General features: G+C 35.7%; 1 protein-coding gene and 1 long non-coding RNA gene across 2 annotated transcripts; both read right to left on the reverse strand.

Annotated features, from left to right (window-relative positions):
* Positions 1-9,639: 9,639 nt before the first annotated feature.
* On the reverse strand, positions 9,640-10,356 carry LOC131145276 (uncharacterized). The gene has a single exon (XM_058094402.1). It carries the CDS (start codon positions 10,354-10,356, stop codon positions 9,640-9,642), a length of 717 nt encoding a protein of 238 aa, XP_057950385.1.
* Positions 10,357-54,155: 43,799 nt separating this feature from the next.
* LOC131145037 (uncharacterized) lies at positions 54,156-59,156 on the reverse strand. The gene is made up of 2 exons (XR_009133953.1): positions 56,853-59,156; positions 54,156-55,444 (listed from the first exon to the last, which is right to left on the reverse strand). It is a non-coding gene; the product is annotated as an uncharacterized LOC131145037 (long non-coding RNA).
* Positions 59,157-61,058: the final 1,902 nt, after the last annotated feature.

Consider the following 61,058-nt stretch of genomic DNA (forward strand, 5'->3'; position numbering starts at 1 on the left):
TCCGTGTCTAGCTGACACAGAACCGACTTTTAGAAAATCAATTTTGAGTTTTTAGTGTTTTTTTTAAATAAAAAATAAAAAAAAATACTCAACCGACTTTCATTTCCGTAATTTTTTGCCCCTCCCAATTATATTTGTGTTTTTTCCCTTTTTTTTTATAAATATTTTCATAAAAAAACTAGATGTAATTGCGGTTGTTATTTCTCTCCCCCAGCTATAAATAGGAGCTTTAGGGTTCACAAACATTCAAGCACTGTAGAGTGCAAACTAGCTAGCTCTAATAGTATCATATCCTCTAGTAGATGAATTATCCCATAAATAAAAAAAAGTTGTGGGCATGACGAACAAGAGGAAGATAGTACAGGTAATGTAATCTCTCTGCCTCAGTAAATAATGGTAGCGTAGCAAATTAAGGGCATCTCAATAGTAGAAAATTCTATTTAAATTTTTTTATCTGTCATATATGTATATAAATATTGAAAATGTATAACTTAAGAAAACATTTTAATGGTTATTGATGGTTATCGATAACTTTCATATTAGAGATCTCATATTTACATGTTAAAAAAGGATTGAAAAGAAATTTGGGCAAATTAGCCCTTTTTAACTAGCGGATGAACTTCCTAATTAACTGAGAAAAAAATTATAAATGGTAAAAATTTGTAATTTTCCTTATTCGTCTAAAATATTTCCTTCTGCTAGGGTTTGATAAACTAATTTTCATTTTCTCTTTTCTTTTCTTTGTTTTTATTTTTTCAACGAAATGGATTGATGAGCATAGTGAACAAAAGTTATGGGTAAAACATCAAAGTCTTGTTGATTGGTTTACTATATATTTTATTTTTATAACAAGATAAGAAAAAGTGTACTCTTTCATATTTTTCATTTCCTTCTCTAATAATTTTCAAGTTCCAACACAAGATCTTGGGCATGAAAATTTAAATGAACAATAAAATATTATAATCTAAGAAAATACTTGGTATAACAGTCACAAAACTTTTATATCAGGGATCTCAAATCGAAGGATTAAAAAGGAATTTTAACTAGAAGGTAAAGTACCCATTTGGATGGTTCTAATTTCACAGACCTCCCAAATAAAAAAAAATACAAAATAATAATAATAAAAAAGGTAATTTCTTTAATCCTATTTTTTATTTATTTGTTTTTTTTTTTTTTAGAAAATGGATGCAGCAAGGTTTGTGCTAGATCACTGAATGGGACACTCATTTGAGCAAGAAACAATTAGTAAATTGAGCTTCTAAAGGACAAGGAGATTAAATGATGGAAGGACCTCAACCTTAGAACTTCACCTCCTTCAAGAAAGTTTACGTCTGCTTCAGGATCACAAAAAAATCTACAATACGTATTTTCATCCACTTTCAAAAAAGATTATTGTCTTTATTATATTGACTGTTGCGGGGTAAAAATAGCAGGGATGCTCCTTCGACTCTCGTTGACCTGAAAGAGGAGGAAAAGAAAGGCTTGGAGGACCCGGAGTGTACTCTGGGGGATCACTCCGATGCCTAAGTAAGAGGAATGCTTTTAGAGAGGCTAAATGCAACAGTATAATTGTGTTGAATGACTTACCTTTGCCTTTTCTCCCAATCCCTTTTTATAGGGGCTCGAGTTGACCGCAGGTTGGCTCGAATTTATTGCACAGGTGCGTGGATCACTCTCTAGCAATAAGTGCGTGCACCTATTACTTGGTTATTAAGGCCATTGGCGTGGATCTCTCCTCCTCTTTATTAGGTTGGAGCTAATCACTCGTCAGAATGTCAGACCAAAAGAAGGTGCGAGATAGGCGTTAACCTACCCTCATTAGCTAGATTGTTTTGGGCATATTAGTTGTCCCCCCCTCAGTTTCAAATTTCTAGACAGAATTTTGAATAATGGTTTTGTTTGCATTTTTTCCCCTTATAAGGTTTAATGCTCCATCGTGTTTCTATTCTTCTCTTCTTCTTCTTCTTCTTCTTCTTCTTCTTCTTTTTGCATTTGATAGGTTGTTGACCTGCTCGTGCCGAGCTCCTTGTGCTGAGCTCTTTTGGCGAGCTGCTCGAGGCAAGCTATTTTGCTGAGCTGCTCGTGCCGAGCTGTTTTTCCGAGTTGCTCGTGCCGAGCTGTTTTGCCAATCTGCTCATGCTGAGCTATTTTCCCGAGCTGCTCATGCCGAGCTGGTTTCCTGAGCTGCTCGTGCCGAACTATTTTTCTGAGCTCCTCATGCCGAGCTATTTTGCCGAGCCGCTCAACCTTTTTCATGGAGTGAAGTTTGGACGACCTGTCTGATCCGCTCTGTGAAAGGAAATTGGCCGACCTGTCTGACCTGCTCTATGAAGGGGATATGGACGACCTATCCCATGGAGGGAAGTTGGCCGAGCTGTCTAACCTGCTCCTAGAAGGGAAGTTGGCCAACCTATCTGATCTGTCCCCCTGAAGAAAGGTTGGCCGACCTACTTCATGGAGGGAAATTGGCCGACATGTCCCACGAAGGGAAATGGGCCGAACTGTTTGACTTGCTCCATGAAGGAAATTTGTCCAACCTGTCTGACCCGCTCCATGAAGGGTATTTGCAAGACTCGTCCCATGGAGGGAAATTGACTGAGATGTCTAACCTGCTCCATGAAGGGAAGTTGACCAACCTGCTTCATAGAGGGAAGTTGGCCAACCTGTCCCATGGAGGGAAATTGGTCGAGCTGTCTGTCCTGCTCCACGGAGGGAAATTTGCTGACCTATCTGATCTGCCCCCTGAGGAAAGTTGGCCAACCTACTTCATGGAGGGAAATTGGCCGATCTGTCCCACGGAGGGGATTTAGACGAGTTGTCTTTGCCGTGCTTATCTGCTTGGCTGTTTTTGTCCTTACGAGTCGTGGTCGTTATTTGGGCCTCAATGCTTGATGAGTCGTGCTCATCTGCTAGGCTGTCCTTGGTCTTACGAGTCGTGCTCATCGTTTTGGCCTATAAAGTTGATGAATCGTGCTCATCTGTTAGGTTGTTTCTGGCCTTACTAGTCGTGCTCGTCGTTTGGGCCTATAAGGCTGATGAGTCGTGCTCATCTGTGAGGGCGTTTCTGGCCTTACAAGTCGTGCTCACCGTTTGGGTCTGTAGACCTGATGAGTCGTGCTCGTCGTTTGGGCCTATAAGGCTGATGAGTCGTGCTCATCTGTGAGGGGGTTTCTGGCCTTACAAGTCGTGCTCGTCGTTTGGGTCTGTAGACCTAATGAGTCGTGCTCATCTGTTGGGTTGTTTTTAGGGCCACGCTTCGTAGCATCCTCTCAACCACAGATGTGTCATGTTTAGTGAGTCGTGCTCCTTTATTAGGTGTTTCGTCTACTTATTTTCCCGAGGGGTCGTTACATCCTTCTCTTCCTTGCAAAGATTGATAAATGTGTGTTTTGAATGTACCATACCTTGGGAAGTGGGTTGGATGAAACGTTCTCATTTATGATTCCTTGTCTGACGTTGTGTCCAAGGCGACGTTGTCTTTCCGAGGCACCGTTTGTCCTCCGGAAGCCACAGTGTGCATATGTCAGAGATCTTCTGTGGGTTTACGAGATCATCTGTGTCCTTTTTCACCTCGAGACATAATCTTTTTTTGCAGACGAGAAATTTTGAGACTCCCGCCTCAGGGATTCGTGCCATCCTCTCTTTATAAAGGCCACGAGACTCCTTCATTCTGCACACATCTTCTGAGTAGAGGGCTCCTTCCTTCTTTTCTCCTCTTCAATCCACGGGGTCTCCCATTCGTCGTAGGTATGCTCCCCCTCTCTACTATATGTTTGTTTTGTTGTTCTTCATGTTCTTCGATGTTCTTGCGTTAACTTTGTGTGTTTGATCTTTTTTTGTAAGACGACCTTGCTATTTGTGTGCGGAATTTTATTGTTTTGATCTGCTTAGGCATCTTTTCTTCTTTGTTTTTATTGGTGCTTGCCTGTTTGATCCATTGGTAAGGGTATTGTCTCATACACGCTTTGTTTCCCCTCATGGAGTCTTCTTCATAGCCTTCGAGGGTTCTTACTACGGTGAGGAACGCCCATTGTGGCCTCAACCCTTCTGACTTACAAAATGTTTGTTACTTCTTTGCTATACCACAGGGTATTACTGTTAGGTTACCCTTCGTTTTTGGGTCTCAAGCTTCCTTTTTCCCCCTTTGTCTCTAGCGTGTTACGTTTCTATCGGATAGCACCTTCCCAGCTTGTTCCAAACTCCTATCTCTCGCTCACCTGTTTTTTCGTCCTTCTGCTCCGCCTCGGCCACCAACCAATAGTTCCTCTCTTTAGGAGTTGTTTCCAAATGCGAACACATTCTGTAGAGAATGAGCTGTACTATTTCAACTCTCTACCAGGCTATAAACTTTTTTCGCTGGGCAGCTCTTCCATACACAACTGGAAGTCTCGTTACTTCTTTGCTTCAGGAGTTGAACTACAAGGGCTCCTTTGTCCGGTCCTCTTCTCTTGATGGTAACGTGGTCTCTCCCTTCTCCACCTTCTTCTGAAGGGCTACCAGTAGGTTATCTGCAGACTCAACTTTTTCCTTTCGTCCCTTTTCCTTTGTAGTTCGGGTGCACCACCTTCTTCCAAGGCTTTCACCCGACGAGCAGACCATTCTAAAAGAGCTTCGAACCCTTGGCGAGCAGGGTATTATCCCTCATGAGGAGCTGCTCCAAGAGCGTGTCCTCGTTCAGTGGGGGATCAGCCCCGTTTCCTCAAGTCTCTCCTCGCCTCTGATTTTTATATGTATGTGTTTGGATATTATCTCTATTGTTAGTGTTAACTCTATTTCTCTTTATACTTGCAGATATGGACTTCACCAAATATGAATCCCTCATGGGGGAAGCTAGAAAGCAAAGGGTGAGCAGGAGTAGGAAGAAGAGAAGGGAGATTGAGGGGGAATCTTCCCAAAGGCATGCACCTGCTACAGGTGACTCAAGTGTTCATCAGGAAGCGTTCAACGCTGCTCCTCCTCCGATCCCTCAGCTTTTTACTGAAGCGATTTTTCATGAGCCGACCCGTTCTGCCTCTACTCTCCATCGGGCGGTGCACGCTAAGGATTTTGTGCAGGCCCAGTGCACTCTTCCTGACACTCTTTCCGCGAAGATCTGCCACACCTCATACCAGGTGTATATTCTTCAACTGGCTTTATTCTTCTCCCCTTAATACATAGTTTTGCTGACTGTTCCATGTTTTTTTTTTTTTTTTCTTTCTCAGCTGGCGATGATGGCCCTGGCCCAGGAGGAGAAGGTTGCCGAGATGTACCGGCAAACCTTGGACTCCAGGGAGAAGTACATTATTGCTCAGAACGAACTGTGCGAGGCCAAGGTCCGTGAGCGGGCTCTACAAGTCAAGATTGAGCGCCTTCGTAGGGAGGAGTTTCCTGCCAAGGAAGCTGCCGCTGCAGCTACTGCCTCCCGAACTGCAATAAAGGAGTATAAGGACTCCAACCAATTCGTCATTGATACTTCCAAAGTATATCGGGTGGGATTCAGGAGGTGCCGGGACCAAGTCAAAACCAAGCACCCTGAACTTCCGCTGGATGGTGTGAGCTCACATGGTTATGGCAATAAGAGTCCTGAATCCGCAGAAGATCTGGATGAGGATAAGGAGGGAGAGGAGGAGGAAGCTGGAGAGGGAAGTAAAGCAAACTAGTCTGTAGGAACTGAACTTGTAATTTTTCAAACTTTATTGATGTAGTACAACTATTGTAATTAATACTTTTATTACAGCATTGCAAGAAGCGCTTTTTAAGAATAGTATTTTTTTAACATTTCCGAGTTCCATGTGTTCTTAATCTCTTTCCCCCCTGCATCTTCCAACTTGTATGTTCCCAGCTTTATCTCGGTTGTGACTCTGTATGGACCATCCCAGTTGGGCTTTAACTTGTGCAACCCTGACTCGGAAGGGTTGTTCTGCGTCTTCCTTAGGACTAAGTCTCCCGACTGAAAATTTCATAGTTTGACGCGTTTGTTGTAGTACTTAGCTACTTTCTGGTGGTATGCTGCAACTTTTAGACTCGCTTGGTCCTGTCTCTCTTCCAGTAAGTCTATTTCTGATCTGAGCTCTTCGTTGTTGGTCTGCTCGCTGAAGTACTGCCTTCGCCAGGAGGGTATCCCTACCTCTGCTGGGATGACCGCTTCTGTGCCGAAGGCGAGCATAAAAGGGGTTTCCCCTGTTGCCGCCCTCTTGGTGGTGTGGTATGCGCATATGAGTGAGGGGAGTTCCTCTACCCATCTACCTTGCGTAGATTCGAGTCGCGTCCTCAACCCGTGCAGTATCATCCGGTTCATGTTCTCTACCTATCCATTGCTCTGGGGGTGCGCCACTAATGCGAAGACGAGCTTAATAGATAGGTCCGAACATAACTTTTTGAAGCGTTTGTTGTCGAACTGGCTCCCATGGTCTGTAACTATTACCCAAGGGATTCCGAAACGGCAAACCACTGTTGTCCACACAAAGCGCGTAATGTTCCACTCTGTTATAGTGGCTAAAGGTTCGACCTCTACCCACTTAGTGAAATAATCTATTGCTACCAACAAAAAAATTTTTTAGCCAGCCGCCTGTGGTAGAGGTCCGAGGATGTCTATCCCCCACTGTGCGAAAGGGCAGGGACTGGTTAGAGGGGAGAGTAGATTAGAGGGTACGTGTGGTACTACTGCGCATCTTTGACATCTGTCACATCTTTTGACGAGCTCGATCACGTCCTTCTTCATTGTGGGCCAGTAAAATATCTATTGCATAACCTTGTGGGCTAGAGCCCTACTGGCAAGATGGTTTTCGCAAACTCCTTCATGGATTTCTCGTAGTATGTACTCCCCTTCCTCGTTGCTTAAACATTAAAGGTAGGGCAGTGTTAGGGATCGCCTGTAGAGCTCCCAGTCCATCAACGTATATCTTGCAACTTTCCTCCTCACCTTTAGAGCTTCCTTATTGTCCTTTGGTAGGGATCTGTCCTGAAGGTATAGGAATAGAGACGCTCTCCAATCGTCCTTGCTGATTTTGGACTCTACTGAGTTAATTCTGTCCCCCTGGTATGAGGGTTTCCCTATTCATTCAAGATAAATAGCGTCTTTCCATTCCGAATTTGTTGCTGAGGCCAATTTTGCAAGTGCATCCGCCTTCTTGTTCTCTGCCCTTGGTACGTGTTCCATGTCGAACTGAACGAATGCTTTTGTGTATTCTTGTGCCTTAACGAGATATTTCTTTATTCTTTGATCCCTAGCCTCAAATTTTCCTTTCAGCTGCTCTACCACCAGCTGGGAATCACTCAATACTTTGATCTGTGCCACCCCTACTGCTTCTACAAGGCGTAGGCCTGCTAACAAAGCTTCATACTCCGCCTCGTTGTTTGTTGCTATAAACTCCAGCTTTAGTGCGAAAAGAGTTTCACTGCCGTCCAGGGCTAAAAGGATGAATCTAGCTCCCCCACCAGCAGTGTTAGAGGACCCATCAACATGCAGTGTCCATACGTCCAACTTAGTGGATGACTCGGGGAGCCTTTCTGCTGCAAAATCAGCGAGTACCTAGGTCTTGACTACGGGCCTTGGTTGATACTGTATGTCGAACTCACTTAATTCGATTGACCACTTCGTCATTCTTCCCAAACTCTCCGGCCGCTATAGAATTTGTCTCATTGGTAGGTTTATTAACACAACTACCTTCTGGGCTTGAAAATAGGGCCTTAATTTTTGTGCTACACAGATGATGGAGAAGGCGGCTTTTTCCACCATGCAATAGTTCTTTTCGGCTCCACTTAATACCTTGTTAGTGTAATATATGGGCTGATGCTTCCTGCCTTCTTCCCGAACCAGGGCCGAGCTAACGGCATTTTCTATGGATGCTATATATAGATAGAGATCTTTCCCATTCTTTATCTTTGTTAAGAGAGGAGAGGATCCGAGGTATTGCCTAAGCTGTTCAAAGGCTTTGGCCTGCTCCTCCCCCCATTCGAATCCTCCCTTCTTCCGTAGAGTTCTAAAGAAAGGTAAGCCTTTGTCTTCTGAGCAGGAGACAAACCTGCTGAGGGAGGCTATCCTCCCAGTCAGAACTTGGATCTCCGTTTTAGTCCTCGGAGCTTCCATTTCCAACAGCGCTTGTATTTTATCCGGGTTTGCTTCTATACCTCTATGAGTCACCATAAAGCCCAGGAATTTTCCTGCAGAAACGCTGAATACACACTTCGATGGGTTCAACTTCATGTGGTACCGGCGAAGGAGCTCGAACGTTTCCCTCAAGTCTTTGCAATGTTTCCCTGCTTCCATGCTTTTTACCAACATATCGTCTACGTACGCTTCCATTGTTTTTCCAAGCTGGTCTTTAAAAATCTTGTTCACCAATCTCTGATATGTGGCTCCTGCATTTTTTAAGCCGAAGAGCATCACCCGGTAACAATATAAGCCCCTTTTCGGTGATAAAAGAAGTTTTTTCCTCGTCACCTCAACTCATAGGGATTTGGTTGTATCCTGAGTAAGCATCCATGAAACTGAGGAGCTCGTGCACCGAGGTCGAATCCGCTAACTGGTCAATTCGAGGAAGAGGGAAGCTGTCCTTTGGGCACGCTTTATTCAAGTCAATGAAGTCTATGCAGGTGCGCCATTTTCCATTCGGCTTCCTTACTAGAACCACGTTGCTCAGCCACTTCGGGTAGTCTACTTCCCGGATGAAGTTGTCCTGCAATAGTTTCATCACTTCCTCGTCGATTATTTTGATCCGCTCCATCGCGAAGCTCCTTTTTTTTCTACTTCACGGGTCGGTGATTGGGATCGACCTACAGCTTGTGCTCTAAGACTGTGGGGTCAATGCTGGGCATATCTGCGGCTGACCAAGCGAACAAATCAGCAAATTCGTCAACCAGTTCGCTCAGCTCCGCTGTCAGGGTGTCCGGCAGGTGACTTCTGATCTATACACTTCTCTCATGGTGGTCCTTAAGGGGTATATGTCTGATGTCTTCATCTACTGTACTAATTTGGGGATATTCTCCCCTTACTTCCTGATCTTCCACCGTTAGAGTTTCTCTAGCTTCCATCTTCCCTTTCAGGGCCATTACATAGCAGCTCCGAGCAGCAGCCTGATCTCCTTTGGCAAATCCTATCCCTTGTGGTGTAGGGAATTTGATTTTGAGGTGGTATGTTGACGTTATAGCGCGAACTATGTTGAGGAAGGGGCGACCCAAGATGACATTGTACACCGAAGTTCGATCAACAACAAGGAATTTCGTCAGTGTCGTGACTTGTTGTGGGTTCGTCCCTATTGTCACCGGTAATGTGATTATTCCCAAAGGGTGAACAATGTCTCCTCCGAATCCTACCTGGGGGATCGAGATTGGTTTGAGTCGTTCCTTGCTGATCTTCATCCCGACTAGGACCGACCAGAACATGATGTTAGCTAAGCTCCCATTGTCTATCAATATGCGTCTAACCATGTAATTGGCCACAAGTAGGGAGAGCACCAGGGCGTCATCATGTGGCTGCTGCACCCCTTCTTCGTCTCCACTGTCAAAAGTTATGATGTCATCTTTTTTGTTTCGTTTGCTACTAGTTTCCCCCTTCTCCATTGATAGCACCTGTTTAGCATATCTTTTGCGAGCACTCCCGCTATCTCCTCCACTAGCGGATCCTCGAAAGATCACCACGATCTCGCCTATGACCTACTCTTATTTTTGTTTTACGCCATGCCTCCTCTGTTCGAGAGGTTTCTGCACGAGATCTTCTCTCTTCAAAAACTTTGACAGGTGTCCTCTTCGTATTAGGACTTCAATTTCTTTCTTTAATTGAATGCATTCTTCTGTCTCATGGCCGTGATCCCTGTGGAATGCACAGAACTTGGATATGTCCCACTTATGAAGAGCTGTTCGCATGGGATCAGGCCACGAGATGTAATCCTTCTTTCTGATTTGCATTAGTAATTTCGAGCACGATATGTTCAGGGGTGTGTAGGTGGAGAACTTGTTGTGTTGTCCTCTCATCTTTTGATCCGGGTGCAGCGCACTAGTCTCGTGTCTTTTTATGGATCTATAGGGATCTCCTGTTTTCCTGCTACTGTTTTTCCTTTTCCGCTCTATGCGACTTCCTCTCGTATCCATCATCTCTTCTAGATTGATGTACTTCTGCGCTCGGACCATCAGCTCCCCCATGTCTACTGGCGACTTTTTCCCCAGCGAGTATAAGAAGCTTTCAGGTTGGAAAGCCGTTGTCAGGGTTGCTAAGGCCACCCCCATGTCTAAGTTGCAGATTTCTAGGGTCGCCGTGTTGAAGCGATGCATGAAATATTTTAGAGTCTCCTGCTCTCCTTGCGCCATACTCATGAGATGGCCAGTTGTTTTAGCAACTATCCTGCTGCTAAGGAAGTGGCCGGTGAAGAGTTGTTCCATGTCTGAGAAGGAACCAATGGATCCAGGTCACAGCATTCGGTACCAATCTCTGGCAGTACCCTTAAGGGTGGTCGCAAAAGCTTGACACATGATTGCGTCTGGAGGCCCTTGCAACTGCATCAACATTTTAAAATTATCCAAGTGATCAATTGGGTCAAATAAACCTTCGTACCTGTCAAAGGTGGGCATCTCAAATCTACTTGACAATGGAGCCTCCATGATTTCTTTATTAAATGGCGGCTCCGAAGACCTCAGGGATGCTTCCCCGTAGTAGGGTTTGGTTCTGCTCTCTTTCATCATCTTCTCTATACGATCTATCTTTTTTATTCTTTCTTCGAGTTCCGTAGATCTTTGTTGGTTGACGTCCACACTGTTTGCATATTCTACCTTCTTGTTAAGGCAGGTTTTCTCCTCGTTCTCCACTAGTTTGTTAGTCTGTTTGTCTGCGCTGGGGTTCTCTTGCGGTTGGTGGAGGACGTGTCCTTCTTGACTCTTTTGTTGTAAGAGTCAGTTAAGCATGTTCTTCATTTCCTTTTGAAAAGCAAGGAACTCCTCCCTACTAACACCAGGTGACTCAGCAGGCACGAAATGAATAGATTGGGACGATTCTTTTGCAGCAGGGATAGAGGTAGAATTGTGTGAGGTCGGCATTGTTGGAAGGTCGAAAGTCGAGAGCAAGATATGATTGCCTCTTAAAAGCTGGTTCCCACAGACGGCGCCAACTGTTGCGGGGTAAAAATAGTAGGGATGCTCCTTCGACTCCCGTTGACCTAAAAGAGGAGGAAAAGAAAGGCTTGGAGGACCCGAAGTGTACTCCGGGGAATCACTCTGATGCCTAAGTAAGAGGAATACTTTTAGAGAGGCTGAATGCAACGGTATAATTGTGTTGAATGACTTACCTTTGCCTTTTCTCCTAATCCCTTTTAATAGGGGCTCGAGTTGACTGCAGGTTGGCTCGAATTTATTGCACGGGAGCGTGGATCGCTCTCTAGCAATAAGTGTGTGCACCTCTTACTTAGTTATTAAGGCCGTTGGCGTGGATCTCTCCTCCTCTTTATTAGGTTAGAGCTAATCACTCGTCAGAATGTCAGACCTAGAGAAGGTGCGAGATAGGCGTTGACCTGCTCTCATTAGTTAGATTGTTTTAGGCATATCATTGACAATTGAAAATTATTGTGTAATGTGGTAGTTTCTTGTATCATCACTTTGTTCAACTAGATTTATAGTATATACACTTCACATTAACTAAGATTTTCGTTTGTGCTTTCTGCAGCAGGCCTTCCACTGTAATCATTTAACACCTACAATATGATATGCTTTCCCCACGAAATAAATTTTTTGTTTTTTTGGATGAGATTTTTTCCAAGGAAATGAAATGTACTAAATAAAGCAAACGTCGTACAAGGCTTTTATGTTATCCTAAGTTTATTACTTGTACGATTTAAACATAGATATGATGTTCAGATAATTTGAGTAATTTAGTAAATTAATATTTTAAAAAAAACTATCTATAACTTTAGACCTACCACAACTCTATTAAATTTAATGAATTAGAATTGTTGACATTTAGATGTGTGTGTGTGTGTGTGTGTGTGTGTGTGTGTGGGGAAATTGTTAGACCTACCACAACTCTATTAAATTTAATGTGTGTGTGTGTGTGTGTGTGTGTGTGTGTGGGGGGGTGGGGGGGGGGGGGGGGGGGGGAGAATGGCCATATGGATTAGGGCAGATTGTGCTTAAAAAAATGCCTGGAGTAGAGCAGATTTGGACGGAAGTCAATTCGAGGATTGAAGGGACTGATAACCACACGATTCAATATCCCGATAGTGACTAACGCGTGGCTCACAATTAACGACGACAAGGTTTTGTCAGCTTTGGTGCATCATTTCCGCCGGTTACTGCTTTATCAGAAGCAGTACACATGGCTGTGTGCTAGCTTGATTTCCTAAATTATTTATTTATTTTCAAAGAAAGTCGATCGATCCACGTTTTAATTGGCTAGCTAAAAATTGAAGTGAAGTTTATTCCAAGGGGTGAATTCGGAATATTAATTCTCGATCAGGTTAATGGCGCGCAGTGAGAACAGAAACGAAACCCTGGTCAGAATGCGTGCAGCGTGCAGGTGCAGCACCGCCGCCGGCTCGCCATTCACAACGCACGTACATTCATCATGGAAGAATTGGAGAAGTAGCCATGCACGATGCATTAGCTCTTATGGATCTGGTTAAGGGGTGCTCCGAGGCAGTGCTATGGGCATGGCCACGTACGTAGGTTTAAATATTAATTGCTTCTGTACGTGAACTAAATGTGGGTTTGTGTGAATACGGTATAGGAAAATTTATATTAAAAAGTGTACATGTATTTATTTTCTAAATTTTAAAATAAATTAAAAATAATTTTTATATATATAATATTAATAATATTGAACCAATTTGATACAAGTTTATTATCCAAAGTACAATCACATAGACATGTGAAAAAATAGGTAGCTTTAAAATTTTTCAGATTATAAATATTAATTTAATTTAACAATTATAAGAAACTATTTGATTTGTATCAGAAACTAAAATCAAAATAAAAAATAGAACTAATGCACTATAATAAATTGGGACGACAATTTTCGTTGCCCATTTTTATATAATAATTAATGATAGTACCACAATTATAAAAGTATATTTTATAATCCAATAGAATTCTATTATATTGCTATTTTAAGTGGTTTTATGTACTAGAATAATGTCATCCAATAAAAAAAATTAATAATAATAATAATAATAATAAATTTATGATTGTAAATCTAAAGGGTTATCAGTATTTTACATTTATATTAATTATTACCAACATTATTAGTAAACTTTTTCATTATATTTTTATAATATTTAAGAATATTTTTTTCTAAAATTATTTAAGAATACTATTAAAATGACGAGCTCTCACTAAAACAAAATTGTGTTTGAAAGAGTAAATTTTAAGTATTGGGTTTGAGTTTTGTGCAAAAATATGAACAAGTCAATTTATTCATTTTTTTATATTTTTATTTTATTTAAGTTTACATAAATTTAAACTTAAGGTCTTGACTCTAATATCATATTTAGAATCATAAAATTGGAATTTATATAAAATTTAACTAAGCTAAAGCTCAAAATCAATGCAGGCTTTAATTTCAAGTACAACTAAAAATCCAAATTTGTATTTTGAGCCTAGTAGTTCATTGTCCAACTCCCAATGAGAAGGTGAAGGGTTGGATCACCCTTGGCGTGGGCTTCCTTTTTTTATTTTTTTCGGGATCATGGGTAGCTAGGGGTAAGTGGTAAATAATAAGGTTTTGGTGGCGATCTACAAGTAATATTATAATGATGGCGTCATCTTACAGAGTTATTGTCGTCTCGCCGCAAGGCAAGTAAAATGTGTGCGTCTCAAGCATCCAGTGCTCCAGCAATGTGTTAATTAAGATGTGGTCAAGCGGAATGTACTAAATTTGGTACAATAAATAGAACTTCACTCGTTGAATCCACAAAATGCTTTTAGGATCAGTATGTCACTGTGTACATAATGTGCGCACACACTGACATCCTTCAAAGACATCAAAATGATCCTCCTCTCATGCCTTGTAGGAGGTATGAAGGATCCCCAACGTCATAATGGAAGGTTCGGTTGGACCGAAATTCATATCTCAATATTAAATAAAATGGTTACATAAAATCGAAGTAAATACTGAAATTTATGAAGGTGGTGCGGAGCCTATAGGAGAAACGAAGAAGATAAGAGAAGCACAAGTGGGAGGGAGATGGACCAATGCCGTATAAATAGGGGGTTGGGGGAGTGGGGGAAGGGGGTGGGGGGAGCATGCGCGCGGGAGGGGGCTGCAAGGAGGGAACATAGGCGGGAAGGAAGGGAGTGGATGGGGTAAGGCCACGTGAATGTGTCAGTGCATAACTGACTTTTGGTGCGCACATTTTTTATTTTTTTTTTTTGTACATACTGGCTGGCAGGTCTCAAATCATGTCGGCACAAAATTGACTTTCCAAAAGTTGGTTGTCATTTTTACTCCTTTTTTTTTGTGTGCAAATTGACAGCGTGTCAGTCCATGTCTAGTTGACACAGAATCGACTTTTAAAAAGTTAGTTTTGTGCTTTTAGTGTTTTTAAAAATAAAAAATAAAAAATAAAAAATACTCAACCGACTTTATTTTCGTAATTTGTGCCCCTCCCAATTATATTTGTATTTTTCTTTTTTTTTATAAATATTTTCATAAAAAAACTAGATGTAATTGTGGCTATTATTTCTCTCCCCCAGCTATAAATAGGAGCTTTAGGGTTCACAAACATTCAAGTAATGCAGAGTGCAAACTAGCTAGATCTAACAGTATCATATCCTCTAGCAAATGACTTACCCCATCAATAAAAAGAGTCGTGGGGATGAAGAACAAGAGGAAGATAGTTCAGGTAATGTGATCTCTCTGTCTTAGTAAATAATGGTAGCGTAGCAAATTAAGGGCATCTCAATAGTAGAAAATACTTCTAAAAGTTTTCTGTCTTCAATATTTGTATATAAATTTTGAAAATGTATAGCTTAAGAAAACATTTCAATGGTTATTGATGATTATCGATAACTTTCATATTAGAGATCTCATATTTACATGTTAAAAAAGGATTGAAAAGAAATTTGGGCAGATTAGCCCTTTTTAACTAGCAGAAGAACTTCCTAATTAATTGAGAAAAAAATTATAAAATGATAAAAACCTGTAATTTTCCTTACCCATCTAAAATATTTCCTTCTGCTAGGGTTTGATAAACTAATTTTCCTTTTCTCTTTTCCTTTCTTTGCTTTTATTTTTTCAATGAAATGGATTGATATGCATAGTGAACAAAAGTTATGGGCAAAACATCAAAGTCTTGTTGATTGGTTTACTATATATTTTATTTTTATAACAAGATAAAAAAATGTGTACTCTTTCATAGTTTTCATTTCCTTCTCTAAAAATTTCCAAGTTCCAACATAAGATCTCGGGCATGAAAATTTAAATGAACAATAAAATATTATAATCTAAGAAATACTTGGTATGACAGTCACAGAACTTTTATATCAGGGATCTCGTATCGAATGATTAAAAAGGAATTTTAACTAGAAGGTGAAGTACCCATTTGGATGGTTCTAATTTGACAGACCTCTCAAATAAAAAATAATACAAAATAATAATAATAGAAAAAAGGTAATTTCTTTACTCCTATTTTTTATTAATTTGTTTTTTCTTTTTTTTTTTTAGAAAATGGATGCAGCAAGGCTTGTGCTAGATCACTGAATGGGACACTCATTTGAGCAAGAAATAATAAGTAAATTGAGCTTCTAAAGGACAAGAAGGTTAAATGATGGAAGGGCCTCAACCTTGGAACTTCACCTCCTTCAAGAAAGTTTATGTCTGCTTCAAGATTACGAACAAATTTACAATACCTATTTTCATCCACTTTCAAAAAAGACTATTGTCTTTATTATATTGACAGTTGAAAATTATTGTATAATGTGGTAGTTTCTTGTATCATCACTTTGTTCAACTAGATTGATAGTATATACACTTCACATTAACTAAGATTTTCGTTTGTGCTTTCTGCAACAGGCATTCCACTATAATCATTTAACACCTACAATATGATATGCTTTCCCCACGAAATAAATTTTTACTTTTTTTGGATGAGAATTTTTGCAAGGAATGAAATGTACTAAATAAAGCAAACGTCGTACAAGGCTTTTATGTTATCCTAAGTGTATTACTTGTACGATTTGAACATAGATATGATGTTCGGATAATTTGAGTAATTTAGTAAATTAATATTTAAAAAAAAAACTATCTATAACTTTAGACCTACCACGACTCTATTAAATTTAATGAATTAGAATTGTTGACATTTAGATGTGTGTGTGTGTGTGTGTGTGTGTGTGTGTGTGTGTGTGTGTAAATGGTGATATGGATAAGGGCAGATTGTGCTTAAAAAAATGCCTGGAGTAGAGCAGGATTGAAGGGCCTGATAACCACACGATTCAATATCCCGATAGCGACTAACGCGTGGCTCACAATTAACGACGACAAGGTTTTGTCAGCTTTGGTGCATCATTTTCGCCGGTTACTGCTTTATCAGAAGCTGTACACACGGCTGTGTGCTAGCTTGATTTCCTCAATTATTTATTTATTTTCAAAGAAAGTCGATCGATCCACGTTTTAAACCGTGGTCAGAATGCGTGCAGCGTGCAGGTGCAGCACCGCCGCCGGCTCGCCATTCACGACGCACGTACGTTCATCATGGAAGAATTGGAGAAGTAGCCATGCACGATGCATTGGCTCTTATGGATCTGGTTAAGGGGTTCTCCAAGGCAGTGCTATGGGCTTGGCCACGTACGTAGGTTTAAATATTAATTGTTTCTGTAGGTGAACTAAGTGTGGGTTTGTGTGAATACGGTATAGGAAAATTTATATTAAAAAGTGTACATGCATTTATTTTCTAAATTTTAAAATAAATTAAAAATAATTTTTATATATATAATATTAATAATGTTGAATCAATTTGACATAAGTTTATTATCCAAAATACAATCACATAGACATGTGAAAAAATAGGTACCTTTAAAATTTTTCATATTATAAATATTAATTTAATTTAACAATTATAAGAAAATATTTGATTTGTATCAGAAACTAAAATCAAAATAAAAAATAGAACTAGTGCACTATAATAAATTGGGACGACAATTTTCGTTGCCCATTTTTATATAATAATTAATGATAGTACCACAATTATAAAAGTATATTTTATAATCCAATAGAATTCTATTATATTGCTATTTTAAGTGTTTTTATGTACTAGAATAATGTCATCCAATAAAAAAATTAATAATAATAATAATAATAAATTTATGATTGTAAATCTAAAGGGTTATCAGTATTTTACATTTATATTAATTATTACCAACATTATTAGTAAACTTTTTCATTATATTTTCATAATATTTAAGAATATTCGTTTCTAAAATTATTTAAGAATACTATTAAAATGACGAGCTCTCACTAAAATAAAATTGTGTTTGAAAGAGTAAATTTTAAGTATTGGGTTTGAGTTTTGTGCAAAAATATGAACAAGTCAATTTATGCATTTTTTTATATTTTTATTTTATTTAAGTTTACATAAATTTAAACTTAAGGTCTCGACTCTAATATCATATTTAGAATCATAAAATTGGAATTTATATCAAATTTAACTAAGCTAAAGCTCAAAATCAACGCATGCTTTAATTTCAAGTACAACAAAAAATCCAAATTTGTATAGGGTGTTTTTAGCCTAGTAGTTCATTGTCCAACTCCCTATGAGAAGGTGAAGGGTTGGATCACCCTTGGCTTGGGCTTCCTTTTTTTTTTTTTTTTTTTCTTTTATCTAAGGGAAGGGGATCATGGGTAGCTAGGGGTAAGTGGTCAATAATAAGGTTTTGGTGGCGATCTACAAGTAATATTGTAATGATGGCGTCATCTTACAGCGTTATTGTCGTCTCGCCGCAAGGCAAGTAAAATGTGTGTCTCAAGCATCTAGTGCTCCAGCAATGTGTTAATTAAGATGTGGCCAAGCGGAATGTACTAAATTTGGTATAATAAATAGAATTCCACTCGTTGAATCCACAAAATGCTTGTAGGATCAGTATGTCACTGTGTACATAATGTGCGCACACACTGACATCCTTGAAAGATATTAAAATGATCATCCTCTCATGCCTTGTAGGAGGTATAAAGGATCCCCAACGTCAGGATGGAAGGTTCGGTTGGACCGAAATTCATATCTCAATATTAAATAAAATGGCTACATAAAATTAAAGTAAATATTGAAATTTATGAAGGTGGTGCGGAGACTGTAGGAGAAACGAAGAAGATAAGAGAAGCACAAGTGGGAGGGAGATGGACCAATGCCGTATAAAAGGGGGTTGGGGCGGGGGGTGGGGGGAGCATGCGCGCGGGAGGGGGTTGCATGGGAGGGAACATGAGCGGGAAGGAAGGGAGTGGACGGGGTAAGGCCACGTGAACGTGTCAGTGCATAACCGACTTTTGGTGCGCACATTTTTACTTTTTTTTTTTTTTTTTGTAGACTAGCTGGCAAGTCTCACATCATGTCGGCACAAAATTGACTTTCCAAAAGTTGGTTATGTCATTTTTACTCCTTTTTTTTGTGTGCAGATTGACAGTGTATCAGTTCGTGTCTAGTTGACACAGAATCGACTTTTGGAAAGTCAGTTTTGTGCTTTTAGTGTTTTTAAAAATAAAAAAATAAAAAATACTCAACCGACTTTTATTTCCGTAATTTTTGTCCCACCCAATTATATTTGTGTTTTTTCCTTCTTTTTTTTATGAAAAATATTTTCATAAAAAAACTAGATGTAATTGTGGCTGTTATTTCTCTCCCCTAGCTATAAATAGGAGCTTTAGGGTTCACAAACATTCAAGCACTGCAAAGTGCAAACTTGCTAGCTCTAACAGTATCATATCCTCTAGTAGATGAATTACCCCATCAATAAAAAAAGTCGTGGGGATGAAGAACAAGAGGAAGATAGTTCAGGTAATGTGATCTCTCTGCCTTAGTAAATAATGGTAGCGTAGCAAATTAAGGGCATCTCAATAGTAGAAAATACTTTTTTAATTTTTATGTCTACAATATTTGTATATAAATGTTGGAAATGTATAGCTCAAGAAAATATTTCAATGGTTATTGATGATTATCAATAACTTTCATATTAGAGATCTCATATTTACATGTTAAAAAAGGATTGAAAATAAATTTGGGCAGATTAGCCCTTTTTAACTAGCGGATGAACTTCCTAATTAACTGAGAAAAAAATTATAAAATGATAAAAATTTGTAATTTTCCTTACCTGTCTAAAATATTTCCTTCTGCTATGGTTTGATAAACTAATTTTCCTTTTCTCTTTTCCTTTCTTTGCTTTTATTTTTTCAACGAAATGGATTGATATGCATAGTGAACAAAAGTTATGGACAAAACATCAAAGTCTTGTTGATTGGTTTACTATCTCTTTCATATTTTTCATTTCCTTCTCTAATAATTTTCAAGTTCCAACACAAGATCTCAAGCATGAAAATTTAAATGAACAATAAAATATTATAATCTAAGAAAATACTTGGTATAACAGTCACAGAACTTTTATATCAGGGATCTCGAATCGAAGGATTAAAAAGGAATTTTAACTAGAAGGTGAAGTACCCATTTGGATGGTTCTAATTTCACAGACCTCCCAAATAAAAAAAATATAAAATAATAATAATAAAAAAACCTAATTTCTTTAATCCTATTATTTATTTATTTTTATTTTTTTTCTTCAGAAAATGGATGCAGCAAGGCTTGTGCTAGATCACTGAATGGGACACTCATTTGAGCAAAAAACAATCGGTAAATTGAGCTTCTAAAGGACAAGGAGATTAACTAATGGAAGGGCCTCAACCTTGGAACTTCACCTCCTTCAAGAAAGTTTATGTCTGCTTCGAGATCACAGACAAATCTACAATATGTATTTTCATCTACTTTCAAAAAAGACTATTGCCTTTATTATATTGATAGTTAAAAATTATTGTGTAATGTCATAGTTTCTTATATCATCACTTTGTTCAACTAGATTGATAGTATACACTTCATATTAATTAAGATTCTTGTTTGTGGCTGCCATTTTACTTGTACTTTCTTGCAGCAGGCCTTCCATTGTAATCATTTAATACCAACAATATGATATGCTTTCTCCACGAAATAAAATTGGTTTTTTTGTGGATGAGATTTTTTACAGGGAAATGAAAATATACTAAATAAAGCAAACGTCGTACAAGCTTTTATGTCATCCTAAGTTTATTACTTGTACGATTTGAACACAATATTTAGACCTAACTCTATTAAATTTAATTAATTAGAATTGTTGACATTTAGACGCGCGCGCGCGTGTGGAAATGTCGAGAGAATTATGATGATATGGATAAGGGCAGATTGTGCTTAAAAAAATGCCTGGAGTAGAGCAGATTTAGACGGAAGTCAATTCGAGGATTGAAGGGACTGACTGATAACCACAATTCAAAATCCCGATAGTGACTAACGCGTGGCTCACAATTAACGACGACAAGGTTTTGTCAGCTTTGGTGCATCATTTCCGCCGGTCACTGCTTTATCAGAAGCAGTACACACGGCTGTGTGCTAGCTTGATTTCCTCAATTATGTATTTATTTTAAAAGAAAGTCGATCGATCCACGTTTTAAATTGGCTGGCTCGCTAAAAATTGAAGTGAAGTATATTCCAAGGATCAAAGGGGTGAATTCGGTATGGCGCGCAGTAAGAGAAGAAATGAAACCGTGGTCAGAATGCGTGCAGCACCGCCGCCGGCTCGCCATTCACGACGCACGTACGTTCATCATGGAAGAATTGGAGAAGCAGCCATGCATGATGCATTGGCTCTTATGGATCTGGTTAAGGGTTGCTCCGAGGCAGTGCTATAGGCGTGGCCATGGACGTAGGTTTAAATATTAATTGCTTCTGGACGTAAACTAAATGTGGGTTTGTGTGATTATGGTATAGGAAAATTTATATTAAAAAGTGTACATGTATTTATTTTCTAAATTTAAAATAAATTAAAAATAATATATATGTATATATATATATATATATAATATTAATAATGTTGAATCAATTTGACAAAAGTTTATTATCCAAAATACAATCACAAAAAATAGGTACCTTTCAAATTTTTTATATTATAAATATTAAATATACTACAATTTAGTCCACATTCATTAATATCTGACATCTCTATATTATAAAAGTTTGAAAGATGAGATGAATAGTGAATTAGTTTTCTTGCGCTTCCAATTTTCCTCTCATTCTATTTTAGATATTTTTATAAAATTGCGTGAGGAGGCGAGAGAGATTCTGTAATATCAACGTATGTCTTATCTCTATCTCTTTTGGTTTACTATATATATATATATATATAGAAGTGACAAGTGAAATGAATAGTAAAATTAGTTTATTTTATTTGTAGACCATTTTACCCTTATGTCAAGTTTGCTTTGAAAGACATTTTGCTTCAAAAATGAAATTTGTGTTTATTCAGTGTCACACTTGTTTGATTTCAATCAAGTAACACAATAAATTTTATTATTTATTCTCTCAATTAACTTTTAAAATTGATCAAAAGCTAGTGTGGAACTTCCATAATTCATGTAAAAGGTTGGCAAATTAATCAAACCACCAATTATATTCAAATAAAAAATTATTATTTTAATTTAAAATCGTGGCACGATTAGTTTCAATTAATTTGCAATTTTTTTGCCTAAACTAATACAAAAGTTTACTTATTTAAAGGGACAATAGTGTTTTGTAAAAAATTGGGAGCTAAAGTTCTCACAAAAAACTTTGATAGAGTAATTCCTAAAGAAGAATTGTGTCTTACAATAGTACTCTAGCGGGGCAGGTCTTGGAAAACATTGTCTCACAACAAAAGTGTTAGTCTATCATGATTCATGTATTTTGATGATATTAACCTATATGTGGTTTCTAGTATTTTCCATCTTTGCAGATCATGCTTAGTATAGGTACAAGTGTCGAATACATAAAGTATTGGTCAAAAAGCAAAATTGGACCAAAATGATGTTCGAATGGAAAGATCAAATGGACACGTACTCAGAAGAACCCAAACACAACCAAAGGGAGCTTACTGTTGGATTTTATGTAATGGGTGTGTGTTTGAGACATTATATCTTATAATTCTTGCTGTTTTGTTTCATAAATAATTTCAGAGGAAGAGTTGAGTAAATTGCATATGCATACTAGGACACATGAGTTTATAAGATTGTACTAAAATCACAAACTCAACTTTCATGATTTTCAAAGTTAAACTTAAGAGTTTGTTAAATGAATCCTAAACTCAAATATGTTTTCTAAAGGGACAAGTTTTCAAACATCTTGGTATTTTGAACATCTTCGTACTTAGTTCCGGTTTTATGAAAACGATTCTTATGTCCTAAAGTTTCAAAGAAGTCAATTATATTTTCTACAAAGGACATACAAATATATATAAGATATCAAAATGGTTTTTTCAATGTGTTTTTATTAACAGGATATCTTATATTCAAAGGGAAACTCATTTGGACAAATATTAAACTTTATTAGACTTAATATTTTTCATATACTTTTGTCCAAGAACTTTTCAAGTGATTAAAAGACTTTTTGGTTGGGTTTAAAACCTATGTTATGCACCTATCAAATTTCCTAAACACCTTTTGGTATTGGGGGCATAACTTTTTGCTAAAAAAGTCCAAAAAGGACAATCTTGGTGTCCCTGGAAAGTTAAGACAAAATGCCACAACTTTCATGTTGATGACTTTGTCTGATTCAGGGTACTCGTCGACGAACACAGGGGATTCGTCGACTTGTGGCAGTGTGTGACTAATCGACGAGAGCAAAGGACTAGTCGACGAGTCTAATGGGCAGAAAACAGCTACTTTACCAAATAAGATATCTTTTCTTCCCCCCAACAGCTAGTTATTGGCTCTTTTGGCTCTTGGGCTTTAAATACAAATTATTAGACTTGTATTGACATGGTTTTGAAGACTTTTGATCAATTTTAGTGAAAAACATCTTTTTTATACCAAAACCTAAGCACCAAACACTTTGCATTGTTGTTCTTCATTCATAAGTGCTCATTCTCTCTTGTTCTTTAATAGTGTTTGATTCATTACTTGAGAGATAGTGTGAGGTTTGTTTTGTATTTAATATTTGCTCATTTAAGGAACATCATATTATATTTCTGTCATCTTCTTGTAAAGGTTCTTTGTGAATTATTTGGTGAAAGTTCTTTGGGAACCGAAGAGGTTTTTTGTGAATAGGTAGGAATTTGTTCCCGAGTTGTAAGGCTTTTCTACCGGTGAAATAGTTCCTTAGTGAATTGTGGAATCCTTGGATTGGTCCCAAGACGTAGACGTAAGCTTGGTGCTGAACCACTTAAAAATAATGGTGTTAATTTTTCTCTACCCTTCTCTTCATTTTTTTTTTTTTATCTTGTGCATAATTTTCATTTACTTATATTGTGATATAATTTTTTGTATCTTGCCAAGAGTTTTTATTTTGTAGAGAAATACGCATTCCGCGAAAAAAGTCTATCCACCCCCCCTCTAAACTATATACTCCCGGGGTTGAGACGATTAACAAGTGGTATCAGAGCGAGGCACTTATATTTTCGGAGTAAAATCCAGAGCGTAAACGATCAATGGAGTATTCGGTGTACACCTCACCTCTTCACAAGGACGATCTATATATCAACTACCGATGTTCAACGGTTCCAACTACCACGCATGGAAAAATCAAATGACCGTCTTCATTCAAGCATACGACTTGAATTTGTGCGATATCATCTCCAAAGGAAACTTATCAATTACAAAGAAAAATGAGAATATTCCAAAGGCTTTATTGGAACAATCACCAAACGAAAAAAAGGTTAGTTGAACTCAATTTTAAAGCAATGCATATTATTTATTGTGGTTTAAATGATATTGTACATAGTCTTATTTGCAAATGTAAAACTGTAAAAGAAATATGGGATGTACTTGAAAACATATGTGGAAACTCATCTCAAAATAAACAAACAAAAATATGCATGCTAGTTAGAGAATTTGAGATGCTTAAATTAAATGATAGTGAAGAAATTTCTTTCATGCTCACTTGATTCACACACCTCATTAACAACTTGAAAGCACTTGGTAGAATTTATTCATTAGAATATTATATTCAAAAAATTCTCCGATCCTTACCTGAGTCATCTATGACCATTGAAGAAGTTAAAAATCTAGAAAAATTTAAGAACCTAGGATTAGGAAATAGGTCTTAGGTAGGCTAAATTTTTACATAGGTGAAAAGTAAAAATAGAAAAAGAAATATGATGACCAAATAAGTTCATCTAAACTAAGTTCACACTTGCATACCAGATCATTTTTTATACTTAAAATATCAAACAGTCTTTAGACTTGGTTTTCCAAACGAGACACTCTTAAACCTCACTTGGACAAGCACATTATATCATTACAATAAACACATCTCATTGGGATTTGTACTTAGCTTGAAATAGTGTTTTTGGAGGTTCTTCAAAATGGAAAACAGGTAGCTCGTTGATGAATATAATAGATTTTTTATAAGGAAATGAAAATATACTAAATAAAGCAAACGTCGTACAAGGCTTTTATGTCATCATAAGTTTATTACTTGCACGATTTGAACATAGATATTTAGACCTACCACAACTCTATTAAATTTAATTAATTAGAATTGTTGACATTTAGACGTGTGTGTGTGTGTGTTGTGTGTGTGTGTATGGAAATGTCGAGAGAATTATGATGATATGGATAAGGGCAGACTGTGCTTAAAAAAATGCCTGGAGTAGAGCAGATTAGACGGAAGTCAATTGGAGGATTGAAGGGACTGATAACCACACAATTCAATATCCCGATAGTGACTATCGCGTGGCTCACAATTAACGGCGACAAGGTTTTGTCAGCTTTGGTGTATCATTTCTGCCTGTTACTGCTTTATCAGAACCAGTACACACAGCTGTGTGCTAGCTTGATTTCCACAATTATTTATTTATTTTAAAAGAAAATCGATCGATCCACGTTTTAAATTGGCTAGCTCGCTAAAAATTGAAGGGAAGTATATTCCAAGGATCAAAGGGGTGAATTCGGAATGGCGCGCAGTAAGAGAAGAAATGAAACCTTGGTCAGAATGCTTGCAGCGTGCAGGTGCAGCACCGCCGCCGGCTCGCCATTCACGACGCACGTACGTTCATCATGGGAGAATTGGAGAAGTAGAGCCATGCATGATGCATTGGCTCTTATGGATCTGGTTAAGGGTTGCTCCGAGGCAGTGCTATGGGCATGGCCACGTACGTAGGTTTAAATATTAATTGCTTCTGTACGTGAACTAAATGTGGGTTTGTGTGAATACGGTATAGGAAAATTTATATTAAAAATGTACATGTATTTATTTTCTAAATTTTAAAATAAATTAAAAATAATTTTTATATATATAATATTAATAATGTTGAATCAATTTGACATAAGTTTATTATCCAAAATACAATCACATAGACATGTGAAAAAATAGGTACCTTTAAAATTTTTCATATTATAAATATTAAATATGCTACAAGTTAGTTTCCATTCATTAATACTTGACATCTCTATATTATAAAAATTTGAAAGATGAGATGAATATTGAATTAGTTTTCTTCTATTAGAATGTGTTTTTCTTGATATTTTTGTAAAATTGTGTGAGGAGGCGGGAGAGATTCTGTAACATCAAGGTATGTCCTATCTCTATCTCTTTTTGGTTTATATATATATATATATATATAGGAGTGACAAGTGAAATGAATAGTAAAATTAGTTTATTTTATTTGTAGACCATTTTACCCTTATGTCAAGTTTGCTTTGAAAGACATTTTGCTCCAAAAATGAAATTCGTGTTTATTCAGTGTCACTTGATGTTGACTTGTTTGATTTCGATCAAGTAACACAATAAATTTTATTATTTATTCTCTCAATTAACTTTTAAAATTGATCAAAAGCTAGTGTGGAACTTCCATAATTCATGTAAAAGGTTGGCAAATTAATCAAACCACCAATTATATTCAAATAAAAAATTATTATTTTAATTTAAACTCGTGGCACGATTAGTCTCAATTAATTTGCAATTTTTTTGCCTAAACTAATACAAAAGTTTACTTATTTAAAGGGACAATAGTGTTTTGTAAAAAATTGGGAGCTAAAGTTCTCACAAAAAACTTTGATAGAGTAATTCCTAAAGAAAAATTGTGTCTTACAATAGTACTCTAGCGGGGCAGGTCTTGGAAAACATTGTCTCACAACAAAAGTGTTAGCCTATCATGATTTATGCGTTTTGATGATATTAACCTATATATGATTTTTAGTGTTTTCCATCTTTGCAGATCATGCTTAGTATAGGTGTCGCGGCGTCCCGGGTGCGCGTGTGCCCCGAGCGGCTAAATGAAAATCAATTTTAATTTTCAATTAAGAATTGGGAATATTGGAGTCGCCACTAACCTTTAGTGCGGTTAGAACACATGATTACTACCCCGTTAGGGGTAGAATCGGTCTACATTACCAGAGTTGAGGTCGGGAGTTCGGTTACGCGAGGGGAAGGTACGAGTACCCCCTACACGCCCGTTCTTACGAACGGTACCTAATTAATTTGAAATTATCCCTAAGTTAATCTAATAATTATTTAAATTACTCCTTTTTATGAATTTATAAATACATGTAAAAAAATAAATAAATAAAATAATAAATAAATAAAGATAATATATACATATATATATTCCCTCAGAGCTTAGGGTACGTGATGCCCGAAGGCTCATACCCTCGCAATAAAATCATAGGGATTAAAATCAAAAAAAATATTTTATGAAAATAAATACCATAGTACATATAAGGCCAAATAACGAAAATACTAAAAACAGTGATAACAATATTTATAATGATAAGAATGATAATATTAATAAATAATAATAATAGTAATAATAATACTAATATTAACAATAATAATAAGAAATACCATGATGATAACAATAATAATAATAAATAACGATAATAGTAATAATAATACTATTGACAGTAATAATAATAAATATCGTTAACTAATAATATACATATTTTGATAATATGATTTTTAGCTTAATATTAACACACTATTAAAGATATACACAAGGCACCTATGCCAACAATTAATTAAAGAAACAAATCAAACTTAAGATTAATGTATGGAAACCAATGAAAAGGGTAAGAAAATAATTGAACTTATAGAAACAAATCGATCTAAAAATTAACATGTTAATATACAACGATAAATATGGAAAACAATTAATGAAATTATGGCAACAAATCAACCCTAACATTAATATGCATAATAATCTAAGACAAACAATAATGAGAATACAATAAATCAAAATATGATATACAATGTTAAGAATATATAGTAGTAAGGCAGCAATTTTAAATATACCCTAATATACAATATAATAACATAATCTCAAAATACTAGGGTTACCAAGATAAATGATATTGTGTACATTAAAATACTAAAAATATGATAGTAATAAATATATAATATGTAATATCAACTCTAATATTGAACATACCTTAAAACTAACATGCTAAATACACTAAAATACTAAACACAATATTACTAGATATATCAACATACTAACCGTAACCAAAATATAAAATATGCAAAATCAACTATATAAACCTAAACATGATAATGAAACAATCTACATAATAAACACAATAATAGCATATAACAATAATAAAACAATCTACATAATAATAATACCAACCATATACAAACAATAAAATATTAATACTAATAAAATCAATATGATAATTAATATAATAATAACATCCAAATCATACCGTAATTTTACTAATAGTAATATACAAACCAGTAATATAAGAATAACGCAATCATATAATTAATAATAATATACAAACTACGTAATACTAATACTAATATAATTAATATAATAACAATGCTAATATTAATAAACCAACTATATAACAATATGACTAATAACGATATATAAATCATATAATACTAATAATAACAATACACCTATGATGTGATAACAATATTAGAAATATTATGCAAATCATACAATAATATTATTAATGGTAATATGCGAACAATCTAACAACATTATTAATAATAACATACAAGACAACATAATAACATAATATATAAATAATAATGATATCACTATCAATAATATACAAATAATAATGCTAATATGGTCAATATAGTGTATACATATAGAGGCAAATATATGAAAAGTTTAAACTTTAAGTGTTAAAACCCCAAACCAAAAAAAAATATATCAAATATCTAATATGTGCAAATAATGTAATTTGACCTTTTAAAAATTGAAATAATCCTCAATAAAAATCCTGCAACCATAATAGATCAGTTAGTATTTAAAATGTATAAAAAAAAATAATAATAAAAATAATAAAGATTTAAATATGAACAAAAAATTCTGCACCCAAGAAAAATGAATCAATTAGTAAAAAAAAAGAAATATTAACAATCATAATAACAATATATGTATACTGACTATAAAATAAGACATACATGAGATGCATACCTATATATGTAAATAATAATCATAAAAATATATACATATATACCCACTGGTTAGGGAGGAGCTGTGCTGCGTGTGTGTGGGGAGGCCGAGTGGTGAGGAAGCAGCAACTGGGTCACAGAGACGACGACCAGCTGGAGATCCTGATCGTGGCTAGTCCTGGAAGCTGGCCGTGGCCTGCTTGGTGGTTGTGAGCAGGGAGGTATCGGCTGTGGCTGGAGGTCTCAGCCATGGCTGGCCGCAGAGCTGGGCTTCTCTGCCAGGGCTGGCTGCAGAGCTGGGCTTCTCGGGGTGGCTGAACCTTCTTGGGTTGGTCGGAGTTGCAGTGGAGATGGCTGGGTCGTTGCTGGAGCTGTGGTGCTCTGTTCGGGTGGCTACCTGTGCTAGAGAAACAGCAGCAAAGCAACGAGGATGGTCTCGGCAGGGGGGCTGGGGTTCGTGTGTGAGGAAGAAGATGAAGAGCAGCGGCGGGAGTTGCCGCTGCTGCTGTGCCCTCGGCTCTCTCTTTTTTTTTTTCTTTTTTTTTTTTTTTCTTTTTTGCTCTGTGCCTCTGCCCCCGGCGCTGTGTATAGCCGCCCCCCCTTCTTATAAAAATAATTTTGAAAAAACCCTAAAAACATTTCCTTTTTTGGTTTATGGTATTTTTATTTTTTTTGGAAATAATATATACTACTATTATAGAAATAAGGAAAAATAATAATAATAATAATAATAATAATAATAGTAATAACAAAGATAAATAAATAAATAAAATAATAATAATAATAGTAATAAATAAAGGTAAAAATACTAATAATAATAATAATTAAAAATAATGTCAATAATAATGAAAATAATAAATAATAATAATAATAATAAACAATATAAATAGAAATAAAAATAAAAGTAATAATAATAATACTAATGAAAAATAATAATAATAATAATAATAATAATAATAATAATAATAATAATAAGATTAGTGAAAATTAATAATAATAATAATAAGAATAAATAAAATAATAATAATAATAATAATAATAATAATAATAATAATAAAATAACAATAATAATAATAATAGTAATACATATATTGGGCCTGGGTAAAAATGGGGTGTCTACAATAGGTACAAGTGTCGAATACATAAAGTATTGGTCAAAAAGCAAAATTGGACCAAGATGATGTTCGAATGGAAAGATCAAATGGACAGGTACTCAGAAGAATCCAAACACAACCAAAGGGAGCTTAATGTTGGATTTTATGTAATGGGTGTGTGTTTGAGGCATTATATCTTATAATTCTTGCTGTTTTGTTTCATAAATAATTTCAGAGGAAGAGTTGAGTAAATTGCATATGCATATTAGGACACATGAGTTTATAGGATTGTACTAAAATCACAAACTCAACTTTCATGATTTTCAAAGTTAAACTTAAGAGTTTGTTAAATGAATCCTAAACTCAAATAAGTTTTTATAAAGGGACAAGTTTTCAAACATCTTGATATTTTGAACATCTTCGTACTTAGTTCCGGTTTTATGAAAACGATTCTTATGTCCTAAAGTTTCAAAGAAGTCAATTATATTTTCTACAAAGGACATAAAAATATATATAAGATATCAAAATGGTTTTTTCAATGTGTTTTTATTAACAGGATATCTTATATTCAAAGGGAAACTCATTTGGACAAGTATTAAACTTTATTAGACTTAATATTTTTCATATACTTTTGTCCAAGAACTTTTCAAGTGATTAAAAGACTTTTTGGTTGGGTTTAAAACCTATGTTATGCACCTATCAAATTTCCTAAACACCTTTTGGTATTGGGGGCATAACTTTTTGCTAAAAAAGTCCAAAAAGGACAATCTTGGTGTCCCTGGAAAGTTAAGACAAAATGTCACAACTTTCATGTTGATGACTTTTTCTGATTCAAGGTACTCGTCGACGAACACAGGGGATTCGTTGACTTGTGGCAATGTGTGACTAATCGACGAGAGCAGAGAACTAGTCAACGATTCCAGGGGACTAGTCGACGAGTCCAATGGGAGGAAAACGACTAGTTTACCAAATAAAATATATTTTCTTCCCCCCAATGGCTAGTTAATGACTCCTTTGGCTCTTGGACTATAAATACAAACTATTAGACTTGTATTAATATGGTTTTGAAGGCTTTTGATCAATCTTAGTGAAAAACATATTTTTATACCAAAACCTAAGCACCTAACACTTTGCATTGTTGTTCTTCACTCATAAGTGCTCATTCTCTCTTACTCTTTAACGGTGTTTATTCATTACTTGAGAGATAGTGTGAAGTTTGCTTAGTATTTAATATTTGCTCATTTGAGGAGCATCATATTGTATTTCCATCATCTTCTTGTAAAGGTTCTTTGTGAACTATTTGATGAAGGTTCTTTGTGAACCGAAGAGGTTTTTTGTGAACGGGTAGGGATTTGTTCCTAAGTAAAAGCTCTTTGTGAGTGTGGTATGGATTTGTTCTCGAGTTATAAGACTTCTCTACCGGTGAAGGAGTTCCTTAGTGGATTGTGGAATCCTTGGGTTGGTCCCAAGGCGTGCACGTAGCCTTGGTGCCGAACCACGTAAAAATACTGGTGTTAATTTTCTCTACCCTTCTCTTCATTTTTTTTGTCTTGTGCATAATTTAAATTTAATTATATTGTGATATAATTTCTTGTATCTTTCCAAGAGTTTTTATTTTATAAAGAAATATGCATTTCGCGAAAAGAGTCTATTCACCCCCCCTCCTTTAGACTATATACTCTCGGGGTTGGAATGATTGACAAGTGGTATTAGAGCGAGGCACTTATATTTTTCGGAGTAAAATCTAGAGCGTAAATTATCAATGGAGTATTTGGTGTGCACCTCTTCACATGGACGATCCGTATATCAACCACTGATGTTCAATGATTCCAACTACCACATGTGGAAAAATCAAATGACCGTCTTCATTCAAAGCATACGAGTTGAATTTGTGGGATATCATCTCCATAGGAAACTACTCAATCACAAAGAAAAAATGAGGATATTCCAAAGGCTTTATTGGAACAATCACCAAGCGAAAAAAAGGTTAGTTGAACTCAATTTTAAAGCAATGCATATTATTTATTGTGGTTTAAATGATGTTGTATACAATCTTATTTGCGAATGTAAAACCGCAAAAGAAATATGGGATGTACTTGAAAACATCTATGAAAACCCATCTCAAAATGAAAAAACAAAAATATGCATGTTAGTTAAAATTTTGAGATGTTTAAATTAAATGATAGTGAAGAAATTTCTTTCATGCTCACTTGGTTCACACACCTCATTAACAACTTGAAAGCACTTGGTAGAATTTATTCATTAGAAGATTATATTCAAAAAATTCTCCGATCCTTACCCGAGTCATCTATGACCATTGAAAAAGCAAGAAATCTAGAAAAATCTAAGAACCTGGGATTAGGAAATAGGTCTTAAGTAGGCTAAATTTTTACATAGGTGAAAAGTAAAAATAGAAAAGGAAATACGATGACCAAATAAGTTCATCTAAACTAAGTTCGTACTTGTATACCGAATCATTTTTTAAACTTAAAATATCAAATGGTCTTTAGACTTGGTTTTCCAAACGAGACACACTTAAACCTCACTTGGACAAGCATATTATATCATTACAATATACACATCTCATTGGGACTTTTCCTTAGCTTGAAATAGTGTTTTTGGAGGTTCTTCAAAATGGAAAACAGGTGGCTCATTGACAAACACAAGGAATTCGTTGACTAGTATTTACCGAGACCACCCTGAGATTGCAGAGAGGATTCATCGACGATTATAGGGGACTCGTCGACGAATGCATGTTTGTGACTCGTCGACCAGTCCATGGACTTGTCGACAAGTGGCCTCAAGCAACTAGATATAATGCGCTACTAATAGCTAGTTCTCGAGGCAAACAAGGAGCACTCGCACCCTATTTTCAGGCAACGGTTATCTGAGGCTCTAAACTATAAATATAACCAAGTTAAATGCTAGAAACACTTTCCTAATTATGCTCAAAGTTTAAAAATCATAGCTTATGCATTAAATTGTTTATTTACTATGTTGGGAACTTTTGAAAATTAAGCCAATATTGATAAGTTCAAAATTAAACCCAATATGATGCTTTAATTATATACTTGATTGGTTTTTTTTTTTTTTTTTTTTTTTTTTGAAATATTGACTATTGGTTATGGGATGAAATAGCATGTGCTCCAAACTTATTAAATGGAAATACCTTATTTTTCTCATACAAGTTACTAAGGTTTTGAATTTAAGTTTAAAGACATGCTATGATAGGTAAATTCATCTCTTATGGAAAAGAGATGTATTTCTTAGTCACATAATTCGTTTTGATGATATATGCTCTTGTTTGAATACATAGTAGAATATCTAAATATAGCACTCATGAATTGAATTTTAGTAAAAATAATCATAACAACAAGTGGCATTCTAAAATGAAACATTTATTTGTGATATTATATGTTTGATGAATACCTTCCCATTAGTGGCAAATTAGGAGAACATGTCTCCTATTTTCTAAGAGCATTGCCAAATAAAGTCAAGTTAATTGAAAAGGTACATCTTCCTCCTTCTAACTTATCTCATGCCATGATTCATGATTTACATCTTGTGTTAAATTCATTATTGAATCATGAATTATATGTGCATGCTATCTTATGAGATATCTTAAAAGAAATTTTTTTCACTCATAAGATTCTTACTAGGATATAAGGGGTAATAATGTTTTAAATGCTTAAATAGTATTTTGTGCTTAAAATTTTAAATTTTAGTGTACATTATTATTATACTAAGAACCTTAGGAAAATCAAGTCAATATGAGAACTTTAGTGAAACATCCAATCTATTTTGCTTAACATATATATATATATATATATATATATATATATATATATATATATATATATTTATTTATCATTATGATTGGTTATTATATGATAATATTGGCTATTGCATAATTAAGTAAACCCCCTAAATGGACAAAGGATCTTTACTAGTTAAATATTTTTTTTAAATGCTATATACATATACTTTTGTATGAATATTTTAAAATATAGAATATTTTGTCCATCATACAAAATGGAGCTTTAGAGAATTAATTATAGACTTTGCATCATATAATCCTAAACTCATCTTGAAGCTTAAATGATTAATATATTCAAAAGATCATAAAATTTTAGTGCTTGGGTTATTTAATTGAGGAAGCAACAAATCTAAAGTTCATCCAATAAATACTTCATTGTATTGTGCTTATTTTAGAAATATATAATTTTTTATATTGGATGCATTGTGTGAACTAAACACTCACTATCCATTACTTTCTAAATGTTTTATTATTTGATGAATAGTTTATATTGATTGGATATAATGATCTGCATGCCTGATTTGAATGCAATCTGCTTGGCAGATGCAGATTTGTGCATTGCATGCTGATAGTTGACTAGGGTCTTGCATGTTGAATTCATTGTTTTTTTTTTTTTTTTCATACATGCTAGCTAGTTGACTGAAATTATTACTTCATAAGACTTATTTTTAAACTCTAAATACTTTTGAAAGTCTTATGTAGTATCATTATAATGACCAAGTTGAACTTAGTATTTTAGCCTTTAGTGGTCACTTAGACTAGTTCATGCACATTGTCATTAATGAATACTTATAAATGATGCATGATAAAAAGATCATTTGCATGACAATTCAATGGTAATTATAAGTGTTTACATGTTGAATGATCATGACTTGAAATCCATTGCATGTGGGTTGAACTTTATGAATATTTGGTGCTTATTTTGAAAATGTTCATTATTGAATGATCATTGAATGATTGACTACAACAAATGGTTTAACTTCTAAGTCATCATTCATGAGTTTGGAAGGAAATCAATCAAGGCTTTTCCAATATTATGGTTTAGCACCCAAAATTTTGGTATATGTGTCTAACACATACTTACCTCACCTCCATGAAACTAATCTTAAAGGGGAGTTTTTTTTAAAAAAAAAAATAGCACCTCTCTTTTTTGTGATGATCAAAGAGAGAGAAGCTTTTTCAAAACTTGGTGTCCTATATGTTAGGAACAAGATGTTTATTGTTATGTGTGGGAGAGAAGTGAAATGCATGTGGAGTAGAATGCATATGATAGTATGACAGTTCATCTTGCTTATTACTTGTTTTATCTTGCATGAACTTTCTATTTTATGAATTGCATGTTGAAACTCCAATGGATATGTAATATCTAGTTAAATGTTTTGTTATGCCTTATATGCATAAAGTAAGGGGGAGTAAACTTTGGATATGCATATAGTAAGGGGGAGCATATTTTAGTCTTATTTAAGAATATGCATAATTTGAGGGGGAGCTTTAAATCATACCCTATATAAAACACCAATGGTTTGTCATCATCAAAAAGTGGGAAATTGTTAACCTTAGAGACTATATGAGTTTAATTGTCTTATTTTAATGATAACAACCCATTTAGTGGTTCCAGGTAAGTTTATCTTTGCATATTAAGTTATGGTTAGTATAATCACAAATGCAAAGATTAAGGAAATTCTTAATAGGTTAGACATCATAAAAAAGGGGGAGAATGTTAGTCTGGCTACACTATCATGGTTTATGTGTTTTGATTATATTAACCAATATGTGGTTTCCAGTGTTTTCCATCTTTACAGATCATGCTTAGTACAGGTACAAGTGTCGAATACATAAATTATTAGTCAAAAGGAAAAGATCAAATTGAGTTGATGTTCAAATAGAAAGATCAAATGGACACATACTCGAAAGAACCTAAGCACAACCAAAAGGAGCTTAATGTTGGACTTTATGTAATGGGTGTGTGTTTGAGGTATTATATCTTGTAACTCTTGTGGTTTTGTTTCATACATAATTTATGAGTAAGAGTTGAGCAAATTGCATATGCATACTACGACACATGAGTTTATAGTATTGCACTAAAATCACAAACTCAACTTTCATGGTTTTCAAAGTTAAACTTAAGAGTTTGTTAAATGAATCCTAAACTCAAATATGTTTTTTAAAAGAGACAATTTTTCGAACATCTTGGTATTTTGAACATCTTCATACTTAGTCCCGATTTTATGAAAATGAGTCTTATGTCCTAAGGTTTCAAAGAAGTCAAGTATATTTTCTATAAAGGACATACAAATATATAATATATCAAAATGGTTTTTTAAATGCGATTTTATTAACAAGATATCTTATATTCAAAGGGAAACTCATTTGGACAAGTATTAAACTTTCTTAGACTTAATATTTTTCATATACTTTTGTTCAAGAACTTTTCAAGTGATTAAAAGGCTTTTTGGTTGGGTTTAAAACCTATGTTACACACCTATCAAATTTCCTGAACACCTTTCGGTATTTGGGGCATAACTTTTCCTAAAAATATCCAAAAAGGACGATCTTAGTGTCTCTGGAATGCTAAGACAAAATGTCACAACTTTCATGTTCATGACTTTTTCTGATTTAGGGCACTCATTGATGATCATGGGGGATTCGTTGACGAGTGGCAATGTGTGACTAGTCGACGAGAGCAGGGGACTAGTCAACGAGTCTAACGGGCAGAACTGCTCCAACAGGCGGAAAATAGCAAATTTACCAAATAAAATATTTTTTTCCCCCAACGGCTAGTTAACAACTTCTTTGGCTCTTGGGCTATAAATAGAAGTTATTAGACTTGTATTAAAATGGTTTTGAAGGCTTTTGATCATTCTTAGTGAAAAACATCTTTTTATACCGAAACCTAAACACCTAACACTTTGCATTATTGTTCTTCATTCACAAAGTGTGAGGTTTGCTTTGTATTTAATATTTGCTCATTTGAGGAGCATCATATTGTTTTTCCATCATCTTCTTGTAAAGGTTCTTTGTGAACTATTTGGTGATGGTTCTTTGTGAACCAAAGAGATTCTCTGTGAGTGGGTAGGGATTTGTTCCCGAGTGAAGGCTCTTTGTGAGTGTGGTAGGGATTTGTTCCCCGAGTTGTAAGGCTTCTCTGCCGGTGAAGGAATTCTTTAGTGGATTGTGGAATCCTTGGGTTGGTCTCAAGGCATGGACGTAAGCTTGGTGCCGAACCACGTAAAAATACCGGTGTTAATATTCTTTACCCTTCTCTTAATTTTATTTGTCTTATGCATAATTTAAATTTACTTATATTGTGATATAATTTCTTGTATCTTGTCAAGAGTTTTTATTTTGTAGAGAAATACGCATTCCGCGAAAAGAGTCTATTCACCCCCCCCCCCTCCAAGACTATATACTCCCGGGGTTGGGACAATTAACAAAAAGAACAAAAGATGAAGGAGTCTCTTAACTATATAAAATATCACTCTACCCTAATAATAGTTGTTAAAAACTTTACTAGAATTTTAGAAGTATGTTTAGTTATGGAAAATAATTTTTACTTTTTATTTTAATTAATTTTAAAAAAATTACAAAAAAAAAAAAAATTTAGTTAATTTTTATTTTTACAATAGTTTTATAAAATTAATGAATAATAATAAACAATTTTGGTACTATTTTCTTGTGAAAATACTTTCATTTTTTATTCAAAAATATCACCTTCTTTTAAAAAAAAATGAATTTATATGGAAAAGTTGGAAGACGTCTTTTCATTATTTTTCAAAATTTTTTTATTTTTACGTTACATATGAGAGTATATATTCCGGTCTTAGATTTTAATTTGTACAGATTATATATGAATCTTCATTTAAATCCACATAAATTTAAATTTAAGTCCCAAACATCCGTGATTTCAAATATTAGCTTATAAATTCTAGAAAATTGAAAAACAAACTATCTTTTTTGTAATTGTTTTTGAATCTAAAAATAAAAAATAAGAAAATTATTTCTCATATTTAATAAAAAAAAAAATTTGCATATCTAAAAAACTCTTTATACTCTACTTTTTTAATACAAATTTAAAAAATAAGCTAAAATTTCTATAATTCTTTGAAAAACTAAAAATTGAAAAATGTGTAATATTTTAACATGCCCAAAATAGAGTTAGTTTAGTGTTGCAACATCCCGAATAAGGGTCTAGAATGGTGAGGAATAATAATAATAATAATAATAATAATATAAGTTTGATGGAGTCGCCACTAACTTGTTATTTACCTAGATGCGGTTAGTTCAACTAATTACTACTCATTGATAACTTGTTATCACCTAAATTTTATTCTTCAAGGTATAGATCCAAAATTTATAGGAAAATCATCAATAAAAGTCAGTAAATATCGAGAACCACTGAGAGAGGTAACTTGTGAAGGACCCCAAAGATCATAACAGATATAATCCATGGTTTTTTTGGTCCTTTGCATTACAATACTGAATTTAATTCTCTTATGTTTACCAAAAACACAATTTTCATAAAAGTCAAGTTTACCTGTCTTTTATCCACAAAGTAAACCACGTTTACTCAATTTGGTCATGCCACTCTCGCTCATATGACCCAAGTACATATGTCATGTAGACACCCCAATTTTAACCAGACATTTATGAGAAGACCCCGCGCAATAAAAAGTTGACTTTGTACCTAGAGAATGGTAAGATCCTTTTCGAAATATCCAATCGAGTCCCGAGCTTTCAAAATTGAGTCCCAGTTATTTTAAAATGAGTCCTGATATTTTAAATTGAGTCCTAATTCTTAAATCGAGTCCCGGTTATTTCAAAATAAGTCTGGTCTTTAAAAATTGAGTCTCGACATTTTAATTGAGTCCGGTTAGTTTTAATTGAGTCTCAGTATTTTTAATTGAGTTCCGGTATTTTTAAGTGAGTTCTGAAATTTTTATTTTTGTTTATTAGGCTTTATGATCAGAAAATAAATTTAAAAAAAAAAAAAAGAAGAAAAAGAGAATGATGTATTTTTGCATGGACTATGCAAGGCCCATGCGTGGGAAGGAAAGTGCGGCACTCTCACAAGGGGTTTTAGGGTTTTCTTTAGGTTTTTTTTTTTTTTTTTTTTTTTAAGGCTTATAAAAGAGGGAGGAGAACACAAAACAAAGGAACATGCCGCAGGGGGACATCGTTCTCTTTTACACTCTACAATACCAAACGCCGCACAACCTCTCTCTCTCTCTCTCTCTCTCTCTCTCTCTCTCTCTCTCTCTTCCATCTCTCTCATCTTCTTCCCGGCTTCTCTCTCTCTCCTTTCACGATTGGGCAGCCACCGCACACCCCCTTCATCCACACGACCAGCCTCCTCTCTCCCTATCTCTCACACACACGACCATCCCACATCCTCCATCGCCGTCAACCTCCCTCACTCTCCATCTCTGTCCATCCTTCACACCCAGCTTCCCTCACGGCCAAGTCAGCAACAACAGCAGCTCCGACGACCTTCCACCCGGCATCACCATTACGGCAACCTCACCACCAATGCCACTATCCTCACAACACAGCAACCCACGACCACACTATAGGATTTATATCACAAAGGATATGTCCCACATGAATGATGTGGGTCCCACATAAAGGGAATGTGTCCCATATGATAAGGATATGAATTAATGATTGTATGAGTTAACTAAAAGGTTAGCTTATTTAATATGAGAAATTAATGGTGGAAGTTTGAAGAGATTCCTATACATAAATATTATAGATATATATGTATATATATTACCTACTATTATGGGGTGTAGCTATAAGGGCATGTTATACATCAAGTTAAGCTCTAAGAGATTAGCTACATGGTGGTATTAGCTATAAAGAAAAGATAGGAAGAAAGGAATTGTCCTCTCTCTGCCTCTACTTCTCTAATTATCAAGAGATCCCATAGATCTGGTGAAGGAAGGAAAGAGAAAGAGGAGAAGTGGAGAAACGATTTCTTCGGATTCTTTGGGTGTTTTTCTCGATAGGTTCGATATGGCCGATTCCGGTATGTAAAGTTTACAGTTTATGATTTATTTATTTTCCGCATAAAGTAATTGATGTGAAGTTCATGATAATTGAAGATCCTTAACTGAAATATATTTATGAAAGTTTTCTTACATGTGGTATCAGAGCCAAGGTTTGAAATTATCATGATCTTCATTTCATGATAAAGATCGTTTCTTTTAACCCCTTACAATCTTATTATGGGTTCGTGTGAAAATTTGTGTTCATGATATTTTCTAGAATCGAACTGAAGAATTCATATGATAAATGATTTCAGAAAATATATGTGATATTTGATGGATTTATGGGGTTTTTTGTTGGTTTGAAAATTTTCTTGCATGTGGATCGTTGACGGTTTTCCTTTATATAGTGATATTAAAGTAGGGCTGCTAAATGATATGCATGCATAAGTTAGAGAATTTTACATGAAAGTAAGTTAGTAAAATTCTTATATTGGCGAATTGATTATCTGTTCTATATTATGGATTGGTATTTTGAAATGAACTCTGAGATGAATATGAAACATGACATAGATAAGCTGTTTTGTTTTTTTTTTTTTTTTTTTAAAAAAACTAATTGCAGTTTTGGTTGTACCGTGAAGTTTTTAAATGTACGGGCTGCAGTTTTTTATTTAAATACATAGGCTGCCTGTTTTTTAATACATGGGCTGCATTTTTTTTTTTTTTTTAATACATGGGTTGCGTGTTTTTAATACATGGGCTGTCCATTTTTAATACATGGGCTGCAGTTTTTTTAATACATGGGTTGCCTGTTTTTAATACATGGGCTGCAGTTTTTTAATACATGGGCTGCCTGTTTTTAATACATGGGCTGCCAGTGGCTGTTAGTTTTTTTTTTTTATATACAAGCTGCAGTGTTTTTAATACATGAGCTGCTAGATTTTACATAAAATAAAATAAAATGTTAATCCAAGTAAAATTCTCATTGTAAGAAATTGATTATCTGCTTTAAACTTGGATTGATTTTGCTGAGTATGGAGTCAATCAATGTTTATATTATAATTAACTTGTTATCACCAAAGTGATTTTGTTAAGAAAAATTATAAACATTGTATTGAGATATAATCTTGCAAAATTATTACAGAATGATTATTTGAATATTATGGCTAACCCAAAGGTGCACCAACTTTCAAATAATTATTGATTTAATCAGGATAATTAATGAATGAGAGTGAGATTGCGATGCCCAAAGGTGACAGACCAATCAAATTTTATAATGGTTATCAATTATGTCTTGATGAATGAAAATTACCAGTAAGTGTAAGGATTAGTATATTGCATAAGTTGATCCAAAGATTGAACGCAATTTACTAATGAAATGTTCTAAACTCAAAACATTAATGTAGTGAGCATTTTCTGTTATTGCAATGTCTGTTCATGTTTCATTGCATTTGCTGGCTTCTTCTGTTCCAATCTTTAATGGGACAAATTTATCTGACTGGAATGAACAGATTTAGTTTCACCTTGGTGTTCTGGATCTGGACTTAGCTCTGTGAATGGATAAACCAACTGCTACTACTGAAACAAAAAAAAAAAATTTCAAACCCCCAAATAAGTAAGAATACAGATTCGTGGGTTCACGTGTTCGTGCCTCATCACAGCTGGTGTCAGCTATTCAGGTGAGGAGGCTGCTATAGGGTGGTTTCCAGGGGTATGTCGCATATATAAAAGAATTTTCGAAAGAAAAATTAAAACAAGCTAACATTCCAATAGTAAGGGAATTCCTAGAAATCTTTTTAGAAGAATTGTCTAGTTTACCACCTGATCGTGAGATTGAATTTATTATAGATTTGCTATCAGGGTTTGCACCAATATCTAAAGCACCATACCGTATGGCCCTAGTAGAGTTAAAAGAATTGAAAGAACAGTTACGGGAATTGTTGGATAAAGGTTTTTCAGGCCCAGTAGCCAATTCTGTTCGTGAAAAAGAAGAACGAGACCATGAGGTTGTGTATCGATTATAGGGAGATAAATAAACTGACAGTTAAGAATAAATATCTTCTCCCTAGGATCGATGATTTATTTGATCAGCTACAGGGGACCCAGGTTTACTCTAAAATTGATCTGCGGTCGGGTTACCATCAAGTGAAAGTTAGAGCAGAGGATATTTTGAAGACCGTATTTTGAACCCGATATAGGCATTATGAGTTCTTGGTGATACCATTTGGGTTTACTAATGCACCAACAGTATTCATGGATTCAATGAATCAAGTGTTTCATCAATATTTGGACCAGTTTGTGGTTGTCTTCATTGATGATATACTGGTCTACTCAAGAAGTTTTGAGGAGCATAAACATCATTTAAGGCTGGTGTTGCAGATATTGAGAGAAAGGAAACGATATGCAAAATTCAAGAAATGTGAGTTCTGGCTAAGGCAAGTCACCTTTCTCGGCCATGTGATCTCTGAAGTAGGTGTATCAGTTGATCCGAGTAAAATAAAGGCGGTAGTAAGTTGGGAAAGGCCAAGCAGCGTTCAGGAGGTCAAAAGTTTTCTGGGATTAGTAGGCTATGACCGGCGCTTCGTAGATGGCTTCTCCAGACTATCAGGTCCATTAACACAGCTTACGAGGAAAAATGTAAAGTTTAATTGGACCGAAGACTATGAACAGAGTTTTTAGGAGTTAAAGCAGCGATTAGTTTCAGCTCTGGTATTAGCTATTCCATCAGAGGAGGACAGGTTTGTAATGTACAGTGATGTCTCTTTGAAGGGTCTTTGATGCGTGTTGATGCAACACGATACGGTTACTGCGTATGCGTCTAGACAGCATAAAGAATATAAGAAAAATTATCCTGTCCATGATTTAGAGCTTGCTGCGGTAGTGTATGCTCTCAAGATCTAGAGGCATTACCTATATGGTGGAAAGTGCGAGATTTTCACAGATCACAAGAGCCTGAAGTATTTCTTTACTCAGAAGGAACTAAATATGAGACAAAGAAGGTGACTAAAGCTTATTAAAGACTATGATTGCACCATTAGTTACCACCCAAGGAAAACGAATATGGTAGCTGATACTTTGAATAGGAAATCAATGGGACCATTACTAGCAATCATGGATATTTCACATTCAATTTTGATAGATTTGGAGAGGCTTAGCGTAGAATTAATAGAGGAAAGTCCTCAGGCAGCCATTGCCACTCTAGTGGTTCAACCTATGCTATACGAGAGGATTAAAACAGCCCAAAGTGATGATACAGAGTTGGCAGAGGTAATGGCTAGGGTGCGAGATGGTTTGGGTGAGGAATTCAGCAAATCAGATGACGGAGCTTTACGGTTCCATACTAAGCTTTGTGTTCCAACAGATACCGAGATCAGGAGAACTGTATTGAAGGAGGCTCGTACATCTAGGTAGCACTAAAATGTGTCAGGATCTGTAGGAGTGCTTTTGGTGAAGTGGAATGAAGAGAGAGATAGCCGAATTTGTACAACAGTGTTTGACGTGCCAACAGATTAAAGCTAAGCACCAGAGACCAGCAGGGCAATTGCAGCCATTATTTATTCCATAATGGAAATGGGATCACATTTCGATAGATTTCGTTACGGGATTACCATCAGTGCGTCAGGGGTTGAATGCAATTTGGGTGGTTGTGGATCGTTTGATGAAGACCGCTCATTTTATCCCTATTAAAATAGGCTATTTCATGGACAGACTAATAGAGATATATGTTCAAGAGATAGTTCATGTTCATGGAGTACCAGTATCCATAGTCTCGGACCGAGATCCTCGGTTTACTTCACGATTCTGGAAAAATTTTCAAGAGACTATGGGTACACAATTAGCATTTAGAACTGCTTTCCATCCCTAGACAGATGGACAGACTGAGAGGACGATCCAGACATTAGAAGATATGCTTCATGCGTGCGTGCTGGATTTCGGAGGTAGTTGGCCTCAGTTTCTACCACTAGTTGAATTTTCTTATAATAATAGCTACCAGGCTAGTATCGGCATGGCTCCATACGAGGCATTGTATGGTAGGAGATGTCGTTCTCCTCTCTTCTGGGATGAGGTAGGCGAAAAGTGAGTTTTGGGTCCATAAATAGTACATCAGGCTTGGGACAAGGTTCGACTCATTAAAGAAAGAATTAGTACCCCGCAGAGTCGACAAAAAAGCTACGCAGACACTCGTTGTCGAAAACTAAAGTTTGATGTGGGAGATAAAGTATTTTTGAAGATAGCTCCTCTGAAAGGAGTTATGAGGTTTGGAAAGAAGAGCAAGTTGAGCCCTAGTTATATTGGCCCTTTTGAGATACTAGAGAGAAAAGGGTCAGTTACCTATAGGCTAGCTTTGCCGCCAGCTTTGGCTCGAATTCATGACGTGTTTCATGTTGCTATGTTAAGGAAATACATCTCAGACCCATCCCACATAATCAGCTATGTAGAGATAGAATTCAAAGATACACTAACTTATAAAGAGACACCAGTACAGATTTTAGACAGAAAGACACAAGAACTACGCGCTAAAGAAATTCAGCTAATGAAGATTTTGTGGAGGAACCATGCTATGGAAGAAGTCTCATGGGAACTCAAGGATGATATTAAAAAGAAATACCCACATTTGTTCCAAGAGTAATCAGGTAATTAAAATAGTTAGGTAATGTTTCTTTTGCAAGTACATATACTATTTAGTTAGTAAGTAGTTTTTAATTTTATTTGTGTAATCTCCCAGAACATAGAATGTAACCACGGTATTCCTCTGCCATAAGTGAGGGCAGGTAATAAAATAAGTAAATCGTTTTGCCTTTAAAGAATGATGAGTTATACGAATGGTAAATTTCGAGGACAAAATTTTATAAGGAGGGGAGAATGTAATGACCCGAAGAATAATGGTATTTAAATAATAAAGAGGGGGAAATGGAAACAGAAACAGAAAGAGGCAGCAGGCTTCGTTAACGAATGCATTGCACTTTGAATGTAATAACTCAGAAAAATTAGAAGGGTCCTCGTCGACGAACACAGGGGATTCGTCGACGAGGATATAAGAGGAGCTCGTCGATGAGGACAGGTTTCGTCGACGAGAAAAAACTGAGAGAGGTTCTTGGGGCAGTCTAAAATTCGTCGACAAGGGAGGAAGTTCGTCGACGAAATTCCTTAAGGACTCGTAGATGAGATGACATGTTTCATCGACAAATTCGGCTCTATAAATTACTAAAACTCATATTTTTGACATAATTTCAACGCAAATCACCTCTCTCTCTCTCTCTCTCTCTCTCTCTCTCTCTCTCTCTCTCTCTAAAATGCACCCCTCTCCTTCTCTCTTCAATCTCGGCCCCATTTCTCGCCGGATCAAAAATCCAAGGCCACCACGATGCTCCTGGTGAAGTTCTCTGCTAGACTGATGGAGCTGATCATTGGTGGAATTGGTTTGGAGTTCATCCCAAATTCAGGGTAAGGTGTTTTATTCAGAATCTGCTTCCCCTGCAGTTATAGGAAATGTTATATGTAGGAAAATACTGATGTTTTGTTCTAGGAGAGGTCGTTTTCAGAGTGTTGAGTGGAGAACCCTGCGGGTGTAGGGCCAGAGTTCAGTAATGGCTTTTCAGAAACTAGGTAAGAGAAATAGGGGTGAGCAAATGGTCAGTTCGGTAAAATTCGGTTAATTAACCGAATTAACCGAAAATATCGGTTAACCATTTCCATTAACCGAACCAACCGAATAAGGGCTATTAACCGAACCTCGCCCGACTAAATTACCTGTTCGGGTAATTCAGTTAACCGAATTTAACCAAATTTATTTAAAATTAATTATTAAAAACAGAATATACTTATAATTTTTTTACCAACTACATCTACCATTACCCAATATTAAACTGTTCTTCTGGAAATTGATCAATTAAGAATTTTATTCCAATCAAGTGCACACTCCACAAAACTAATGATGCATCATATGTCCCTTATGCTCTCTGTTTCAACGTGATATATACTAATCATTTGTTTATTTCACTTACACAGAAAAAATGAAAAACAATTTTCTGTTAAAAAAACTTCAGTCAGTTCCTAGCTTCAGTCGTAGATATCATTGTAAAGAAGTCATTGCTAACTTTCTTATTAGAAGTTGAATCTGTTTTTCACCCTTCACTAGGGCTCTTCTTCTGTTGTACAGCTCACGCCTCAGCAGCATTCTAATCTCAGAATCCCTCTCGCCCACCCGCTCCAGTAAGATCACGCACCTGCAAGCAGACCCCGTCACAGCGTCACTCCAAAGTCCAAAGCCTGCGGCGCAGAAACCCTACTACCAGCAGTAGCCCTCCTCGGCTCAGCATTCTAATCTCAAAATCCCTCTCGCCCACCTGCTCCAGTAAGATAACGCACCTGCACACAGACCCTGTCACAACGTCACTCCAGAGTCTAGAGCCTGCGGCTCAGAAACCCTACTACCAACAGTAGCCCTCCTCGGCTCTCCCTTTTTTCTCCCATCCCTAATAATTAACAAATTAACATATTAATTGATTTTTGAAATTTAATTAATTATTAAATCAATTAATCGGTTAACCGAATTTATATTTCCTATTAACCGAACCGACACCCGATTCACCGAATTTTGGTGAAGCCCAACCGAACCGACCGACCCAATTTTTTTACCCAAACCGAACCTACCGATTTCGGTCGGTTAATTCGGGTTTCCCCGAATTATGCTCACCCCTAAAGAGAAATATGCCATGCTAGGATATTTGATTATATTAACAGGAATTTTACATATGTGCATGTATACCAGTTATTATGTAGCTTTTACAGTATATGAGATTCTAAAGTATGTGTGGCCTGAGTAGATATTATTTAATGTATAATTTTATACAGTTTTTCCAGTATATGATATTATATAGATGGATATAGGTTCATATACAGTTTTTAGTCATATAGTTTCACGGATATATATATATATATATATATATATATATACGTACATAGATATTTATTCAGATTATTATATATAGTATTTATAGAATGTTATGCTTTGCTAAATGTCATAACACTCAAAGTATACAGACAGATTGCACATATAGAAAGTACAAATAGATTATACAGTTATAGCATCAAGATGCTATAGATATTACAATATTTACAGTTTAGATTAATTGTGTTGTGGTTATCTTGGAAACGTAATGAAAATAGTAAAAAGAGTATAGTATATATGTATATAGTATCAGATCCCTATGGAAAGATTATAGATAGATAGAGTTACAGAGCACGGTAACGTTGCTATATACAAAATAGAGTGCAACCACATATCTCAGATAGTGTATGGGTACTGTCAAACTGTCCTCAAAGAGGATACAATTCCCCAATTCATTGGGTTGAGGGGGCCAATTTGACGAGGTAGCAGTCCATCCCGAGCTTAGGAGTGGATGCAGTTTGGTCGGGCTGAGGTAGTGTAGAGTATGATAACTTACCTAGAGGGCCAACCAAGTTAAGTCCCGCCTACGGGCCGCACAACCCTATCATGAGGGGTCAAATCATGACGTACAGAATCTCAGGAAAAGAGCGCAGATATGTATATGTGTACAATTTTACAGCTTTTTTCGTATATAGTATGATATAGTAGTATGAATAATTGAAAGTTTAGATGATACAAATGTTTTTAAGCTACTATACATGTGTTTTACAGATTTGTCAGATTATGTAGTTTTAAATATTATTATTTTAGTTTTACGACTCGGTCGCCACACACTAGTAATAGCATATTTCCACTTATTGAGCGTCGTCTCACCCAACTACTTTACCACTTTTTAGGTGAGCCAGCTAGGCAAGCAGATCAAGCTCGCAGATAGAGAGTTGACTTGGTAACCCTGATTGTAGGGTAAGTTTGTGACAGGGTTTTGTATTTTTAGGGAAGATGATACTGGAGGGAGTTATTGTATATGGCTATGGTCTGAATGTACTGGATTCTGATATTATTTAGTATACATGATTGTATGACTTATGTTTCCACTACATAGGTATGGTTATATATATATATAAATGGTGAGAATTTTGAGGACGTTACAGGTTTGTCTTGGGTTAGTATTTGTTGAGCCCAGATGTTGGTTTTTGAAATGATGATAGGTTGAGTGGTGTACGTACAAACTGCTTGGATTGTGGTTTGATTCAATGCCTTGCCCTGGGATACAACACTAACTTCTCCTTCTTGAAGAGGTCTTTTGAGTCGTTACTAATTCAATTGCCTTATAAATGGTGTAATTAGTAGCTTCCTTGATTTTAGACCGCTTTCAATCCTTTCTCCAATAGCTACAATGGTTGCAAAGTTGGATTAGCTTAGTGGGATTAACTTGTCATAGTACATCCCTTTCAATGTACCTATGGAAGTGCTACCATCTTCCATATCAGATAACGGTGGATTGACTTACGCAACAACCTTTCTCCATTTCTATGCATAGTCTTTGAAGGTTTATGATTTATTCTTCCCATATTCTGAAGATTCATTTGATCTATGGCAATATCAACATTAAATTGATATTGTTTTAAGAACAAATTATCCAACCATTTCTAAACATATCTCTTGTCTAGTGAAGCATACCACTTGAGTGCTACACTAGTCAAGTTTTCATGGAACACATGTATAAGTAATTTTTTATTTTTAGCATAAGGTGTAATCTTCTTTGTGTACATTTGGAGATATATTTTTAGATATCTTGTACCATTATACTTACGAAAATATGGGACTTGAAGTTTTTTGGTAGAACCACATCAATGAAAAGACAAAGGTCATGAGTTGCTTGATAATTTTGTGACCGAGCTTTAGTAATGATTGGGTCATATGTTGCTTGATAATTTTTTTTTTTCTTCTCATAATTTTGATAACCTTATGAATATATGACATAAATTAAGACATACACAAGAGTACAAGAATATTGCACAAATCACAACAAACGAAACACACACAGAGAATTAAATTGGATATTAACACAACATGCCAAGTGAATCCTTGTTTTCATAGTCCATTCGAGGATATGTAATCCAAGAGGAATATGTTATGTACTTTTATGCAGTTAAACTTACATTACTAAAACTTTAGAGAGAGGCAAACAACATTCACATTATGCAGTTTTTGCAAGTACAAATACAAATTCTACTCATTAGAGAAGAGAGATCTTGCATTCTCCTCCTCCTATATATCATTAGCCTTCTTAATGTAAGCTAAAACATAAGACATCAAATTATGCAAATTAGTATATTTTGTCTGAATGATTTGGTTACTAACATCTCAAACCCTAGGTTATAATGCCTGAGCAAATCTGCCTCCCTCCTAAGTGATAGGATCTAAGGTTAGGAGTCTCTATTGTATATCATGGAAGATGTGTATGATAATCTATAACTCATCCCTGAACTTCTCCTCATATGCTAACAACTATAAAAACTACTTCTCTCTATGTGCTATGATCCACTCTAACTCCTAAATATGTATATGTTGAGTTGTCATCTTCTTTTGCTACCTATGTACTTACACCTTAATTCTCACAACTTGACCCTTAGCTCTTGGTTCATAAGTAAAAGCCTTCACACATGACTTTCTGAATTCTCTACCCATGTTGCCTTCTTTGTCTACTCAGCTCTCTCAACTTCCAACTTAGTCTTCTACCTATTAAACTCCTAATTAGCCTTATACTACTCATATACCTTAACCTAAAGTCTCTTCTTACTTTCTTTATACTTCAGTTTTTCTCCACTAATTCTTTCCAATCCTTTTTTAAGTCGTCAATAAGCATGTCTAGCTTAAAGACCCGAGCACTTAAGCTCTCCCTTTACTTTACTTCTTTCCTCAACATATCAGCTAGCTTCCTCTTTGAATCCTTTAGCCTAGTTACCTTTCTCTTTCACTCTTAATGGTAGAATTGTTGCCTTGCCTAAAATCCTCATAGTAATCTTCCAAGTCATTGGGATGAGGCATAGTTCTATCAAGTCCCTAAGCCTGTGGAACCATATGACCCTTTCCTCTATACAACTTCTAAGTTAGGTATCCTAATGAAGTACACTAGTGTTTCCTACCTTCTACATAATCCTCGGACTCCGTGAAACCATCTTAGTTTGTCTCAATCAGCTAAGTTATGTCATTTCTATACCAGCAATAATATTAATCAAGTCTCAAAGTCTTGGGGCATAATCTAGAAATGACCAAACTGAAATAGAGCTAAAGCAAGTGTATAGTTGAACACATTTTAGCTCCAAAAAGTGGAATCCATGAGTGTCCCCACATCTCAATAGATCGGATAGGCATCCACTTAGCTAGTTATCTAACCATCTCACCCTCCAAGCTCTCAAGTACCTTAGTTGTATCAATCCTCTAATTTCTAATAGCACAATCCAGCAAAGGGTTCCTTCATTTTATAAATTCTCTCTTGAATGCGTAAGGAGCCATGTGTTCAAGGAGCCAAACATAAAGCAGCTATATGTAACACAACAATGATCGCTTTGCCTTCTCTCGACATCAGTTAAGAGAGGAGAGTGTCTTAGCAATGATGTCAAGAATTGGTGTTTGCCTTATATGCTCCATCTTAGCAAATACCATGGTAGCTCCATGGTCCACTATATATGTTGAAAGAAGTAGAACTAAGTCATACACTACTGAGGCCAAGAGCTAAAGTCCAAACTTGGAGTTTAAATCATCAAGGTGTCCTTTAAAGAGTCTCTCCAACTCACTCCAATACCAACCTTCAATATCTCCCTTCTTCTACACTCTACTAGTTAACTCCTCAGCTCTGTCTCTTATGCTCTAATCAAAGCTTGAAAAGGATTAACATCTAGATCAAAGGTAAAGACTTAGTTATGAGTTGACTTCGATATCTGCAGCAACTCCTCATACTCCTCAATGAGTGGGACCATGTTAGTAGTTTTGAAGGTAAAACATTTATATATAGGATCCCAATGTTGGATTATGAAGTCTAGAACCCTCCAGTCAATATCAACCCAAAAAAACATCCATAATACGACCATAATCAGCTATAAACTTCCTCTGATCATCCTCAGACAAATAGTTCTAATAATTCAAAACCTCAGTGATATCCTGTTTCTTCATGCAAAGCTTCTTCCTATCTGGTAAGGTGCTTTAATAATATGATGGAATAGCATCTCTCTTATCTAGATGAAGCTTTTTTTCTTATTTTATAAATGGATTTCCTCCTTTATAACTCTAGCTAGTCTCACTGGCATGTTGTGTACCTATGCAATTGAATTCTAACACAAGTAAGGACAAATGCATTTCATAAAAGGTTAGTGTGTCCCTACGGATTATGTTTATGGCTCCACGTGTCTTAGCATGTTGTTCACCTCCAAACACCGGGTAAAGATCTATCCTAAAGGAATAGGATAAATTTTTCTAGTGCATGGTTAGACTATTTATCACACTATATCCAAACGCTCTCAGATTGTCTTCAAAGAGAACAAACCAAGTGAGGAAGTTTTCATGAGACCTATATGGAGGAAAAAGCCCTACGAAGGCCTCACTACTTCTTCCCTCTTATACACCTGAAAGGGATAGGAGTCTGGGAATATGGCTTATGCAATATAGTGTAATGCATGTGGACAAGAGCCTAGTGAAATGTAAGAAGCATGAACATAGCGAAACATGCAAAGCATGACATGGTATAAACCTTCAAACATACATACACAACGCAATCAAGAACAACATGTAAACAATATGTAAACATACACTAATACACACAAGCAAACACATAAAAGCACATAAGAGGCGACCCGACTCTCATAAGTCCCCAATAGAGTCACTAAAGCTATTGTCACTGGACTCGAGTAGCCTTTTCGGTTGCCAACAAGTTTGGTGACTATTTGAAAATCAAGTAAGTGTAGATATTTAAACCATTAATTATCTAACTTACCCCTTTTGTTTTAGAAAACAAAATCTCCGCTTTATTTTAGTTTTGAAAAGGCAAAATAAAAAAAAATAAAAAAAAAACTTTTGAAAAAGAGATTTTAGATTCGAGAATATTATTATGAATAGGGAAGGTAGTCCCTTTTATTCATTTTGGATAGAAAAATAACTAGCACCCTACAACACCCATTACACCCATTTCATGAATTGTTGTCGTACTTACCTTGTGAGTGTATATGTCTCACTCAAGAAAAGTGATTTTCTATGGGAAAATCATTTAAAAAATCAAGAAGAATAAGTTGTAGTAATGGTTGGTCGATCTTTTGTAGAGACCAACTGACCGCTTACAACAACCTTCTCCCTACTTTTTAACATTTTATAGAAAACTTCCTATACTCCAAACCCCTTTTGAAAAGGCTTTCATAAGGTCCATATAAAGGACTTAACCCCATGAAGACTCAACTATATGCCTCTCTAAATCAAACAAACATTCATGCACAACTTGAAAAGAAGAAGAGAAAAGGAAAGAAGAAGGAATGAAAATGGAAGTCTTTTGTGTTTGTTTTTTTTTTTGTTTTTTTGTTTTTTTTTTTTTGTTTTTTTGTTTTTGTTAGATTGTTGAACCTGCTAATGTGTACTGCCTACATATCCTCTAGAGAGGAATCAAGTCATATGTATTTCATCAAGCCATTTTCATATTAAAATTTTGGTCAAGTCATATGTATTTCATCAAGCCATTTTCATATTAAAATTTTGGAAAAATTTTTATGACTTTTGAAATCCTTAAAAACACTTGAGTTCTTTGTTTGGAAAAAACTCCATTTTGTTTGAAAAAAAAAAAAAAACTTTGATTTTTCAATAAATTGTGTGCAACAATAGAGTCTTAAAGCAAAGTTTAAATTGAAAACAAAATACTTTTTCACCGTCAAGCCACTTCATAGGTGATTACTTTGAAAATATCATTTTCTTCCTTAAACTTTGAAAAATTTTGGTTTTTTGGCGGGAGAACTACAAATCCACATTGAAAACTCATGTTAAGAAATTTTAAATCATTGGAAAATTCCAAAAAGTGCATCATGGGCATGCATTCCAAAATATTATTGAAAACTTGAAAACATATGATGTCTCTTAAGAACACTGAAGAAAGTAAATTTTTGGTTTTTTTTTTAATAGAAAAATCATAAAATTGCATCAAACTACTGGCAAACAGACTCAACCATACACTCTGGTGAGTGTTTCAAACCATCGACATGATTAAAAACTAAAAAAAAAAAAAAAAAAGTCTAGAGAAAATAGCTAAAAAATTAGCCTCTAGACTGGCGGATCAAATATTGACAACAGTTAGCAACTATATTTTTGAATGCAGGGAAGGTGGTTGAACTACATGCCAATCAATAGTTTGCATGTTTAATTCTTGAAAAAAGTAATTCTATGCAATTTTTATCTGATTTTTTTTTTTTTTCATGAAATTGGGCTATAACTTCACTTTAAATGCATCCTAGATGACATATTCATAACAAAAGCACATGATTTTATGCAAAAGCAGTCACAAACATGCTATGTAACCGAAATAAAACTTGAAAACAAGGCTAGGGTGATTGGATTGACCTTATATCAATTCCAAAAAGGAATATCAAGTAGGGATTCACTCTTTAGGATACACTCCCCAAGGAAATCAAACAAGAAGAAAAAATGATAGAATTCACTTCCAAACTTCCCTAAAAATACAACTCTCTTTTGAACCCTAAGAACACTTTGATTCTATTGTATTTTCCTTCCCTTAGTCCCACTTGTACATGCCAAGAATTGTCTCCCACATGGTCTATTTATAGAGCATTCAAAAATGGAGGGAAACTTTCTTTGAATTTTGAATTTTAAAAATTGAAATTCAAATTAAAGGCCACCAACCAAAAATTACCAATGTCCTTGGTTGCATGACATTTGGCAACACTGAAACAATTGGCAAGCAGACTCACTCTAAAAGCCATAGAAAATAACTTTCAAGTATAAGAGTGTCACCAAGTAGTATTAGGGGAGTTCCTAAGTCATTTCCACAGAACGGTTTGTTTAAGTTCCAAATTTAGCTATTATCAAAAATAAAGGAGAATTAAGCACTACAATTAATTACAATGTTATTTACAATGAAAATGAGTTTTTGGGAATAACCAAAAATGGTTTGTTCTTCTTTTGTATGAATTAGTAAAATGTATACTAAGTGAGCTAAAAAAAATTTAAATGCGACGTGTTAATGAACTAAATGTAGAATTGAAAAATAATTATGTATCTAATTAAGATTTTATGTTCCAATGCATCTTGGCACTAACATTACTCTTTTCCATAAATTAGAGGAGTTTACGGATGTGTGTTGAATGAAGTATGATTATCTTTGCTTTGATGAGCTAAACCACAATCATCAACATCATCTAATCCAACTATTCTCAACAATAAAAAGAAAATTATAATGAGTATACTCTAAGGGACGTTTTATCAAACACCTTTGGCGTAACAAATTAGAATTATGCTCCAATGCACCATGACACTAACAACAACCTTTTCCATAAATATGAGGAGTTTATGGACGTGTGTTGAATGAATCATGGTTATCTTTTCTTTGAGAAGTTAAATCATAATCATCAACATCATCTAATCCACATAATTAAGACAATAAACAGCAAGGAATGATGCTTCTGCTCTAAGGGGCATTTTTTCAAACACCTTGTGTGTACTTTGAAACTAAGTTAGGTTTCAATCTCTTTGAATTTCAAAACAGCCATAAACACAAATTAAATCAGCAAATCGCACAAAAACAAATACACAAGATTAAACCAACAATGCTTAAAACAAAATTCAGCAATGGTCCCCAAGCATAATCTAAGGACAATTAAAAAAAACAAATTGCAGAAAATTAAACTTACAATTTAAGAGTTGCAAAATTAAATGACACACAAATTGGCTTCCGATTTAGCCATGTTCTTAATTCCGAACCCAAATTAAAAATCAAAATTAAAGAAGACAAGATGCAAGGAAAACACTAAGCAGCGGCTAAATTTCTACTGTGTGGCCGTGAGGTGGGGCTGCTGCGTGTTGCCGTTAGGTGCTGAATTTCTGCTGTGGCCGTGAGGTGCTGTGTTGGCCATGAATAGCTCTAAAATTCGACTGTATATGGTCGTGAACTGTTGCAAACAGCAATGGGAACAGCTGTTGTGTGGTGGGGCTGCTGCGTGTGGCCGTGAGGTGCTGTGTTGGCCATGAACAGCTCTAAAATTCTACTGTATATGGTCGTGAACTGTTGCAAACAGCAATGGGAACAGCTGTTGTGTGGTGGGGCTGCTGCGTGTGGCCGTGAGGTGCTGTGTTGGCCATGAACAGCTCTAAAATTCTACTGTATATGGTCGTGAACTGTTGCAAACAGCAATGGGAACAGCTGTTGTGTGGTGGGGCTGCTGCGTGTGGCCGTGAGGTGCTGCTGTGTTGGCCATGAACAGCTCTAAAATTCTACTGTATATGGTTGTGAACTGTTGCAAACAGCAATGGGAACAGTTGTTGTTTGCTGCATGGTGGAGCTGCTGCGTGGCCGTGAGAAATTTCTGCTGTGTCAGCAGCCGAATTTCTGCTATGTGGCTGTGAACAGCAGCTGAATTTCTGCTGTGTGGCCGTGAGGAACAGCTGCTGTGTTGTGTAATCCATCCCAAAAATTGAAAGCAAAATTGAAAGATTGGAGGAGGAAGAAGAAGTGGGTACTGGAGCTCGGCTTAAGGAGTCTACAAGCAATCCAGTCCAATTGAAATTGCTATTGTGTGCTCCCTTTTCTTCCCTTCTCCTAGTCGAATCTTCCCCCAACGGATTGCACATGCATCCCCTCAATTTTCTCTTCCAGCTGCAAATTTTCCCAATAAATTGGCACATGTGCAGAGGGGAGAATCTCCAATTTCCTGGAATGCTGTAAAGGCCCCTCAAGTTCCTGAAATGCTGTAAGTGCCCCTCAAGTTCCTAAAATACTGTGAGAGCCCCTCAAGTTCTTGAAATGCTGCAAGAGCCCCTCAGCTCTTGAAATGCTGCGAGAACCCCTACTACTTGGGCGTGGAATAAGTTTCTGTTGCCGTTTTAACCTGAAGAGAAAAATCAAATAGTAAACTGTGTTTTGGGAAATAAATAAATTATAAGTATTAAACTATGCTTCAAGATTACACAAATATCAAACATTTTATAAATGGTTCAAACCTTAAAAACATAACTAATAAAGAGAAAACACAGTGATTTCTTAATAACCAAATTTAAACACGTTTTTTCTCTTCACGAACTAATTTCATCAATAACAAGTAAGCAAAATTGTGATTAATGTGAATTATTGTGCAAAATAATTGTAATATTGTGGCTTAGTCACACCTCCCCCCAACTATCGTTTTGTTAGTCTCTTAGCACAATAGTGAAATAGTATTGAAAAGAATATTACAATCGGACAAAATCTCGCACATAAGCACACCAGTCAGGTAACTTGAGTTCTCAAATATAGTGATGTTACTTCTCACAAATTCAAAGCAATGTAAGCAACTTCAATAGACTACTCAAAATCTCATCCACATTGGATTGAGGCAAAACTCTAGGAAGTTCACAATCTTATACCCTTTTTTCAAGCATCCTAAAGATTTTCCACTTGAAGATTGATCATTATTGATCCTCACTACCTCAAAGCTGAAGGGTCTATCAGTTTTCACTCTAACTCTTTTTAAAGTCGTTCAATTATTTATTTATTGACTTCTCGGCTTCCAAAGTTTGGGCAACTGTTTCTAGCCCCTTACTTAGGAAATTTCACTGAGTTGTCCTTACTTGCTCATGCAAATTTTTTTTCTTTCTTTTTTTTTTTCTTTTTACATACCCGAACTCGCATAATGGGGAATCAAGCCCGGGAGCATGTGCCTAACCCACACATTCCCAAGTTCACCCTTACCACTAAGCAAACTCGTGATGGTTTTTTTCTTTTTTTTTTTTTTCAGCGAGACACAATTCAGTAGTCCTACATTGTACTTCTCTCTATTTTGATCAAGTGATAGGTAAACAGATAGTAATCTACTAACATGCTTGCCCTTCATCTCATGAAAATGAATTCTAGAGTCATTCTCAGCATACTTCCAAAACTAGAAATCAAAGAAGACCTATCACCATTAATGATTCATTAGTATCCTAACTGAATATTTATGTAGGAAATGTTGTCTATCATGCATAAAAAAAATTAAATAACAAGCACTATCAAGTTATGAATCAATAGTTTACCCATTCAACCTAATCACATTAAAGCTCTATAACATGGCAGCTCACAATTGCAACATGCAATTCCCTCCCCCCCCCCCCCCCAACCTAGCAAAGCAGCGTCCTCAATGCTAACAGAGAAGAAAAACAATGTAAAGAAAAACAAATCAAGGAACTAAACAAAGAAAATAAACTAAAAAACACAGTCACAAGGTGTCTGGACAAAAAGAGTTTCATCACCTGGATCATAAATGAAAATAAAAGCAATACCCTTGATGTCAGCTAGTGTCCACCCAATTGCGCCTCGATCCTTTCTTAAGACTTCCATAAACTAGGCTTCATCTTTCTGATTTAACTTCGAAGAAATTACCATGGGAAAAGTACATGTAGTGCAAGCAAGTTCAAAATCAGTTAAGTGTTGATATGGATATTTAGACTCCATCCCATGAAACTGATGTATCACAAACATCATTTCATGCTTAATATTAAAATTTTATGCATCATCAGGCAATATAATGCAAGATGGTTATGTGGTTCGTGTGGGCTATAGATAATCCTTAAGTGTCCTAGGAACTTGTTCAATCATGCATGTTGTCAACAGAAAAAGGATTTTCTAAATCAGTCTCAAAACCAGAATCAAGGCTAGAATCCAATTCAACACTTGACACACTACTACTTGGATTGTGATGCAAGTGATACAATCTATTTGTGTCGTCCCTAGCCCACGACACCAAACATGAGTGCCAAAAATATAAAATGCTTCAAAACAACTAAGTCAGAATAAATTGAAAGAATAGAAGAAAAACAAGAAAATAATAACACTAATGATGAAAACAAGCAAGTGAACTGTACAAATTTAAACAAAGAAAACTAAAGAATGGAATGAAAAAACAGATAATAGGAAAATTTCGAACTAAACTAACCATTCCCTATCAACGGCGCCAAAAACTTGACTTACTCTAAAAACCTTAGAGAATAACTCTCAAGTATAAGAGTGTCACCAAGTAGTATTAGGGGAGTCTCTAAGTCATTTCCATAGGGAATGGTTTGTTTAAGTTCTAAATTTAGCTATTATCAAAAATAAAGGAGAATTAAGCACTACGATTAATTACAATGTTATTTACGATAAAAATGGGTTTTTGAGAATAACCAAAAATGGTTTGTTCTTCTTTTGTATGAATTGGTAAAATGTATACTAAGTGAGCTAAAAGAAATTTAAATGCAGCATGTTAATGAACTCAATGTAGAATTGGAAAATAACTATGTATCTAATTAAGATTTTATGCTCCAATGCACCTTAGCACTAAACCACAATAATAAAAAGAAAATTATGGAGGAGTTTGCGAACGTGTGTTGAATGAAGTATGATTATCATTGCTTCGAGGAGCTAAACCACAATCATCAACATCATCTAATCCAATTATTCTCAACAATAAAAAGAAAATTATGATGATTGTACTCTAAGGGGCATTTTATCAAACACCTTTGGTGTAACAAATTAGAATTATGCTCCAATGCACCTTGTCACTAACATTACCCTTTTCCATAAATTGGAGGACTTTATGGACATGTGTTGAATGAATCATGGCTATCTTTACTTTGATGAGCTAAACCATAATCATCTAATCCACCTAATTCCAACAATGAACGGCAAGGAATGATTCTTATGCTCTAAGGGGCATTTTTTCAAACAGCTTGTATGCACTTTCAAACTAAGCTAGGTTTCATTCTCTTTGAGTTTCAAAACAGCCCATAAATATAAATTAAATCAGCAAATTACACAAAAACAAATACACAAGATTAAACCAACAATGCTTAAAACAAAATTCAGCAACGGTCACAAGCATAATCTAAGGACAATTAAAAAACAAATTGCAGAAAATAAAACTAACAATTTAAGAGTTGCAAAATTAAATGAAACACAGATTGGGTTCATATTATGCCATGTTCTTAATTCCAAACCCAAATTAAAAATCAAAATTAAAGAAGACAAGATGCAAGGAAAACACTTAGCAGCAGCTAAATTTTTGCTATGTGGCCGTGAGGTGGGGCTGCTGCGTGTGGTTGTGAGGTGCTGAATTTCTGCTGTGGTCGTGAGGTGATGTGTTGGCCATGAACAACTCTAAAATTCTGCTGTATATGGCCATGAACTGCTGCAAACAGCAAGGGGGAACAGCTGTTGTGTGCTGTGCGGTGGAGCTGCTGCATGGCCTTGAGAAATTTTTTATGTGTGGCCATGAACAACAGCTGAATTCTGCTATGTGGCCGTGAACAATAGCTGAATTTTTGCTGTGTGGCTATGAGGAACAGCTGCTGTGTGGTCGCGAACTGCTACGAACAGCAAGGGGAAATCAGCTGCTATGTTGTGAAATCCATCCGAAAAATTGAAAGCAAAATTGTAAGTGTTGGCTTTATGGGGCCAGCAGTCCACCCAGGCTCTAGGCAGTGATTGGCGTGCCAGCCCGTTGGCACCAGAAATGGTGCAGCCCCTATGCCCACTTGCCACATAGCATGGAACTTTGCGCTGCCAAGTATAAGGAAATAAAGTTGCACCCTCTCTAACAACAATTGCTTTTAGACGAACTGATAGCGCTTGATCCTGACAATTGGTATTAGAGTATGTCACAAGTTCGAGCCGTTCCCAAGGTAGCTATGGGGGGAGATTATTGGCTTTATGGGGGCCAGTAGTCTACCCAGGGTTTAGACAGTGCTTAGTGTCACGGGCTAAGCTTGTTCAGGGCATTATGCTTACCTATGACCGCTTATCTCGTGTGTTTGGGATGGGTTTCCATCATGTAAATACTAGTGTAGAGTTATTTTCTAGTATTTATTTCATTGTAAGCCAAATAAGGCAGTATGACTCCTCGGTCACTTTGATGTTTCCTAGTGCTAGAGTGAGAATGGCCTAGAAAGCTCTTTAGGGGAGGGTGAGTGTTCATCAGTCATTGTAAAACTCACTAGCAATTGTCAACGTGCTTAGCCTACTTGCCTCCCTCGCTAAGTACTACATGTCAACGGAGGATTTGTTAATGAATTACGTTTGCTTCAATATTTACTGCTTGGTTGCCACGGCTTTCATGAATTGATTATTATTTCCGCTGCTATCTGATTGAATGTTAATGAAAGTGCTTCGTGGATGAATGTTGGTAAACAAAAGGCTGGTTAGTTAAGCAAGAGTGCTTTAGCTAGCGCCGCACGGCCCTTCACAACGGTGTGAAAAAGGCGGACCGTGACACTTAGCGTGCCAGCCTGTTGGTACCATAAATGGTGCAGCCCCAATGCCCATTTGCATTTAGGGCGGGGTTCTGCGCTACCGAGTATAAGGAAATAAAGTTGCGTCCTCTCTGACAGCAATTGCTTTTAGGGCTCTATGCTACTGAGTATAAGGGAATAAAGTTGCGTCCTCTCCGACAGCAATTGCTTTTAGACAAATCGATAGCGCTTGATCCTGAAAGGAAGAATGGAGGAAAAAGAAGAAGTGGGCATTAGAGCTCGGCTCAAGGAGTCTACGAGCAATCCAGTCCAATTGAATTTGTTGCTGTGTGTTCCCTTTTTTTCCCTTCTCCCAGTTGAATCTTCTCCCAATGGATTGCACATGCATCCTCTCAATTTTCTCTCCCAGCTGCAAATTTCCCCAACAAGTTAGCACATTCTCACGGGGGAGAATCTCCAATTTCCTGGAATGCTGCAAAGGCCCCTTAAGTCCCTGAAATGCTGTGAGAGCCCCTTAAGTTCTTGAAATACTGTGAGAGCCCCTCAAGTTCCTGAAATGTTGCGATAGCCCCTCAAGTTCCTGAAATACTGTGAGAACCCCTACTATTTGGGCTTGGAATAAGTTTCTATTTTCATTTTAATGTAAAGAGAAAAATCAAATAGTAATCTATGTTTTGGGAAATATACTGACAATTTAAGTATTAAACTGTGTTTCAAAATTACACAAGTGTTAAACATTTTATAACTAGTTCAAACCTTAAGAACACAACTAATAAAGGGAAAATACAGTATTTTCTTAAGAATTGGATTTAAACACGTTTTTTTTCTCTTGATGGCCTAATTTCATCAATTATATGTGAGCAAAATTATGATCAATATGAATTATCGTGCAAAATATTCAATCACAAGCTCATATCCATCGGTCAATCAAATGAAAATAACTCAAATATTCAAATTTCCATTGGGCTCATCGACGACTATCGGGTAGCATTAAATTCCTTCGTGGATGCTCAAGGAAACAAGAAAGGAAAAAAAAGGGGGGGGGGGTGTTGGTTGACCATGATTAAGTGGCTGGTCGCAACATTCCTTCAATCTTTTTAGCTTAAATTTTTATATATTAAGCTAGGTTATATGATTATTTTGGGCGGAAAAATGACTATCGACTCTATCAAAAAAAAAATTTAAAATGAGATCCCCCCAATCAATGATATCATGATCTCAACTAAATAATAAATAAAACTTATAAAAATAAAATGAAGGAGA

The sequence above is a fragment of the Malania oleifera genome, chromosome 1, assembly GCF_029873635.1.
Source record: "Malania oleifera isolate guangnan ecotype guangnan chromosome 1, ASM2987363v1, whole genome shotgun sequence".
In the NCBI taxonomy this organism is placed as follows: Eukaryota; Viridiplantae; Streptophyta; class Magnoliopsida; order Santalales; family Ximeniaceae; genus Malania; species Malania oleifera.

Bases quoted from the DNA above. Each gene is read 5' to 3' on its own strand.
- LOC131145276 (XM_058094402.1), bottom strand. From the start codon at position 10,356: ATGGAACAACTCTTCACCGGCCACTTCCTTAGCAGCAGGATAGTTGCT.